Genomic DNA, 68,421 nt, shown 5'->3' with positions numbered 1-68,421 from the left:
ATCTATTGAAAGGAGGAAAGGGAAAGCAGCTTCCCAGTTAGGTAGCAATACCGGTGCCTTTGGGCCTTTCGATCATTGTTGTTCAATTACATAAGGAAAAGGAAGCAGGCGGTTCGGAGTTGTGTTCCCAGCCCTACCACAGATCACTAGGTGAACTTGGACAAGCAATCCAGCCTTTCAAAATGGGGGCTAATGCTCCTGCTTTCTCTCACAGGTACGGCAGCCATGCTACTTATCAAGGCAAGACCAGAGGGGAATGGATAGACCAAGCCTCCCTTTTAAAGGGCCGTCACCCACAATGAGTTACATACGCTACAAAATCATACGTTTCTATCACAGCGTCTGATCCTTTACTTCATTGCTGGAAAATGTACTCTCCTCTGATCAGCTGCTTCTTAATAAGGAGCATGGGGCATAAGGCACCAGCTAAATAGCACCCCTTAAAACCAGAACGGGTGGCAACCCCAACTCCCAGGAGTGGTGAGAAGCTGGAGTCAGTGTTTCTGAAGCACTAAAAGTAAAACAAAAGGGCACGGTATTATTCTAGTGCAGGGCTCACCGTCACACTGAAAGGCCAGGTGTAATATAATTTAAAACATGGCTCCTGCTAAGCCGGTTAATAAAACGGATGAGGGCAGGGGGTGTGGATGTGGGATTAAAATGGTTCAAAAAGGTGTTGTTTTTTTAAATGATGTTCACCACTAGGTCAAAGATGGTTAAAGATTGGTTTAGGAGGAGCCATTGGATGCAATCCTGGTCCCACTGACGTCAGAGTTTTGCCATTGACTTCAATAGGGCCAGGATTTCTCCCCTGGTTCTTAGGCACAGCTAGTGTAAATTGGCCTTGGTAACATAATCCTTCCTTGAGCAACACAGTATACTGTGGAGGCTGTGTACTCCCCAAAAGACTCTGCACAGGGGGACAGAAGGCCCCAGCTTTTTATAATTTGTATTACAATAGCACCTAGGGGTCCCCATGCAGATAAAAATCCCATTTAGAGGCAGTGATACCTAGTGAATAGAGCCCTGGACTGGGACTTGGGAGAGCTGCCTTCTATCCCCATTTCTGCCACTTGGCTGCAGGGTGACCTCGGTCAAGTCATGTCACTGCTCGGTGCCTCAGTTTCCCCATCCATAAGATGGGGCTAATGATACTGACCTCCTTTGTAAAGTGCCTTGAGACCTATGGATGATAAGATATTATTGGGATGATAAGAGCCAATCCCTGATCTGAGAAGCTTACAGTCTAAAATCGTGTCTCTCTTAAAAAGAGAAGAAAATCTGAAAATCAACCAAAAGGGGAGATTTTTTAAGGCATTTAGGGCCTGATTCTCCCATCTTGTCAATTGCACTTGCACAAAGAGGGTGCAAAATATGATCGGCCCCACGTGATTGCATTTTGCACCCACTTTCCACAGGTATCTTGGGTTAAAATTTATACAAGTCAGTGGAGACTCTGGCCCCTTGCTATTCAAGGGGTAAAACTAGGAGGAATGAGGGAAAATATGGACTACCAGAAATACTTTTTGAAAGTTGTACAGGCACAGAGGAGGTGGGGGTGGGGCAGAAATACAAAAAAATAGGTAGCTGGACATGCTTTCCCGGGCTGCTCCCCTCCCAGAATATTTTCACCTCTAATCAATCATCACGTGTCAGTTGGGAGTGCAGAGGTAGAAATTCCTGATCTGCTGGCCTTTAAGTTACTAAAATGTTTCTACGTCTCGCCACCACACTCTCAACAAAACGCCCATGCACTTTTTCTTCCCAGCTGGGTCCAATCTTGGACTGAGCTCTCTTTTAAAGTAAGCCTCTTGACGAGAGAACGGCCCTATAAACACCTTTCTGCTCCAGCGGCAAGAAGCGCCTGTCCCATGCACAGCGTGGGAGAAAGAAACACAGGGCTAATCTCAGAATTGGCGCAAAGAATTACAAGCATCTCAGCCGAGCTTTCTTTGCCAGCTAGATTAGGGCGTGGCACTGATCGGAGAGAACAGCAAACCATGCTCTGGTGTGTAGTTACTAGAGTTGTTTTCACTGGCAAGAATAGGGACCCGGCCATGTGCTGAATGGTTAGCCAGAGAGTGGTGCTGCCTTTGAGCCAGGTGGCAACTCGTAAAGATATTGATGTAGCGTTTTGGTTAACAAACAAGACTTCTGCTTGTACTGCTTGAAAGAGGAAGCCTTTCCCTTTGTGAGCCCCAGTGAATGCTGACTATTAATACAGCAGGTTTGAGACAAACAAAAGGAAATATTTCTTCACACAATGCACAGTCAACCTGTGGAACTCCTTGTCAGAGGATGTTGTGAAGGCCAAAAATATAACAGTTTCAAAAAAGAACTAGATAAGTTAATGGAGGATCAATGGCTATTAGCCAGGATGGGAGGGGATGGTGTCCCTAGCCTCTATTTGCCAGAAGCTGGGAATGGGCGACAGGGGATGGATCACGTGATGATTATCTGTTCTGTTCAGTTCCTCTGAAGCACCTGGCACTGGCCACTGTTGGAAGACAGGACACTGGGCTAGATGGATCATTGGTCTGACCCAGTATGGCTATTCTTATGTACAAATCCTGGGTCTGGATTCTGTATGAACAGCCACTGCACAGGTGTTTGGAAAGAGTCCAAGACAAAGAAAGGCAATTGGGGCCGCTGGAAGCCACAGCAATACATATGGTTACAAAAAACTTCTCACTAGGGTATTATTTTGCCATCCTTAGTGAAGGATTGCTAAGCACTTAGCCTCCATTCAGCCTCACACCATCCCTGGGAGGTTTGTATTATCCTCAGTCTCAGCTGCGAAAAGTGAAGCGCCGAGAGATTAAAGGGTACACGGTGCTGTCTGTGCACAGGCCTGCGTCGGAGCAACGTGATCCCTTCTCTAGCTGAGAGCCCTTGGAACGGAGCAACTTGCTCCCCTGGCACAGCAAGCCAGTGCAGGGGGAAGAGGGCCATGCCTCCTCTTCCTCATGCCCTGTGGGTGATTTACACCACTGGGAGCACATGGAAGAATGAGCCTGAAATTCTTCCTGGGCCTTGGGTAGCGCACACCTGAAAAGAGGGAGGTTCCTGCTTTGCCCTCTGGTGTGGGTCAGTCTGTCTCTTGCTCACACTGAATTCCCACTGAACCCAATAGAGACTCCCACTACTGGCAAAGGACCGTATGGCTCAGTCAGAGCAAAGGTTGGTAGAACTAGGCCCTTAGACCCAGCTCCTCAAAGGTATTTAGGGCCCTAACTCCCATTGATTTCCACATTATCTAGATCTATCTTTGAGGATTCGTTGAGTTCCCCCACAGTGAATCGGTGATGGAACCAGGGATAAAGCAAGACCCCCGTATTCTTCCATCCTCAGTCTTATCTACCCACCACTATTTTCCTCTTAATTACGCCCCCTTCTGCCGTTCTTACCCTCCTCTTCGGGGCTAGATAAATATTTCTTTGCTTTGGCTAGTATCCCTCATCTGCTGCAGGGAGGGTTAGGAGACCTGGAGGAGAAAGGTGGCAGCAGTTCTTTTCATGAGAGATCTTTAGTCTTTGGCCTTCTCACCTGTGGCTGGTGCAGCCAGTTTCCCTGTTCTGTGAAATCTAGTTTTGACATTGGTAAAATTGCAGGTATATTTAGTGGTTATGGAAGCAAAGGGCTGAAAGCAGGGGGAAGATCCAGGTCTGTTAGGGACTGGGTGTGTGGTATCTGGAACGGTCCTTTTAATTGGTTTAGCTTCCCCCCGCCCCAGGAAGTCTCGGGGAGGGAGGCTGCAGCAGCCCCTGTCCTGGTAGGTGGAGGCAGTTGGAACCACATGACAGAATACAGAGAATCTCATTCAAGCAGCTAGGGTGCAGCGTGATTACTGAACAGTACCTTGGGCTCACCCCTTACAACAGCACCTTACAGCGCTGTGCCAAAGCCCCTCAGGTCCTGACCTGTATCAGCCAGTGCTGATGAAGTTGTAAGACTTTCTGGGCAGCTGTAGTGGTTTGTAATACGGCTTTGGACCAGAGAGGGATGAGGAATTGTTAATGCACATTTTTATGCTCTCGTAAGGTCTAGAGGCCCAGCCCACCTTGGGATCCTATTCTGGTAGATGCTGTGCAAACAGAAGCTGACATGGTCCTTATTTAGGAAGGAGAAACAAGCTTGTTTTTTGGCTTGTGAGCCAAGCAGATCTTGGCCCCACTCTTCCACAGGTGAATTACCCCTTGCCATCAAAGTGCACAGGGGGTGTCTAAAATCAAGCAAGGGAAGCTGCTGTATTGGCTGAGTGCCTTGATTGCACATAAGGGCTGAGGGCCTGGGTTCTCCTGGCACTGTTTTTATGGTTACACCTCCACCATGGCAGAGCCACACCTACAGGATGCGTTACAGCTGCAGGTGTGCCAGTGCATTCCGGAAGTGCTGAAGCCCAGTTCTCAGGGAGGGGGGAGGATCATTTCCAAGGCACAGTGCTGTGGGTGAGGTTAGAACAACTGGCTGAACAGGTACAGCTGTAGTGCCTGTAACTTCCTGTGCAGTGGGCAGAAACCGTTGTAGGCTGCACCGGTTCAACAGGCCCGGACCTACCGTAACTCTGCACAAGTGTTGCGGACAGACCTTGTAAACGCACCAGTTCCACTGCCAGGGCTGGCTCCAGGCACCAGCAGAGCAAGCTTGTGCTTGAGGAGGCAGATTCTAAGGGGTGGCATTCCATCCAATCCTAGAGTGGCACGGCTGCCCTTTCCCCCCCTTTTTTTAGTTCACCACTCTGGCTGCCCTGTAGGGGGCAGTGGCGGGGAGGAGGGGAGTGCCCTGCTGGGAGCAGGCTGCATGCTCCATCTGCCCCAGCTCGTGCCAGATCTGCAGCAAGCTCGGCAGCCCGTGTTCTTCCCTCCCTGCCAACCTTCAATTCACCTGCAGGCAGGAGCGGCGTGGAGCCCTCCCTGCAGGTGGCACGGCGGGAGGGGCCAAGTGGCAAGCACCCCAGCTGAAGGAAGCCCTGGGCGCCCCCCTTCTCTCTCTCCCCCCTGTTCCCTCCCCCCCACTAGACAGGGCACGCACTCCACTGCCTGGGGCATGGCTGCAGCACAGGGAGTCCCACTAGCCAGCGCGGCCGGGGAAGGGAGCCGCGAGCTGCTAAGTAAGTGGCACTGAAAGTTTTGCACTGGTTCTGGCCACCCTCCATGGTTTTTGTTTTTTCTCTTCGCCACTCTGCCCCCGCCCATTTTTTTTTGTTTTTGCTTTGGGCGGCAAAAAAGCCAGAGCCGGCCCTGTCCACTGCTGGCTGTGGGCACAAGGCAGCAGGCAAACACTCTAAGCTCCAAGTGCCTTCCTGCAGCATCTTTCCCCTCTCCTATAGATAGTATGATAGCACTGTTGGAAGATGTTTGACATCAGGCAATAGAATTGGTTCAGGCACAGGGAGCCCAGGGCCAAACCCTGCAAGGAGGTTTGCCACTTTCTGATACGAATCAACTCAGAAGTGGTTGAACCTTTAATAAGTATAGCAGGGAGGGCACTGGTGTAGATAGGGTCGGCAAATTGGTACCAGCATATCCTGCCATCTCCTGGAAGCAGAGCATGATGGGGTGCCTGCCCCAGACTGGGCTCTAAGAGGTTAAGAGAACCCCTGGGGAGGCGGCACCGGAGGCAGTCAATCAGAGAGGGGCTGTGAGGAGCAGCCAATCAGGGCCAGGCTGACCCATATAAGAAGGGCTGCAGCATAGAGCAGCTTCAGTCACTCCCTGGAGCTTGAGAAGGAAGATGGACTGAAGACAGCAAACACCCTGGACAGAGCAGTGCTGCTGGCAGAGACCCGGGGAGGTAAAGGCAGCTCCTGGTGGGCTGCAGAGATCTGCAGGCTGAGGCCCTGAGACAAGGGCAAAGAGGGTGCTGGGGCTGTGGGGAAGTGGCCCAGAGAAATCTAGTGTAGTGGGCAGGGCTGGGTCTCCTCCTGCTGAGGAAGTACCTAGACTAAGAAAATGAGACACTCCCCCGGAAGGGGTGTGAGACACAAGAGAGTATGACACAGCTGGAGGGCTGTGTCATACTGAGGTCCTGGAAATGATGTGCCCCTAGAGCAGAAGTTACAGCGGTGAGATATCACCAGAACTCAGACTTTAAGGTCATAAGGGACCATTATGATCATCTAGTCTGACCTCCTGCACAATGCAGGCCACAGAATTCCACCCATCCACTTCTATAACAAACCCCTAGCCTATGTCTGAGTTACCGAAGTCCCCAAATTGCGGTTTGAAGACCTCAAGCTGCAGAGAATCCTCCAGAAAGTGACCCGTATAGCAGAGCTGATCCCCGGGACATCCAGCAGGGGGTGCCGTAGTGGAGAGTCCCACCCCATCACACAGACACAAACCAATCCTGGACTAGAGCAGGGAACTGCTCACTTCTATGGAGGGTTAGTCTGCTGGTTATATTGCAAGTTGCTTGGTATTCAAATATGCTGAAACATTCCTAAAACAAGCACTGCACTGGCTCTCCCAGACCGCGTTGATACCTCAAAAGGTATCAGGGAGCGTATTGGCTCTCTGAATTTGCTGGGATTGGTACCGCTGCCCTCAACCGGGAAGTGCCTGCAGTGGTTTTCTTAATGATAGAGCTACAGTACTTGCATTTTTATTGGGCCTTCAGGGGTAATGAATCTCAGTGCTTTACACGGTTAGTGATAAGCTACACCCAGCAATCTCCATTAGAACGGCCATACTGGGTCAGACCAAAGGTCCACTGATCTAGCCCCGTATCCTGTCTTCCGACAGTGGGCAATGCCAGGGAATAGCAATCGTTAATACAGCTAGTGTTCTGTGTACACAGTAGAGCTAGCCAGGAAATCTTATTCCTGTCCCCATAAGAGTTCAAGACTGACTTTTTCTTCCCCCTCCTCTATTTTAATCCAAAAGTTGAAATCTCAGACATTTTGGTGACCAGATAACTTGACTCGCATTGAGTAGCATCTTACTCCATGAGCAGTCTCGATGACTTCAGTAGGACTCTTCATAGAATTAGAGGCTACTCACCAGGAGTAAGGTAACCGCTTCTAGTCCTTTGACCCCAAATGGGTGGGGGGGGGGTAGTTTAGGAGTTCAGTGCATCCCAGGGACAGCAGCACAGGTGCTGGGAAAAAGAGCTGACAAAGCAGAACCGGCTAATGGTTGTTGGGGGAAAAATGAGGTGATTGGAGTAGTGAACCTGATGAGCCACTATAACACCAGGGCATGGTCGTCCTCCCCACATTGCAAATCAGAAGCAAGACCAGCAAGGGAAATGGAGTTACCCTGGCAGAGGCTGATGCAATCAGACCTGTTGTCTAATCTACAGGACACCTGTTTACAATAGGGACACTTTTCAAAAACACTGGAGTGAGCGAGGCGCTAGAATCCTACTGAATTTCTATGACACTTGGGCTAAAACTCTCCAAAGCTCCCACATGACCCAGGTGCTGGTGTCCCCATTTCTGCCAGCTTTGCAAAGTTAAACAGATGCCAACCCTGGACCACAGCAACTGCCTGCAGTGCCTCTCATTTCTCCTCCCTTTTTGTCCCTGCGGTGCTGTTTTCATTCAACCCAACAGGAACCCTTACAAACTAGCTCTAAGGGCAGCCAATCTATTAAAATTGCTGCACGGGTAAGAAAACAGGACACTTATTCTTTTTCTCTGTCCTGCCATCATTATGCAATTTAAAGTCTCCAAATGCTCAAGTCATTTCTTTCCCCCCTTTAACGACTGGAAAGTCCAGCAGCAGCAGCCCTACGGGACAAAGACTTGGAGATTGCAGGATTGATTTATTCAGTGCTCTGAGCAGCACGAAAGTGACTGAGGGCAGTGCTTTGATTTCTCTCAAGCTGATCAAATGCTAGACTGAGGACACAGCAGAGTTTTACATGGTTGCAAGACAGACCCCCCCGAGATGGATTCAGCCTGGAAATCGAACTAGCCTTCTTCAAAGACAGTAGTTCCTCTGGTGAAGTTCAATGTCTCAGTACAATTAAGTAAAGAGAGAGGCAGACTTGGAAGATTGAACTTCCCGCCACCTTTAGCTGCACTTTGCAGGCCCAATCTAACCCCCAAGGCAGGCTTCTATTCACTTCAATGGAGCGTGACCCTACACAGCAATGAAGTCAAGCTTTATTGCAAGCTGGATCAAACCCTTGGGCCCTGAAGAGTCTTTTCTGGACTCCAAAAGGAGCAGAATCCCTTCAAGCCGTGTTCTTTTAAGGCCCTGTGGCTCATCCGCCATTTAATGGGCGCTTTGCTTGTTGGTATTGGCTGCAGATGGGTATTCCGTTGGGTGTGCCATTGTATCCCTCCCCTTTCAAAAAATGATTTGAGTCTGACAGATTGGCCGGCACTGCAGGTTATGACAAGAGAACAGTTTAATGCTTTGCACAGGATTCAGCCAGCCTCAGATCCTCCCTTTCTAAACTTGCACTTGAAAAGACAAGGCATAAAAACAAAAACCAACAAAGCCGTCTGTGGATGCAGAGCGTGTGACACTGGATACAAACTGGCTCTTGCTCTTCCACTCCAAAACCTGTTCAGTGGAACCACCAAATCCTGCTTCTTCACACAACAAAATTATTTCCAACACCTCATCTATCAGTGGCACAATCCAGTCTTTTAGGCAGCCTACCTCTAATGCCTAAAGGCAATCAGAGCCCTTCCACATTCTTTTCCCAGCACATCTCATGAACCCCCCTGCTGTTTGCTCATTAGGGCTTCCCTCACTCTCCTCCCATCCTAAGCCATTGAGCCTGTAGCCAGGACATGCACCTGAATTCTCCATCGCTCCTTGTGCCATAGCCTGATTATTCTTCCTCCATCAGACTGCAAGAAGCCACACTCTTTGCCCTCACTTGGAGGCTGCAATAGTGCTGAATGAATCCAGTAATAGGTTGTACAACTACAGTAGCTTGCAGCAAAGGATCTCAAAACACTTTGGAAAACTTGCCCCTATTTAAATTGTGTTAGATGGTGCCTGCCTGTATCACTTGGCTTGGCATTAGTTGACCAGCTTGCTTATGTGAACTGTCCCATGAACTTGGTAAAGAGATCTGCTCCAATCAAGGTGTGACTTAAAGCCAATTAATCATACAATGGGAGAGAGAATTAAACCTTTAGGCCAGATGTCCATGCATGCCTCAAGCCGGTTAGTGCAACATGTGTGTGCAATGGAAGGCAAATGAAGTAAAACAAAAATGAAAAGTGCACTTCAAAGGAGGAAGTTGGCATTAGGATTATTCTGAGAATCTGTGAAATCAATATCCTTTTGTAGACCCGATGCTTTCCAACAACAGACAAGAGCTAGGTATTACTATTTCTCTAGCGCCTTTCATCAGTAGATCTCAAAGCACTTTACAAAGGTCAGTAGCATTAGCTCCATTTTAAAAATGGGGAAATGGAGGCGGGGGGCTGAGGGGGATGCGACTTGCCCAAGGTCACCCAGCAGGTCAGTGACAGAGCTAGGAATAGAAGCCAGGTCTCAAATCCCAGTCTATTGTGCTGTCCATAGAGGAGGCTGGCCTAAGCATTCTTTGAGGAGGTTATGTCAAGCCTGCAGATAGGCCAGGAAGGAATAAACCAGCCTGCAGCCAGTTCTCTGCTGTGGAAAGATGGACAGTAGATTAATCAGGTACTGATGCATGGCCATCAGAAAGCAAGATGTATTCTCACTCCGAGGTAGATTTTGCTGCAAAGACAACAGAAACACAGGAGCTACTGGGTAGCCCCTGTTGCTTTGCCCAATCATGAGACACACAAAGGCACTCACAATGACGAGGAAGTTCTGGAAATGTGGCTCCATGGAGTAACCCAGTGGGGATCAGCCTAAGAGAATAAATATGGGCCTGACGTGAATAGTTTATAGCCTAATAAAAAGGGCAGTAGTTGAAGGAAGGGAAGGCATGGTGCTATCATGGCTAAAGAGGCCCCTGTTAAGGACAGTTTTGAAGGAAGAGTCTAAACATGTATACAACAAACATGACAGATCAAAGCCCAGAGTGCAGAGACAATGGCACCGCATGTTCCTTCGTGACTATCCATGGTAACAAGCCCATCATTGAATGCAGTCCAGTATCAGTTGATTCCTTGCCTCTGTGGCCCTCCACCTGCTCCCCTCCCTCCTCACTGCCTGGGAGAACTGCTAATGGACAAACACGTGCGAGAGCAGGTGGCTCTCACTGGCACTCAGAGGCAGTGGAGGGAGGGTTAATTACATCCATGTGCACACTGCACCCAGGGGTTGGAGTCTAAAAGTGGTTTACTGGGAGGGGAAGTTAGTGAGTATTTACTGAGATTTGTTAACTTTTAACAGCTGAGTTCCTGTGGGCACAGATAATACAGAGGAAAAAATACTCCCATGGGTGTCTCCCTCAGGGCTCCTTCTCCATTTCCTGCACTGCTGGGCACAGGTCAGAGAAGGATGACTAACGTGACATTTTTACACTTAAACTCAGGATGCCTAGAGTTAATAACGTGAGTCACACAGGGATGCATGTCCTGTACATGTGCACTTCCAGTGCCTTTCACCCGAGACCCTCCAAGTGCTTTCCAAACAGTGGAACCTAAGGAGGAACTCAGTAACCTTCCCAATTTTCAAATGAGGAAATGGGGAGACAATGAGGTTCAGGGCTTAATTTGTAATGGCTGCTGCTGCTGAAGTGCTAATGATTGCATCATATCTCAATGACAGAGAAATAGACAGTAATTCATCCCCTGCCTCCCAGAACTGGTGTTCATTCACCCGACTTCACTTGTTTCTGGTTAATTCATGGATTTGCCTGGGAAAATTAAGCCTCTGATCACCCTCTTAGAGCAGAATGCAAACATTCAAGACATACACATCTACCCTTAGTACATCTCCTCCTAGGGTTTAAATCAGGGGTCTCAAACTCAATTGACCATGAGGGCCACATGAGGACTAGTACATTGGCCCGAGGGCCGCATTACTGACACCTCCCCCTCACTGACCTTGGCCCTGTCTCTACTCCACCCCTTTCATGAGGCCCTGCCCCTGCCTCTTCCCACCCCTTCCCCAAAAATCCCACCCCAACTCTGTCCCCTCCCTGCCCCCAGGGGGTGCAAGAGGAGTGTGGGGTATGGCAGGGGCTCAGGGCAGTGAGTTGGGGTGAGGAGGGGTGTGGCAGGGGCTCAGGGCAGTGAGTTGGGGTGTGGGGTGCAGGAGGGGTGTGGCAGGGGGTCAGGGCAGTGGTTTGGGGTGCAGCAGGGGTCAGGGTGCAGCAAGGGCAGGGAGTTCAACTGCAGGAGGGGCTCAGGGGCAGGCTCTGGGCCAGCGCACACCAGGGGCAGGAAGGCTCCCTGCCTCCCCTGCCACTGCGCCACTCCACTCCAGAAAGCAGCTGGAACATGGGGGAGCAAGGGCACAGGGGTGTGTATTGCTGTTGCTTCAGGCACCGCCCCCAGCGTCTCCCATGGGCCAGGAACAGGGAACTGCGGCCAATGGGAGCTGCTGGGGGCAGTGCCTGAAGCAACAGCACCCCACAGCACTGCGCCTCTCTTCCCCCCATGTTCTTTCTGCTTCCTGGAGCAGCATGGGGGCAGGGCAGGCAGGCAGTCTGCTCTGCCCCCGGTGTGCGCCGGGCCAGAGCCGCTCTAGGTAAATGCTGGGGGAGGGGGGGCCCCCCACAAGGGGCTCACAGGCTGCAGAAAATAACCTCACAGGCCACATGCGAGCCGCATGTTTGAGACCCCTGGTTTAAATAGTCACACTGTCACCACCACCAATGGGTGCGTGCTTCCCAGATTGACCATGGGGCTGGGAGCCAGGAACCCCTGAGTTCTAATTCTCACTCTTTGGCCCTGGGCAAGTGACAGTCTGTCTCAGTTTCACCATTGGTACGAGGATACCTTTACCTGCCCTGCAAGAAGAACTATGAGCAAGCTTATCTGCAAAGTGAGTTATCCTCTCAATGACTATTCTCAACATGGGTGTCTAGATGTGGATTGTGACAGTGAATTTTATTGTCTAGAGACCACAGGACATTCTTTGAACACAGAAATATACCTTTTATAGTGTGATGCAACCTTAAATCAGTGGAACTGGAGCAAATTGGATACAACTCCCCTCAGAGGAATCGTGTTATACCCAAAGACACTTGCACATTTTGCAACAAATATTGAATTTGCAACCTGCCCTTCTATTCTTAAAATCCACATCTGGATTATAGTGAATTATGTCAATCGCGTGAGAGAAAGCATGGACTTAGAAAACTTTCACCCTGGTTTACATGACCAGCAAAGGATCAATTTACACAGAAGTTTGGAGAAACATTCAGGAGCACGGTTGAGGAGGACAGGCAAGACTACCAGCCCCATAACAGTCAAACTGATACTGCACTTGTGCTTTAATATCATAGGTATCCGAAATGCCACCGAGGGTAGGGGAGATTGGAGCATTGATTCTACACTGGTGAAGAACCAAGACACTGCTATTTTGACTACAAGCACTATGGGACTTTTTTCTGGCTGTTTAGAGCATCTAGCCCAATGTGGTCCTGGTCCATGACTCTGGCTTCTAGATGGTATCGCACTATTAATAGCTAGTAATCAGCCAACAATTGAGATCGCTTTGCATCAGGACAGGAAAGTGGAACACAAAAATCTCTATTGGAGGCAGGCACACTTAAAAAAAACAACCAAAACACACACAATGTTTTGCTGAACCTGTTCTTAGTCCAATGAGTGGAACATGAAAGGAGAGGTTTGTGCACAGGAGAGGCTGTATCACAAACCTGTTCCACAGTACCTCTCCCTCTGCATATTTTCTACTATTTTGGTTCTAGGTGAGGCAGCAAAGAAAAACAATTTGCAGAGAAGACTTTGAACTAGGGCTGGCTGGAAAACAAGAATCTTCTCTCATGAAAAGCTTTGAGGCTTTGACATTTGAACACCAGACTTTTTTTTTTTGGTGAAACACCCTACAATAGCCAATAGGCTGTGCCTGATTCAAGACTTGAAACTGGGTCTTTCACATCCCAGGTGGGTGGCCTAATTCCTGGGCTATTGGCTACTCTGGAGTGTGGGTTTCTGTCTCCTGCTCTAGAAATTCCATCCTGGACCTGAGACCTTCCTATGGAAAATTGTCAAAATAATGTTTCAATTTTTTATAAAAAATAAAAAGTACCATTTTCCAACAAAAGCATCTAGTAAAAATCCCGAGCCAGCTCTATTTAGGGCCCATGATTCTTTGCATGAATGTACAAACCTTTTCTGCTGGTAGTGTCCTTCCAGAGCAGAGTTCTCCATTGCCTCAGAGGGAATTACATTAGGCGGAGATAAGCTGCTCCGCATGGAAATCTGACTGTAAACGGGGAGGGAGCGGTACAGATGGTTAGCAGGAGCAAGTTAAGGTAGTCCATTTGAGCAGTAGCTGTCTTGTCATGTCACAATTCCTAACCAGCCTTTAATCAGATGGGCTGGAGTTGTGCTCCTGCAGTCAGCAGTGCTCACTAGTACCAGCTCTATTTCCTCAATAAGACACAGTGAGAGGGAGGGGGAAGAGTAATCATTTCAAACAACTACTGACTGTTCCATGCAGCTGAAACAAAGCACAAAGGAAAGAGGAAGTGAAGTACGTAGCACACAAAGCAGCAGTCTAGAAATCCTTTGGAGGAACAATTGTTCTCCCATTCACTCCAGTACATTTCAAATATCATCGCTACACGGGAAGCCGCAGGCTTTTATTGTAGTATTTGCCTCCCCAATCAGAAGGGCCCTCACCATTCAAGCATGGTTAACTCCTCAACAGACCTTGATGAAGGTATAAGCCAAGGGAAAAAGCTCAGTCTCAGCAGATTAAGGAATTTGGGTTGGCCTTGAGGTCATCTGCCTAGATTCCACTGATTTCCCTTTATTAGTAGATTGTCTTCTCACCTTTAATTTTCCTCATGCTTCTGATGAGCGTGGAACTCGCTTGTGGCTGAGCAAACAGGCAACATCCGAGAGGACTGCAACACCATTCCACGGGCGGACACTGGGTGTAGAAAGCCACCTGCTACTCTCAAGGCTGCGACAATAACTTGTGCTCAGGTCGCATGCATTCCCCCAAAGCAGGTTCTTACGTGAAAGCATACTGCCAGTTGCTACTACTCAAACAGCCAATCCAATCCCGGATATAAGACAGGGATGACTACATGGAGTCAATATCAGAGCTCAAGTCTAAAACTCGGAAGTTGCCGCATCATTGGATAAAAACAAGACTTCAGTTTGGAGCATAATTCAAACATAGCTGGCAGTTTAGACTCCTTGCCAGTCCAGTAAGGCTGGTGAAGAGTACTGTGTCAACTAGACAACAGCACACAAGCATGGAAGCTAATAAAGGCTTGTCAAGCAAGCTGGATAAACAATACACATGTTGGATCAACTGCTGGGGATCAGAAACTTAGACAAGTAGCTCTGTTGCACCAGCAGCTCTCTTCTCAGCTGTAGGTGAAAGGTGACAGGGTTCTCTGCATTCTTGGAGAGCAGAAGTACAGAAGTTGAACCAGCTGGCAACTGTTCTCCACCCCAAAAACCCTCTTCCTTCCTTTTAAACAAACTAAGGAGTTGGTTTGGCCTGGACTTCTGGGTGCAAGAATGAACTTCAGGGGTTAACGAAGCAGAACTAACTTCTACAACCCATCCCTTGGGCAACAGAAGACAAAACAGTCTCAACACCTTATTTATCACAACCAGTGATCATGTCAGATCAGGCCCCAGCAAATAGGAGGACCTGAATAGGAGGAATCAGAGCAATAAATGTTTTCATACATGGAACACTCACCTTCCAAATGATGTCCTGTTCAAGTGGCTCTGTTCTTTGCCCCTAGCATATTCAGATCGGGATTTTCCATACCATATCAGAACAATGACCCACCTCGCCTCATACCTCACCTCCAAGACTGACCATCACAGGAGGCTTCAGTGAAAGGTGCAACACTCCTGCAACAAGACAATACCATAATCTGGGGGAACCCAGGCAGTTCCAGTAGCTATTATTCATGCCTCGTTTTTTAATTGTAAGGAGTTTGTCTCAGTGAATTATGAAGCGCTCCCCAGGTTAATAATTGTGTACAAAACTTCATTTCTTTTAACCACTTTTAAAAATCTACCTTAAATTCAGCAATATTCCCCTTGCTATTGTGTTGAGAAAAGTAAAACAAAGCCTCCTAAATGAGCGTCTCTATGCTATCCATTCATATACCTGTGTCACCTCATTTCTCTCTTCTCTCAGAAAAGTCCTAAAGCTTTTAAATCTTTTTATGGCTGCTGTTCCAGATCTATAGATTTCCATTGGCCTCTTCTGGAGCTTTCCATTATTACTAGATCTCTTTTGAGACAGGGTGATTAGAGATGAAGATGCCTCCAAGAGGCAGATGTTCCATTAAGATTTTTATAAATAAAATAGCATCTATTATTCTCCATCCCTTTATGATAACCCAGCATTTTGTTCCTCTTTTGACTGATCAGCAGTTTTCATTTCACCCTTTATATTATACATTTCAACGGTTGCTTTAAGCATAATAGATTTTTCCAGCCAACAAATAGATGGACAAGGACAAATGCATGTAGAATTAGGGCTCCTATGTTAGCCTTTAAAATCTTAATACATGTAAAGATTTTGCATGTGAAGTGTATTCTTCCCCACTAACAACTATACTGAAGTTTTGTCTGGGTATTAGGTTGTACGATTCCAGTCACTCAGTTATTGCAAAGATACTAAATCCTGCAAAGTGAACTCGCAGTCTAAATAAGAGCAATTCACCAAACAGCTGTGTTGTGTGCAGAACAAGCTCACCACTGGGGCCAGCAGCTAGTTTGTAAAACATTAAGCTTTGCTCTGAATCACAGGAGCCGTTTACTATCTCTGATAAGAGAGCTGAAGAAAAAGTTCACATGCCAGGTTCATAAATATCAGAATTTGAATTTAGCTTTTTGCTCTGGATGTGCAAGCATTGTGAAGGTTTGGCAACTGACCACAGCTGACCAACCTACTCCTTTTACTCACCGCTGAGCATTTTGGCCCTTCCTTGTAGATGCATCAGATCCTCTATCAAAGACTGCCACACTAGTTTCCCTACGACCAATACTGTCAGACCTTTAGGCAGCAGTTCCAAATCCAGCCTTCGTGCTAAAAACTTCAATAAATTTAACACAATCTGGTTTTCATCTTGACAGCAGTTACTAGCCACTCAAGGGAAAGCGGTACATATTTTTACTATCTTTGGATATTTTCCTAGCACTTCATCAGTTTCTTCTGCATCATTCAAAAATGCAAAGAGCAACACACTGCTTATAAATCTAGGATCTATTTTTTTTTTTTTTAAGGAAAAGAACAAAGTTATATCTGATAATGGTGCACATTTGAGTCTTCATTGATTCAGGATTGAATAATCTCAAAGACGATAGAGTTTTCAGAAGATCAATCTTACCCTTTAGGTAACGAAAGCCCATGTTTCCTGCGCTTCATATAAACTACATGCCTCAGAAATCAGGAATAAAACTTTATTGTTTTAGGATTTCTTGTGTCCAAACTAATCAGTTGTGTGTCACAGGATGTTTAACAAAGAGGCTAACTGCCTGTAACCATTTGTAACAGCAATCAATCAGAAACTGGCTTCAACCCAAGTTTCACTGGAATGAGTCCAGACCCCCATAAGCTTGGGGTAGAAGGCGAACAAACAAACATTTTGGTTTGCATTCCAAACAGGAACATAATTCTCAAATTGATTTAATATAAAATCTGAAAAAGGAGGAGAGAAGTTCAGAGAAAAATACAGTCAAAGAAAAACAGCACGAGGCAAATTGCCAGAAAAGGGCTGGGTCAGTGTATCACATGACTATGTCTTATTTCTAAATTAAACAAACAGGCTTTATGGAGAACTGACAGAAATCAGTGTTCTAGGACCACAGCTGTGTTTGAAATTTCATCATTTGATAAATTAAAAAATATTCTTTGACATCCAGCTTTTCTTCAGCTTACGTTTGTTTTCTTCTATAAAATCCCCCTCCCAGGTAGAGACTAAAAGAAGATTCAGAATATCAGGAAATCCACTTGATTTGCACATCGTAAAATATACAGAGAAACAGGATCAGTTTCTTTTTCCCTCCCACCACCCCCTTGACCTCTAGGCATAGGAGTCCTGCTGCAAGAAACTGTCTTGTACTTTAAGAATTAATGAATCACATCAATTTGGAATACCAAGTCTGCGTTATTTCCAATCATTTTTAAACCTTATATTAATTCCATATTGCTCTCCAATCTCATGAAGAGAAGCATCTTTCATGGAATATTTCCAACATTGCACAATATGCATAAACCAGTTTTTCTTGTTTCCAGCCTGTGGACTACCAAGCCCTCACGCTGAAACAATGCAGCAGTGAGAGGCAGTATGAAAGCCAAGACAACTCGTAGGCTATCAAACTGCTACATCTCAGCATCCAACTACAGTAAACCTCAGTGAAGACCCAAACATGGCTTATGGAAAACGTCCAAATTTTATTTTGGAACAGTTCTGCCCCCCAACCTTTTTTTTTTTTTAATAAAAAGACAGCAATATGAAATTACCTGCATTTCAAAAGCATCCATCACCATAGCATCTGGGCACTCTTACAAAAATGTAGTCTAGTACAAGAGAAGATCTTAGTGCGTAAAAATCCACTGGGCTCCTGTTACTTATTCCTCATCTTAAATTCTTTCCATAACAATCAAATGCAATAGCAAAGTCAGAAGACTGAAGATGAGAAATAAGCAGGAGGAGATGAACTCCAGACAAAGATAGGCTTGCCTGAAAACAAGACTGTTTAAGTGAGAAGAAAGGAAATGAGCATGTAGGATAAACAGACTTTCAGTTTTCCATGAAGACTGAGCAGCTCCTTTTAAAGCCACCCATGAGCAGCTAGGTTCCCAAAAACAGCCTTTTCAGAACAGGTTCAATACTGTAGTTAGGCATTTAACTGGATGTCCCAGTGAGGAAGGATTACACAGATGCTGCAATGTGTAAATTCAGACAGACTCCACCACAGATCAAGTAATCATTAAAATTTGTTGAAGTATTTACCATCCCTGCTCTTAGCACAAGAGTTTCAGCTCTCATTTCTGAATGCAACATTTTTTAAAAATAAGAGGTTTCTCTTTACATAACTATATATATTTTTAAGTCAGGGAGTGGTAGGTGGCACTAGCAGGAATCCAGTCTCCCTAGCTAGTGTTTCACATGCTTTGCTTAGGCAGCCCCTCAACACCTGCCTTCTCCTCCCACCCCCAAAGAATGTTTTGATCAGAGCATCAAATTATAATGTCAACCATCGATGAACATCAAGATACGTCTATGCCTGGTCCATTGTGTGTACTGACCCTTAATGGGGCACTGGTCAAAAAGCAAACTCCAACTTTTCAGAGGACAATGGAATTTCTCTGCTCCAGATGTTATCAGACATTTATATAGTACACACGTTCCTGGGGTAGACGGTTTTCCTCTAATACACTGGGAAAGAATGCAAGTGCACAGGCACATACACAACACAGGGAAGAAGATGGTAAGAGTCTCCCCTTATTGGTTTCAGATGCAGATATTTATGTTCTGGACCCTGTTGGAGCTTTTCCACAACAGAATAAGACTTCCCTTCCTTTGAAGGCCACTAGTTAACTTCTGAATCCAAAGATGCCCTTGATATATCCTGTAAGACCACTCTTCGCTTTCTGTTCCACCTTGTCTTCCAGAGGTGGGAAAGCAACATGGTTGAGGGCCAGGTCAAAGAACAAGGGTTTGCATGGGATTGGCTGGAACCCAGGAGGGAAATGCACCAGGCTGGCTTGTTTGCTGACAAGAGAGGGATCCAGGCAGAATGTCTCAAACCGTTCAGAGAGTAGCTGAAAAAGAGATCCAGACACCAATATTAAACAAGCTGAGGACATATCATGGCTGGCCCAATGGCCAAGTAGCAGCATCTAGACACTCAGGATGAGCAGTGGTATTGAGCCAACTGCACTGGATGCATTCTGGTACTCATTCATCACCACCACAGCTAACTAAGAAAAAGTACAGCAGACTAAAAGCAGTGTTCCCATGCATTGGGCACTGCATTGTAAACCCAAAAACGGAGACCGAAGATGTTGCAGTGGCAGCCTCAGTTTCACTACCCAAACCAGCTGAAGTCCTGCAGTTAGCTACCTTGAGGTAACAAGGAACCCTCTCCCCTCCCACACGCACACACCCCTTCAGTGCTTGTGGGGAGAGGGAAAGCAACCAGCTTAGGCCATTCTGTACCCAAAACAGACCATATTGCACAGCCCATTTTGAACACACTGGTCTTACTGAAGCATGCGCATCTTAGGTTTGACAATTTCTATTTTAAATTGTAACTAGTGGACACGTTCATTACTCTGAGGTTAAAGTTAAGCTTTACTTTTCCCATTTACTAGAAAATTCTCCTCTTGCAGAAAATACTAGTGCTAATGAAATTGCCTTTTTCATCCCAGTGCACAAAGCCATGACTCACCTTGCCATCCTTGACCTGGGATGGAGACTCCGTCTCGTGGGCCTCATTTGCATCTGAAAGATTCACAGAAGTGCTATATGAATATGCAGACAGCTAGTCTATTAAGAACACCTCAGAAGATAGACTATTAGTGTCAAAACTCATAAGATGTGTTCAGAAATCACCTTGGAGTTCATGCTTTTCAGCATATGGAAGACTGAATACTCCAGCAGAGAACTTGCTTAGTTTGTAAGTCAAACGGGGTCATGCTTACAAGCACCCCACCTTTCCTGTTTCTAAAGTGGCACAGAAATGATCTCCCAGTCCCAACAGAGGCATGGCACTGTGATAGCTATATGGAAAGAGGGTGAGGGCAAAAAGCCCCAAGTTATGTGGCCAGTCCACAACGTTAAGGAGGGGAAAAAAGTCAGATCTCCCCTGGTTATTCTATCTGCAAGCAAGGCAGATTCATCAGTTCTTGTCTGCCAGAGATGAGTACAGGTTGGTATAGGTTACAAATTCCCCAATTCAGTTAGCATTGAATGAGGACTCAGTACAACTGTGCCAAAATAAAATACGAGCTCTTTCCTCTTTCAGTGAGCCCTCCCTAGTGTCTGCTTGTGAAGCCAGACCCAGTGACAGATGAGTCAGGGAATTCAATGCACACTCTACTGCTACGAAGGTGCCATACATTGGATGCGGTTTATCTTTGGTGGCACCTAAGAAGTGCTCGTGAGAGTGCTCTTTGCAGAATGGTAAAAGGGGTAGGAGTCCTTCAGAAGAAGATCTTTCAAACCTCTGATTACAGAATAAGCTGGGAAGGCTCTAGTCTGCCAGTGGCAGCCCTAGAGGTACCAGGCAGAGCTTCTAGAAGAGGCTGGAATTGGAAAGGAACAGCTTTCTGAATACAATATGGATCAAGAAAACATGTGGGAAGCAACTTTCGTCTTGTAGCATTTACAGATGAAAAAGTCCAAGTGGCTGCAGTAATAAATATGTATGACTGAATCTGAGGGAAGCCAGTTCTCCTGCAGGATTGCATAACTCACCTAATATAGCAGCTGCCTGCAGGGAGTATTTCTCTGCATTCACTTGAGTGATCAGCTCCTGGACATCAGGCAACTCCTAGATCATTTAAGAATACCTCTGAGTCAAGTAATTGTATAAAGCAAAGTTTTAACAAGAATTGGGAGAGAGATGTTTAAAATTTAGACTCTTCAACTCTGACAAACTAGGAATTTTAGAGCAGTGCCAATCAATTCTCAGAGGAGAGATGAACATATATAACAGGGATAGGCAACCTATGGCACGAGTGCCAAAGGCGGCACGCGAGCGGATTTTCAGCAGCACTCGCACTGCCCAGGTCCTGGCCACTGGTCTCGGGGGCTCTGCATTTTAAACGTTGAAGCTTTATTTAAAATTAAATTTAGCTTCAACATTTTGAAACCTTATTTACTTTACATACAACAATAGTTTAGTTATATTATAGACTTCTAGAAAGAGACCTTCTAAAAAAGGTTAAAATGTATTACTGGGATGCGAAACCTTAAGTTAGAGTGAATAAATGAAGACTCGGCACACCACTTATATACCCCTGATATATAATATGGACCTTATGGTACCACATAAGCCTTGTTTCAAGTGAAATCCAGACATATGGACATAAAAATTTTTTGGACAGCTATACAGGTAAGCACCTTGCTACTCTGGTGACGACCTGTATAAGCAGCAGCTATATTCCTATCTTTATGCAACTAATAGTCACTGATATTTACTGGATACTTTTGTTGCGGAAATCTAGGTTTCCCTTGCTCCCCCTCCAATCGTACAGGGCAGGATGGAGGGAGCCATGCCTGCACTAGCATACATCATCATAAAACCTGTAGCAAGCATGAGGTGTTACAAGAGCTCAAGGCAATATTCTCATCATTTAAAGATGATATTTGAAATATAGTGGCCTATTATTTAGTTACTGGTAGTTAACTGAACTCTTAAGTGTGGAAGAGTTTGGTTCATACCTTCAAGCTGTTCTTATAAGCACCAGCCTGGGCTTGGACTTCACTGGCATATTTCAGGACTCTGTCATACAAAACAAGGGCTTCACTCCATTTTTTCACCAGTACATAGGACTGGGCAATGAAGAAACACCTGGCAGGGTGAGGAACAAAGTTAACCCTTACAATGATTAATTGCTTTCCTTGAGCATATTTCTTGAATATTCAAAAGTATGGATTGTAAACAGGTTGCCCTAACATTGAGCTATACATCTGGGTCAGGCTGATCTTCCTCAGCTTGCACTTGCAGTCCCACTCATTTCACTCTGAGATAGAGTCCCCCACCACGCTTCTCCCAACCTAGTCCTGTGCAGTTGCACTGGAATATTAATTATGTGACTTCCCAGAATTCATGCCTGGTTAGCCATAGAGAATTCTGTTGCTTACTGCCAGCTAAAGAAACAGCCTTGCTGTTCCATCCAGAGGGTTACCTATAAGCCTTGTACACCAGTGTCTTCAGTCCTATCTCCTTCTGGAAGTTCTTGTCCTCTTCTAGGCCAGGAAGTTGTGGCAGTTCCACCAGATTCTGTACAAAGTACAGAAAAATTGGAATGCGTCAAACCCTAATGAACGCTCTCATCTGGTGTGTGAAAGAAGAAAGCTGCCTGTTTCCTGAGTCAGAGCAATGGTATGTGCCTAGGCAAATATGATGTTTTCTAGTTATTGCTATATTAACTTGGAGAACATCATTCAATTAAACTTGCGTAGATTCACCCTTAGGGCAGAATTTAAGACTTCCTGACAGAAAATATGCATTAGGACAGTAGGCTCTCAATCTTTCATAGTAAGAACCACATTGTTAGTTTCTTTCATGCAACATCTCCCTTCCCACTAAACTAACCAGATCAATGGAATATCCATGTGGTAACCATGGTAACTGCTTACAAGAAATAGGGAAGTTTCTAATGTTACTTTTAGCTGTCAATTTAATCTAGCAGTTGGAAATGAGACAGCACCATGGTGATACATAGAAGCTTGAGAACTTCTGCATTAGGGAAGGAGATTCAAAAGACTTTAGTCAAATCAGCATTTTGAGATTGTTTAATCCACTTTTTTAAATATTCCCAAGTGGTTACTGGGTACCATGGACTTTTAACTGAACCCTTTCAGTTAATCACATTAATCCTGACTGTAGTTTCCTCTGTTCTTCCTGGTTAGTCCTTTTGGCACACTACATTTTTAAAAAGTCTCAATGAAACACCTGAAAGTTAGATTTTTCTGTCTTGGCATTACCTGCAAGATGATGTCATAAAGGCGAATCAGGTCCTGAGGCCTTGCTGTACGCTTGCCATCATCCTCTGACTGTTGCTCCTGCAGCAGTGTCTTCTGCAAAGCTTTTGCCATGCTCTCATTGCGTTTGATGGCTGTTGACAGCTTGATGTACGTCAGGTAACTAGAAAGTACCATTTACACAAGCTTTGAAATTCTGTTGGAAGTCATTCACAGCAGTTCTTAAATAGTTTTTCCCACTATTAGATACCAAATTTCCAGGTACAGCAAGTTTGGGGGGGGGGGGGGGAATGAAAACGGGACATTGGGTCCAATGCTCCCAGAAATGAATGCAAGGGAAAACCAGATTCTACTTGATCTACTAGGTTTAGATGATGATTTAAGACTGAGGTGGCCCAAGACAAAGGATTAAGAGGAGATTCTCAAAATCTACATGGGAATGCAACACTGCCCTAAACACGCAGACACACTTACCTGTGAAGGTACTGGATATTGGACACTTTCCCAGAATCCACTTCCAGAGAATGTTCCCGTTGCTTCTGCAGAAATTGGAACAAAAGCTGTGTGTGATTTACTTAAATTGGTAACTGCAGTAAAAGGATAAGAAAACTCAAATTTTGAAGGACAAGTGGAAACTGAATCGGCTCACAAAAAGAAAAAAATGCATTGGATGAATGACAGAGATGATGTCCAGGCAGAGTTCAATTATGAGGAGGAACGTTGGCCACTGTTGAATTACTCTGCAGCACACCTTGTTATTGATGGAGCCAAAAGTAACTATGGCCACAGCAGATGTGGCTTGAACTTCACAAGAGACCCTAGAAGATGAAATGCTATTTACCTCTATCTTTGGAAGTAGTAATATGTTTAGTGCTTACCTGGTCTGGTTTCAGCTCTTCCCGAACAGCTTGTATGGCATCCCGACACTCGCTGAGTAAAGACTCAAACAGACGTTCCTTTGTTTCCTCTCTTTCTGCCTAAATGCAACACAGAAAAGAGACAAAAATAAGTATTTCTCAAAAACACATTTTCCTATTAGTGGGGCTGGTACTGTGGAAGAGTTAGTTAATCTTCCTTCATTAAGTCTTTTCAAACTTCTGCCAAGTTACTGCTTTTAAAATGTTGACCACAATGCATAGCTGGATCATGTAACTGTATGTGCTCAAACTGTTTCTAAACAGCAAAACTGTACTACAGAGCAACCACTCATGTCTGCATGTTTGATGAACTTAAGGCACTGTTTTCCCCGTGCCGGCATAGATAGATTCCAGGAAAAGGAGAGATGCATTTACACTGCCTGAAAGTTTCACTGTTGTCTAGCATGGAAGGGTTTTCGTAAGAATTCCTTCCAAGCAGTACAGTGGTAACCAGTTTTCATGTTTACAAACTATATTAGTTCTACACACTTTGAAAGGAGGAATGAAATGCTGGCAGATTTCTGATCAGTAGCACAATGGGTTGCAGAGCTAGAATGCATGTCCAATCTGAAGACTGTGGAGTCCTCTCCCTCTTGATACATAGTGCTGTTACTTGAGGACACCAGAAGAAAATGCAAAGAGCATGAGATATGATCATGTATGACGGAGTAAAAATTCAGCAGAGTAAATGATGTCTACAGCCTGATTTCCTTTACACATTGAAATTTTTGATGAGTTACATCACAACCACCAACCTTCAGAATCAGTCACAGTTGCTCCTTAAATAAACTTGAAGGGACTCCAGGCATTCACTCCTTCATAGATGGATAGCACCCACTGCTTGCCAGGCCAAAAAACAAGCCAACCTCCCTGTTCCCCTACATTCAGCATTAACAGTCTTACTCCATTTCCCTTGTCTGACCCAGGAGCGCAAGAACTGCATTAGACATCACTCAAATATTTGCAATGCATATTTAATATCTCAACATTTACTGCATTACCTGTTTAAGAAAAAGCTGCAAAGTAATCTGGAATTCTTGTTTGAAAGGCTATTTACGTGAAAATACAGATAATCTTCCCCAAGGCATGAAAGATTAGTGCTGTTCCAGTATGACAGCCTAGGAGACTCAAGTCCTCTTTAAAAGAGGCAACTCAAGTTCAGTGTCCTGTCTGTCTCATCTTTGACTTAATGACATCGCTTCTAGGTATGAGAGTTTAAGTTAATTTTTCATGTCCCAGTCAATCTATAGTCCCTCTGTCTTGCTCTGGTCATAGTAGCAAACTAATGACTAGAGGTGAAAGTCTCTATATCCCCATTGATAATCCTGAATTCACCAGTACCTTCAAAATGCTTAAGTCATTTCTTTTAGTTGGCATAATGAACTAGAAAATGTTACAGTAATACAGTCCCAGGCTTATTTCTCTTTTCTCCCACAGAAATAGCCCTCAATGTCACAAGATGGGCTAGGTTGGTATTAATTCTCTAACTGAAATCAACTGTTTCTGCATTTAGAACTGTATTTTATCAGCAGCCTGCCTTCCAGTAGGTCAGAGCAGGAAATGGTGGACAAATGCTTAATGTACATTTTCAAAACTCAACCCTTCTAGTTCATTTGGTTCATTACAAACATCCACAAACGGTAATGGTTTTTCTCATAACAGCTCAACTACTGAAAGAATGTATCTGATATTTCTGTACTTTCTGGACAGACAAGAATGCTAAGTACAAAAGCGACCCTTTGAATAGTGCCAGAGCATTTCCCCACGTGTACTGTTGGAATAGATATGGTCAGTAAATAAGACAAGCTATCTTGCAGTACAGAAAAATTTAAGCAACGGTAATTAAAACAAGGGGGGGGGGGGAAGAGAAGATGAGAAATGAGCTGGGCTCCTATTATGAGAAAATACATGCAATTTAGAGACAGCATTCCAGAGAGCTCCCTACTCATGTTTGCCTGCCCTTCCCTGACCAAAGCTTTGTTAGTGTTAATCTATGACACTTTGAGAGCTCAATTTCTTTGCATTTGTAAGAGTGATAGAAATTTGACTTTCAGTTGGCCTTGTTAAACGATCCTCTTTTGCAGGCTTTGTGGTCCAATCCAGATACATTTTTAGCCTCTTTGGTGCTAACCTGGACTTCCTGACATCAAAGGCTAAACTAAACTACCAAAAAAACAATGCTTAAAACAGACAGGAGAGGAGGCTGACCTGGTAAGAATGGTATATTCTTATGTAACTTAAAGACCGAAAACTAAACACACTAATCTAAAAACCAAACAAGGAAACCCAGGTTGTCAGGTCCAATGAAGACAGGGCATCCACCTATGGATTACATGATTTGGTCACAAGTGATGAACAGAGGGTGCACCTTGCTACCAACCAGAAAAGCAGCAAGGTATTTTACACTTCCTTGCCTACCCTATGCCATCGCTCCTGGATCAAGTTAGTAAAGCAACAACTTGGAAGTCAGAGTGCTAAAATACTGCACTCACTTCCATGGAAACATGGATGGGATCTAGCCTTGTTCACTTACTGTTCTTAGTGCAATTCAGGACACTAATAGAAATCATTCCTGCCCATAGCAAACAACTTGAGATAATGCATCATGTCTTAGGAAACCTAGATGACAGTGCAAGTTTCAATTTGGTTATTCTGATCTCCCTTCTCCCACAGCGGTAAGAATTTCTAAAAGCAGGTATCCAGTTCTTTTTCCTTCCATAATGCTAATCCTTTAATAGTACTTCAATTAAAGCTATGAAGCCTGCATTTCACTAATATGCATAACCAAGGCAGAAAAGTTCATTTCCTCAACACCATACAAGAAGTCTGTCAGAATCATGGTCAGACCTCAGGAGTTCTTGGCTCCCAGTGCTGTGCCTAGAACACTCAAATAAGGAGAAGTGAGAATACACACCCTTTTGACACATCCAAGCAGGAGGATCCTGATCTTCACCTAACGGACTGACACATTGTGCAACCAATTGAACAATCCACTGAGAAACTCACTTCATTTTCAACTAGATGACTATTAAAATAGTAGTGAAAGATCATTTAAAATAAATGCAAGGCCATGCTGATAAAGTAAGGAAAATTGCCTGCAAATGAATTCACAAAAGGCCCACTTGGGTTTGGAAAGTTAGAACGCCTCTGGGATAAATGAGAGAAATTGTTGCCCTATATTCCATGTAATACACCACTGTGTAAACAGATTATTCTAGTCTGCTGCAGCAACCTAGTATTTCCCCTGCATTTAAACTGCAATGAAGCGTAGAGTTTTGAAAGGGTCTAAAAATAACAGCATTATCCCAATACAGCTTGTTGCTTTTTTTGCTCTGGGACAGAAGTCCTGTTGCACATGCCCAGTAAATATAAAACTCAACTGCTTTTCAGACTGTTTTTCCTCCCCACAAAGACTGTCCAAGTTATTAGGTTTAACAAACCCATTCAAGAATGTTTTATTTTACCCCTTATAAAACTGTAGGCCTGCAGACTGCAAACATTTTTAACCTTGTTTTAAAAAAAAAAAAAAAAAACTTTAAATAAGATTATTAAGGCAGGACTAATTGCTGTAAATAACCAGAAACATAAGACATCTGACTGCATTCTTAACTCCACCCACAGGAGCATTTCAACTTCAATGGACACAAAGAACGGAAACCAGACAAGTATCAGAGGGGTAGCCATGTTAGTCTGGATTTGTAAAAGCAGCAAAGAATCCTGTGGCACCTTATAGACTAACAGACGTATTGGAGCATGAGCTTCCGTGGGTGAATACCCACTTCGTCGGATGTAAGAAGCCAGACAGATACCAAGCACAGACAAAGAAAAGAGGCATCGGACAGGCTCAAGTTTTTGATGAGGAACAGACTTAAATTGCTTGAAACTGACTTGACTTAAAGCTCTAGTTCTGAAAGTTTAGAAATGCCCAATCTTAGTTTGTCCTTTTTACTCTATCCATAGTAGACTGTCCCTGAAAGATATTTTCCTTCCACTCGTTTATGCAGTGCTCTTCTACTACAGAGTAGATTACAGAATCCTTACAAAGGAGAACAGTGACAGAACTGATTGATACAGCACCTACACACTCTATACTCTCTTTAATTCAACAGGGCTATGGGTTAGCTATGTGCCTTCAAGTCAAGGCATCTAGTCTCAATTCAGGGGAATTCTCAGAAGTGAGAAACACCTGGGTCAAATTTGAATGAAATCGACTCCTGGAGTTTATATTTTAACATTTTTTCTCTGCATCTCCAATTAACACAAAGCAGCTAAAAAGGTACATGCTCTAAGATTCTGCATTTATTTTACTCACAAGACTAAGGCATAATAGGTTTATGTTCACTTCTGGTCAAATGCAGCTGAAGGAAAACCTATCCTTACCTTCAGCAACTGAGTTAAATGCAAGCACTGCCCAGCTTAGCAGTCTCTAGATACAGTGGGGCCTGGGCTTTTAGGTACTGCCACAATACAGTTAAAAACTCAGAATTACAAATACTTCAGGAATGGAGGTTGTTCATAACTTTGAAATGTTTGCAACCCTAAACAAAATGTTCTGGTTGTTCTTTCAAAAGTTTAAAACTGAACATTGACTTAACACAGCTTTGAAATTTTACTATGCAGAAGAAAAATGCTGCTTTTACCCATCTTAATTTAAATGAAACAAGCAGTTTCTTTACCTTGTCAATTTTTTTTTTAAACTTCCCTTTTTTTAGTCATTTACATTTAATAGTACTGTACTGTACTTGCTTTTTTGGGTCTCTGCTGCTGCCTGATTGTGTACTACTTTTTCCAAATCAGGTGTGTGGTTGACCAATCCATTTGTAACTCTGGTCCTCGTAACTGAGGTTCTACTATACAAACAGGACAGCTGAAGAATCTCAGACAGTAGCCCCTCTTGGCAGAGTCCAATATAGAGCTTTAGAAGTCTGGAGACCACTCCTCTCTATCTATAGCAACTAGGATAGTCAAATCTGGTGTCATACCATTGTCTTCTGGAAGCCCATTAGAAGGTTTCAGTAACTATTTAAAGAACAAGATGGAATCAAATTCAGCACTCCATTCTGTCGTCATCATAAGGAACAGGTCATCCGAAGAGCGAGGGTAGCTAACTAGGGTGACCAGACATCAAAGGTGAAAAATCAGGAGGGGGGAGGGGGGTGGAGAAATAGGAGCCTCTATAAGAAAAAGACCCAACAATCAGGACTGTTCCTATAAAATCAGGATATCCTGTCACCCTATAGCTAACCGAAAGACTCCCTATCCACCACTAACCTGCATTTATCAAAAGAATGGAAGTGACAGAAAGCTGATGAACACAAAAGCGAAGCTGCACCACCACCTACTGGCCATACTCCTATATTACTTGCAGGGAATTGTCTTCTGAGATGATCAATTTAATCCATAACTTGAATTTAAGCATTACTTATTCAGAAATCAATATGATTGCATAAAAATAAAAGTTTCAGGTGAGATCAATACAAATAAACTTCTAGAGGCTGCACAAGTAAATTCCGTTTGTCATGTTTCCTTTAAAGCACAGCTATCATTTTCTACCTCCACTCACTGACTCCATTCTGTAAAAAAATAAAGACTAGAGAGAATTAAATCAGATCTTCGTCTTTTTAAAAACTATTTTAAATTTGAGCTGTGCACCTGCTCCACTAAGCTTCTCTCCCTGCTTGTAGAGAAAGACTTCCCAACTTCTGATGTAGTCAGGAGCAGGCCAAGGAACAAGCAGCAGTGGCTGCTAAAGATAGGCTGCAGCTTCAAACAGCAGCAGCTCAAGACCTGTGGCCAATGGAAGGCAGGAGCATTATTTCTGAACCCTTTCCCTGAGAAATCTAAGAATCAAGGGTGGGGGTGGGGGGAATCTTGTTTTTGTTGTGCACAACCAAACAATTACTCTGACTGCAAGTGTTTTCCTCCATTCCTTTATAGTGTTCATATAAGTCAACAGCATGCCACAGTGGCAGATCTTCCCCCCCGATACAGCACGGTACTTGTTTTTTTCAGGGAAAGGGCTAGTTACATGGCCATTTTGCTTCTGTCTAATGGCCAGCACAGGTGGTATTTAAAGAACCATTTTTTTGGGGAAATGGTAGCTGACTTATTTTCATATATACAGCATCTTTCATCTGAAGACCCCAAAGAGATTTACAAAATATGTTCAGAGATTACCACAACACCATTTAAATACAGCTATTTCTGGGGTAGAACACATCAGCATATAGCAACAATACACAAACAGCATAGAGGTTACAACATAGATGTTACAGAAGCAGATATTATAACACTGGCATAGAATACCTGGAAGTGATTTCTTAGTTACCTGAGCAATGGCCGCTTCATTATCTGCCAGCCCCAATAAAAAGATCCTCACTTTGTCTATCTTCACTGGGACAGTTCTTCCCCTCCATTCCACCTCACTCATGGTAGCTGCCTGCTTTGCTCGAGTCTGGGTGATCAGTGACTGAAAAGTGCAGACAGAGGTGAGTGACTGACAACTTAAATGAATGCAACTTTTGAATACTTGATTAATCCGCACATTTACTTTAAATTGAAGGTTGGAGTATATTTCATGGTTCCATTACTTTCTAGAGGATAAGCCTTGCTCCCTATAAAGTAACCTTGCTCCTCTGTCTTTTGGTTGTACAATGCATGGATATTTAACTTAAAGCAAAGCCAAAAGCGTGAGCTGGTCACCATGCATTCCAAATTTTGGAACATGCAGTGAATTACCTCTAATTTTTCAGCAAGAAGACCCTCTGTGCCACCAGATCTCAGTCTCATCTGCATTAACTCACTGATAGCAGACTGGTCACCTGAGAGAAAATTGTCAGAATGAGTCAAACCAAACTCATTTTCATTTGTCAGTAAGACAGCATTTGAACCCAGGTCTCTAGAACACAGACTGGTGCTTAGGTAACTTTGGGAAGAAAAAAGTGACTTTGTATGAATCTTGCCCAGAGTATGTATTTATCCACATTACATAAAACCATAGTGTTGTACAACTCAATATAAATTCCACTTTGTTAATCAGGTCAGAATTGAAGGGCCTTGTCAGTCACATGGAGGAGTCGGCAGGGTTTGCTCAGAGCATTAGGAATGGACTCATTCTCATGTGTCAACAAGTTTAAGATAAACACTCCAATAACCCTTGCCTCAAAAGCAATCCTTGCTTTAAGTATTTGTTACCCTACTTTACTTACCAATATTATAGGCACAATAGCGAATGTTGGGTGAAATCTCCTCCACACGCTGATTATATAGCACAGCCTGTTCCTCTGTGAAAGCACTGGCCAGTTTCTCATATATAGTCCTGCAGCAGGAAAGTGAAAACTTACACTGCAGCATTTGTTTTTAATAGGATATTAAGACTTTGCTAAGGGAAAGGATGGCTGCTGAACACTAAACCATTACTCTGTGGGAAGCCGATTCAACGCCACAGCTCAGCTCTCTACCATCATGCTACTGGTTACCACAACTGCAATCAGAGCTTTCAGATCTCTGGCAGAAACCAAACCATTAGGGTTAACAAGCAGCTCACCTAGACTTATCTAGTCTTGTATCAAATTGTATTAAGTAAGTTCACGTTGACAAAGATGGTAAGGAAGAGAAACTCACTTGCATTTGTTGAAAGCCTCCATAGCTGCTTTCCACTCTTGGTGTTCAAAGCGCAGCATTCCTGTGAGGTAAGCCATGTATGCCTGCAGACAGAGCACACGTGGACAAGTTAATTGTTGTGAGAGCATAGTTCCATTGTGTCCATTAACAGCGATGCCACTACCCAAAAAAATCCTAATTCAAGCAATGTTATCAAGGAAAATTTTGATTTTACACTTACATGACACTAGTTAACATCATCACTTTTTCACTGACAGTTACAAATTCCTGATGTGAGATGAAGCAAGGCTTGCAATCATTACCCACAAACTGCTGTTGTGAGAAGATACTTCTGTAGCCCAGAAAAGGCCCACAAAAGATGCAAAATGGCAGTTTTAATCATATCTGCGCAGCTATTAGAGCTCCCTTCATAGGAAGCTAGTATCACAAAGCGATGACTGTTTCCTGTCTCCACTGGCCAGTAGGCAGTCATGTTACTTGTGATTTGGGAACGGAGGTTGCTCAACTCTGAAAGGTTCATAACTCTGAACAAAATGTTCTGGGTGTTCTTTCAAAAGTTTACAACTGAACGCTGACTTAATACAGCTTTGAAACTTTACTATGCAGAAAAAATGCTGCTTTTCTTTTTTTAATGGTTTATGTTTACCACAGTACTGTACTGTATTTGCTTTATTTTGTCTCTGCTGCTGCTTGACTGGGTACTTTCAGTTCCAAATGAGATGTGAGCTTGGCTGGTCAGTTCTTAACTCTGGTGTTTGTAATTCAGGTTCTACTGTATATTTTAGGACTCTGAAAAAGTGGTAGCTTACATCTGGTAAGAAATGTTGCTCAGTTTTCAGAATGCTGCACTCAGCAAAATGACAGCACAGCTTTCTTTTCTGAAATGAGTTAGGAGTGCTGTACCCTCATCCTCTCCCCTCACTCCTGCCATTTAAAAAAAAACAAACACACCTTTGTTTAATCTTAAATTTAAATTAAACTCTGAGGCAAGGACCATTGCTTAATGTGTTTATATAGCACATGTACAGTTGGACCCTAATTCTGATTGAGACCTCAAGGCATTACTGTAAAGCTTCTAGTGCTACTGCTCAAACAGACTGACTAATCAAATCAAACTACACACATATTAGAGCTCAATAACCAGTAAACTAAAATCAGCCTGGACATTCTTAATTTGAAGTCAGAGCAGGCAATTTAGTGTCAGTTTACAAAGAAGGACCCTTTGTTCAACGAGAAACAAAAGGTTAGTTTATCCTTTCTTTGCCTCTGCTAAAGAAAACTGAATGTTAGAAATAACCTGAGCTTCCAGCTTAGTCTTGGCATCCACCCGATTGCTTTCACACAGGCGCTCCAGCTCCTCAGCGTGTTTCACGGCTTTGCGCAGGCGAGAAAGCAAATGAAATCGCTTGCGGGGTTCTGTGTTGGCTTCCTGCTTAAGCTGCATTGCATAGCTCCAGGCTCTCTCTGCATCCATCAGTATCAACAGCAAGTACCTATAGGACAGACACAGAAGGCTGCTTGTTACTGAGATGCAACTACTGAAAGATGTCTTCAGGAATTCTAAAGCCATGAAAGAAAATTTTGTATCAAGTCTCCGCTTTGTAGTGTCACAAAATCCTGGGAAAGATGAATAAAAGTAGAATAGTCTTACTGCTTTTCCAGGTACATAATTAAAAATAAAACCACCATTTTCAACAGCCAGATGCATTTTAGAACATTAACACAAACCAGGTGGAAAGAAATCCCATGGGCTAAAAATCCATATCTTCACACCCCCCAACCCCCGAAAGAAGAAAAAAAGACGAGAAAGCAATCAACTGTTTCTAGCAGCTGGGAAATGAGCCCAGAGCTCTGGCTGCTCTCCAGTTGTTCTACCAGAAAAGACATTCTGGTGAATTTCAAAGGCACAAGTACAAATTGCAAACAAGTGTTTCTGTTCAGAGATAATGGATCATGTCCCCAATCTCATTCTTGCTGGTAACAGCACTTTAGTTGTCTATATTCAGATGGCTATTCTAAAAAAGTGCTGACTAAGCACCTCCCCTGAAAATATTTGAACTTTACTGCTCAAGAAACCAGCATTGACAGCAGTAGCTAGGGCCAGGCAGTGAGGGCAGGAATTATGTTTTCCCCGCACACCACTATCAATGTCCCAGCTCCCCAGTTCTAGTCTGAACTTGGGTCTTTATTTTAGGTTTTAAAATTCTTACAAAATTAAAAACTCTCCACAAAAGTAAGCGGTTTAGAGAGGTGTAGAGCTGTGAACTAGGATAACACCCAAACTGTTTTCATTTGCGACATATGAAGATAAATTACCTCCAGGAGCATTCACTAATGCACTGCTACCCAACACCAGATTCTCCCCATGCCTAATACCTGTTGTCAGAGAGAATCTCCTCAGTTACTTTCTTCCCTGTGAACTTGTGTCTATTTCCCATCTTGAAGCTAAGAGTTTTTCGGAGTCGTCTTAGCCTGCGGGAGCAATAACCCCTGCAAATAACCACAAAATAAAATCAGTTCCAAAGAATGAGACTTGGCTCCTATGTATCCCTCTTTTATTGCCAACCTATATTGAATAATCAGAAAACAATGCTGGACAAAATGTACCTGGTATGACAATATACAAGTTTCTGGGAGTGAAGGTTTCTAAACAATACAATACAGAGTCAAGTTTAAGAAACATAACAGGAGCATTAAACCTGAGATATGGCAGATAGTTAAAAGAGACAAGAAAAATGTAGCAATAAAGCAATATGTAAACAGACATGTCATGGCCACTGATCTGTACTAACTAAAAGGTGATGCTCTCTGTGTTCCAAATGATTTCTTAGAAGTGTAATGTATGTGTGTGTGCGCGCGCACACACCCCCCTTAAGACAAGTTCAGTGGCTATTAACAAGGTATTAGTGAGCTCATTAACGAAAATATGAGGAACAAAAACCAAGCAACAAATTAACCCCAGTATTCTAATAATTTGATTAGTAAAAGAACATTAATTTCATTTACAGACAAAGGGGACATCTATTTACAGTAAGGCCCCTGCCAATGGCTCTTTATTTGGCAACTGGTTTTCAAAGTAATCATCTTTTCCTGCCTATGGCAGCAAACTGGCACGTAAATGTGCTCTGAGCTAAAATTGACTTGGCATGGTGATTTACACTAATCGAGGTAAGTACATATAAAATGCCTTGGTGTTACTTGCTAACATACTAACCTGTATCTCTGGAAATCTCCGTGCCGTAAACCATGCTGCTGTTGGGATTCCTTAATAATCTGAAGAACTGGAATTCACATTAAGGAACATTTATGATTGTACAGAGTTTGGTCTTGGTATGCCCTTCTATCCTAAACTAATGGGAGAAGACAGAACTCTACAGGATTTTTACTGACACAAACTTTAAAACAGATATTGGTTCGGTGTACAAGAGAGGAATTAGTGAAACCTTTCAACAAGAAATGCAAGAGCTGATTGTCTGCAGAAATTTTCTCACCACCATATTTTATTTTTCAGAATCCTATGGATATAAATTAAGGCCAGGTCTACACTTAGGTCTGCCAGTATAGTTATACCGGCAAAACCCTTTTAGTGTAGATGCAATTATACCAACACAATAGTGTTTCTGTCAGTATTCCAATCCAGTGAGTGAAATGAGCTATACCAGCAAAAACATTTATGCTGGTATAACAATATCTATCCTACAGTTTTATTGGTATAGCTATGTGGCCAAAAAAAGCCCCAAAACATATGCAACTGACCTAGCTATGCCAGCAAAATTTTAATTTTAGAATCATTGCTGAGCTTTATTGTTTGATCTCTCCTGAAAAGGGTGTTACAGGTGCTTTACTGAATGTATTATAATTGCTACTTTGTAATTTCCTAAAGCAGTCTTCCCCAAGCGAATCATATCCTAAATATAGATATTCCTGTAAAAGAGGATGGTAGGAATAATTCCTTAAGGTTTAATTTTGCACTGAAAATTGGTTAGAAGAAAACTAGTAAAGCAAATTTAAAAACAATTAAAATTAATATTACTTCAATAAATGTTTTGTGGGAGAACAATGTAACAGTATTTACATAACAATTCTTTTTTTCACATAATGGTTTCCAGACAAAATTACAATCTTTAGCATAAGCACTGACTGATTTACCTGTGTGTCCTGTGTTTGCTTTACTCTTAAATAACTTTCAATTAATGAATACTACACAAAAGAAACCTACACTGTACATTTTGGTGACTCTCATGGATGTTACTCATTCAATTCATTTAAATGATAATCAGTACTTTTATTTTTTGGGAAAGACGCAACCAGAAAATATTTATCTCAAGAGAAGTGTTTTTGGAAACACTTATATTTAAGAATCGATCTCTGCAATCCTTACATATAAACTCTACATCACATTTCCTACAGCACCTATCAGGATACTAACCTTGTCAAAACTAACACCAATTATAGTAGTTATGGAAGAAAATAATTAAACTGAAATCCCTTTCATTCAGAGGTACTTTAAGATAAAGATGCTGCTTTTAAAGTACACCTAAAACACAGTGCTTGAACTACTAAGTATTAAAATTACACCACTAGCTAATACTTATAGAACAAAGGAGTGTTCACTTTTGGAGCACAGGCAAGCTTTACAACAAATTACTCCCCTTTTCCCCTAATTTTTCCTAATTCTAAGTATTTATCTTGAATTTTCTTTAAATCTATTTTAGATTTAGTTATATAAATTTATTCATTATTATTATATTATATTTATAGTAGCTCTTTTACTTACAATTTTGTTGATTTGGGCATGCCTACCACCACTGATGTGACACTGGGTCTGCCACTTCATCTACAAACGCTAAATTACCGTATTGTCCCGAGTATAGGCCGCACTTTTCCCCCCTAATTTAAGTCTTTAAATTAGGGGTGCGGCCTATAATCAGGAACTTGAAAAAAAAACAATAAAAATACTTCAAATCCCAGCCGCGGCCGGGAATCAGAGGGCTCTGGGCTGCCCCAGCCGTGTCCCTGCCTCCCCCGCCGCCTGGCTCCGACCCTGGCCGCTCCCCCGCCGCGTCCCCGCCCCGTCCGCGTCCCCGCCCCGGCCCCGCGTACCTGCCTCCGCCGGCCACGTCCCCGCCTCCCCTGCCGCCCGGCTCCACCCCGTCCGCATCCCCGCCTCCCGGCTCCAGCCCCGTGTACCCGCCTCCGCCGGCCCCCGGTGTCCTTCACTCGCTCCGGGGGGCCCGGAAAACTCTTGCGGGGCCAGGCGCAGGAGCTTCTTCTGCTCCTGGTCTTCGCCTGCGGGGGGGGTCCTTTCGCCTGTGGGGGGGGGGGCTCTTCCCCCCACCAAAGACCCCGGGCTCCCGGAATTCTCTGGGCGTCCCCCGCCGGCCGGCGCCGTCCCCCGCCGTCCCCATCCCCGCGTCCCCCGCCGCCCGGCTCCGGCCCCGCATCCCTTCCTGTCCGCCCTACTCTGGCCGGCCAACTACCTGGCTCTGGCCGTCCGGCTCCCGCCACATCCTCCAGCTCTGGGCTCCGGCCGCGTGACTCCTGCTCCGGCCCAGCATCCCGGGGCTCCTGGCTCCAGCCGCGGCCGGACTGTAGTGCCGCCAGCCACATCCAGGCAGCGCACTAACGGGGCAGGGAGGGGGTGTTGGAGAGAGGGCAGGGGAGTTCAGGGTGGGGGGTGGATAGGAGTTGGGGGGGTCAGAGGGCAGGGAACAGGGGGATTGAATAGGGGCAAGGGTCCTGGTGGGGCAGTTAGAAAGGATCAGGGGATGGATGGGGCGGTGGGAGACAGTCAGGGGCAAGGGTTCCAGGGGCTGTCAGGGGACAGAGAGAAGGGGTGGTTGGATGGGGCAGGGGTCCCTGGGGTGGGGGGAGGTGTCAAGGAACACGGGGGGTTGGATGGGGCAGGAGTTCGGGGGGGGGGCCATGATTCCTAACCCTAAGAACATTTGCTAATGTTGTTGATTGTTGTGCAGGGGAGAGGGTGAGAACTGTTCCCATCAGTCTCCTTGTTGTCCATTCCTTTTCCCTTCTTTATTTACAGTATAACTACAAAATAGTTTTCAATATTTCTGAGTATATAACATATGCCGTCAAAAGCAGGACTACCAAAAGTGTTAAAAGTGTTAAAAATACTGGTACATGTCTTCCTATTCATTAAATAAAATACTGTTTTACTGTTCTACTAATGTGTATATTTTCTTTGTTAAAAAAAGTTAAAAATTTAATTTTTTTAAAATAGCACCAAACTTTAAGGGTGCGGCTTATAATCAGGAGCGGCCTATACTCGGAACAATACGGTATATCACTATTGCCAGAAGTTAAGTTATGACTTGTGTCCTCATTTCCATTTCTTCCTACTGCAAGGTAAAACTCGGTTTCGCAACAGCTGTGCAGTTGAGCTAGTTTCACACTAAAACTTCTCACAAGAAAAAGCCTACAGCCTTAATTAAAGGTACCAACTGGTAAATCAACTTTATAAAAAAAAACTACCTCACTGATCCTTTCACAGTGATTGGAAAGAATCCCATGCTTCTGGCTAGTCTTCAGGTTGACACATGGCAATATGTATGAGGCTTCACTTAGCCAAAGTAATTCTTAGCTTTTCTGTATTTTAGAAGCATCTTGTGCTCTTTGCATAGTGTGATTAAAAAATACAAAATGTGGATAAAAGGGACTTTAACAATTTTAAAAAAATACCTAGTAAGCCACAAAGTGGTATTTTGTTTACAAATTCAGAGAAACAATACTTTCCTCTGAGAACAGTAACTCCTGTACAAAATTGTTTATTTAAAACTACCAATTCTGATTTTTAACTCCATTACAGTTTATTATAACTGCCAGGAAGGATCCTCTGTTCTCAATAGCCTTTTATGGAAGCTACATGCTACACAAAACACCTATCACCAGGATGATACAAACTGTAGTTGCTAATGTGCCTGTCACTCACCTATTTTATCCACTATAACAAGTTCTCTTGGAGAAACCAAACATTAGTACTGAGTAAAATTCATACACCACATGCTCATATTCCAAGCAAATAAAATCCGGACTGGAATTTTCAATTTTTGAAGGTTAGTGATATTTGTTACACTGGCTGCAAGGGTGGTGTCAAGAGGATAAAATCATAATTCACATCAAAGATGCATCGCTTACATCCCATTTTCTGCAGAATCAGGGTGATGTTACCAGAAGCCTAACCCAGTGTCATCCAGATTTTTTCATGCTACTATACCAATTTACATTATTAAAACACCTCAGCAGTACCCACCAGTGCCTGACACCTCCCATTTGTTTCTCCATGTTCTAAGTCATAACAAAGCTCACACTACTCCTTACCTCATCTCCCAAATACTTCTATTTGGGATGAAAGAGAGAGACTATATAACTGAATGACAATTCAGCAATGCCCAGCACAAGGGCCCATCAAAACAGGAATGAGAACCTTAGAATACCAACAAGTACCAGTAAAAGCAATATGCAAACAAATTACTTCAAACCAGAGGTCTAGTGTTCAGAATATGTTCCAACTTGCCTTTGGGTGGTTAGCAGCTTCATACTCTGGACAGGCTGGTTAGATGTGCATAAAGCTATAAACATTCGTCCATTATAGTGCAAAATGGAAACTCTTCCCTTCCCACCTGTCAAATCCAGTCTCCGCTCTGCCCCTCCACCCCCAAACATACATACTGATTTAACTATGCAATGTAACTTAATTACAACACAGAAAACTGCCCTTTATAATAATCAGTGTGGCGGGAACATGAAAAGAGGGAGAAAAGCTGCTTTCCCAGGCCCTTTCCCCAGCATTTCTTCCAAAGCCACACGACTACACGCCGCCACGCCTTTGTTTCTCCCCTCTCCCGAATACCCCACCCTCTCCCGTTAACAGCGCAAAGCGAACACCCAAGGCAGATACGGCCGGGGGCCTGTGCACACATGGGAGGGGAGCGCTGAGCCATGCTGGGAATTCACCCGGCTCTGTAAAAAACCCTCCGTTTTACAGAGCGCGCGGGGGGGGGGGGGTTCCGGGCTTCCCCGCCGCCTGGCCTGACTGACACGTCCTCACTCGCGGCGGCCCCCCCCGCCAGGCCGGCCCCGCAGGATACTCTCCAGGCCCAGGCTGTCCCCGAAGCTCCCCGCCTTCGCCCCCGCGGGCTTCTCATTCTCCTTGTTCTCCTCCGGGCCGGCCCCGCCGCCGCCGCCGCCGCCGCCGCCTCCCCCCCGGCGGCCGCCGCCGGTCACCTGCCGCTCCGCCGCCATCTTGCGCCTCTGCCGCCGCCGCGCAGCATCATGGGCCGGGAGAGTAGAGCTGCGCGTGGAGGCCATGGCGCGGGGAGAGCTGGGATAGGGGAGGACCCAGCGGCCTCCGAGTTGCTATTTGAGCCCTTTCCAGCCTCATTGTGAGAGCTGGGCCCGGCCCGCGGGCGGGCTCCTGTCATCACTAGAGGCGGGGCCGGCAGCCCCTCCTCCCACTCCCCTGCAGGCTCCGGGCCCAGCCCCCACTCTGCCCTGGGTGGGTCTCCCACACTCCGCCCCCTACCTCCGCCCTGGAAGGGGCCTGAGCCCCAGGCTGAGCGAAGCCCTGGGGCCCATCACCCTGGTGTCTGGGCACCAAGCCAGCGGATTTGCCCTGGCCCCAAACCCCCCAGGGCCCAAATACCTGGCGCTGCGGGAGGGTGGGGATCTAAGCTAGACCCTGGCTGCTAGTCTGGCTGCGCCTGTAACCTGCCAGGCAGAAATCCAGGGTGTGAATGTCCTGCGCTTTGCTGGGAGAGGAGAGTGAGAACCAGAGCCCAAATCCTGGCACCAGGGTTGCCAGCCCTCCAGGATTGGCCTGGAGTCTCCCGGATTCGGCATCGATCTCCTGATGACTGTTGGAAGCAAGCCGGGAGATTAATAGGCTATTTTGAGAAAATGACATTACATCCTGTTTGGGGAAAAAAATCTCTCTGAATAGCTTCAATCAGAGTTGGCAACCCTACCTGGCATGAATGTTGCAGCTAACAGGCTGAGCCCCAACCCCAGGTGCCAACACCCCATAGCTGCAGGGAGGAAGTGAGTCAGACTCCACACACAATCCCCAATTTGTATCTTGGGCCCATCTCTAGCTGATGTAGGGCCATACTGCAAAACAGAACTCACCTTCATTGCAAATAAGTTCTAAAAACATCATACCAATTACAGTTTCAAATGCTCATAACTGACGAATCAAAGCCAATTTTCACTATACTGTATTCGAAAGCCACTTCTCAGTGGAGGCTGTTTTCTGCCAAATTTCATTTTTCTATATCCAGCTACAGCTGTTTAAAAAAAAAATTCAAGATTCCCCCCTCCAAATATTCTCTCATGCAGAAACAGTGCATCATTTTGGTTCCTCCAGGTTTGGAAAATATAAATAAAAATTCACCTGGCCAACCCTGGAAAATTTCAGCGTCACAGCTGAAAGTTTTAGAAAATCATAAGCAACTGAAAACAAGAGGCTTAGAATGGAAATGCTTGGGCAACTTTTGCCATAACATTGTATGTGTTTGTACCACCCCTAACACATTAGGGCCCCCAGGAGTCTCCAGACACTACTGCAATATAGTTATTAATAAATATCAACTCTTGTTAATTAATTTAATAATAATAAAAAAAAATAATACAGTTCAAATAGATGTCATTAGTGCACCAACTCTAATAAAACCAGCAGGTATTGTAATCCAAAGCTTGGAGACTTCTGCCTCTGTTTATGTCCTAGCAGGATATTTGCACAGGATGCTGATGTGATAAACCAATGTAATCAGCAGTTTATATTGCAATTCTTTTACTCCTCCAGAGGGCTAAATTAGGCTCATTTATATCTGATTTTCTTGGAGCTCCTGTGCCCTCTTGGGGACATGAGGGCCTCAGTGAAAAATCACAATTTGCATCTTTTCTTTCCATTTTAAGTGTTTGACTTTAATCTTCTTTTTAATATTCAGTGTGTTTCCACCTGCTCTTAACTTTGAGATGAGGCTCACAGCATCGAAGGAGATTTCTTTACCAAACATGTTTTTAAAGTGATGTTCATTTCAAGCAGAGAGGTGGGATTTGACTCAGATAACACACCTTTTTACAAATGATTGCTGTTTTCATTCATATATGTCTCATTAAGGCAGCTGAAGTCTATTACATTGCAAATGAGATACACACAGCACAAGCATCCTCTCTAGTCTTCTGTCAAGGGAGTTCACTCTAATGATAAAGAATTAGTGGTATTTAGCTCAAGCACATTTCTACCATGCCATCTCCCTCTTGATACTTAAAGTGCTTACATTTGCCAGGGGCTTTGAATCTGCTCTGGATTCTGTAAATCCTAAGGATAAAACTGTCACCAGTTGGCTCATTGCACAGATTCCATCTGGAAACCTGCACCTTTTTCATCCTCTGGGGCAGTTGGGGGCTGAAAGAGGGGATATGATGTGACTCGGCAACACTGCATTGTTGGGGGAGCTACTGGGTCATGCATGGGATACAGGGATAGAAGGTGCAAGGAAATGGGGAACTGAGTCTACAAACCCAGCTTGGAAGTGCCCCAAAGTTGTTCTACCATGTGAGGGTTGCTAGCTGTCCTAGGCAAAATGACTTTGGTGGTTTCAATTCAGGTCCCCATGGGTAAGAATTTGCATTACCAATGGTGGGGTTTTTTTTACAGCTCCACTGAGGGATCAAGGACTGAATAGGTTAAGGAGAATGAATTTTCTTCTCGCTCCAAGAGGTGATTCTTCCAAGGGTCAGGCTCTATACAAAGAAAGACTTCGGTCTGCAGTACCATCAATCCAGAGCTCAATTTGCACAAACATTTGTAAAGAAACTTTGAAAAAGATCTCAATGTGTGTACACATAACTGCAAATGGTAAAGAAAAGAACCCATGCAAGTCAATTTACACTTGCAATAGCCTAAAAAAGAACAGAGAGGGCAGCAAAATCAATACAACAAACTATCAGTGTCTAGGAACAGGCTTTACAATGGGAAAGGGGGTTATTATTTATATTACAGTAGCACATGGTGGTAGTAATAGTAGTAGTAATTACTACTAGTAGATCAGGGCTGCATTGTGTCAGATACTGTACAGACACATAGTGAGAAATAGTCGAGATTAAGTATTGTTCCCATTTTACAGATGGACAAGGAGGCACAGAGAGACTGAGTGACTTGCCCAAGGTCATACAGAAAGCCTGTGGTTGAGCTGGGAACTGAACACAGATCTCCTGAGCCTCTGTCCAAGGCCTTAACCACCCTCCTTTTCTCTTGTTTTCAATAGGATGTCAGTCTTGCATTGTCTAGTGGCAGCTGTCCATTTTTGAAGCTGGGGGCTCAGGCAGTTCCATGCTGCAAGGCTCTTTTGCAAATTGATAGCTTTTCTCCCAGAGTGGTTTTCCTCTTCCCTGCTTTTTAGTGGAAAAGTGCTATCATCTTTGACAGCTGTTAGGGTGCAATTTTGATTCTTAATAAGACTCTAGCTGACTCCAGGCTCAATGGGAATTTATTAATCAAAGATTATTAGTCAAAGATTAACACCGCTCAATACAGAAAGGAAGGTTATACGTTACCAAACTGATGCTGGAGAAGCATCTCTGCAGCTGGGTTCACTCTGAACTTTCAAAACCTCAGTCCCTTATATACCACAGGTGCATACGAAGAGAGAGAGAGCGCAAAATTCCTCTCCCCACCACCCAATTACAAGTTTACATGGCTGATAAACTAAAGATATTTCCAACCAAGTCATTATTACAGAAAATATCTGTGACAACAAGAAATGCCTGATGAGTCAAAAACATTTCTTAACAGTTTATCATCTCATCAATTACAGAACACATTCGCAATAGCAAAAGCAGCAAAGAGTCCTGTGGCACCTTATAGACTAACAGACGTATTGGAGCATGAGCTTTCGTGGGTGAATACACACTTCGTCGGATGCATCTGACGAAGTGGGTATTCACCCATGAAAGCTCATGCTCCAATATGTCTGTTAGTCTATAAGGTGCCACAGGACTCTTCGCTGCTTTTACAGATCCAGACCAACATGGCTATCTGTTGCATCACACTCGAGCAGGAACAGAGCCCAAGCAGAGAGAGAGAGAGAAACAGCGTGTGTGTGTATGCATATGCTTCTTTATTCATTTCCCAGCATGCTCTTATATACAAGATGGTGGCTAATTGATTAATCAAATCAACACAGCTGCAGCTGTAACCCATAGGGTAATTATCCTACACACCTGTATCCTATTTACAATTAGCTGGCCAATGAGAACAAGCCCAAGGCCAGTCCTTCACACACAACTCCCAGTATAATCAGCTCAGTATCTCACATTCTAATCCCACATCTCCCCCCTCTATTCAAAATAAAGAAGAGGGAAAGGAAAAGAGGATAAAAAACATTCACAAAACATTTCCAACTTATAACATAACACCACAATCTATCTTAGTCTTGTCCAAGAAGTTTAAATGATCATAATAAATATTATGGTGAAAAACTAAAGAACAATAATGTTTAAAACAGATAGGTGCAGGTCCTCAGCTGGTGTAAAGTAACACCAGCTGAGGATCTGCCTCAGAGCCTTCAAATAAGATCACAATACACAACCACTGAGTCACAAACCAAAAATAAAACCAACCTATATAACCATGCAATCATTAACATAACCCAACAACACTAAACAAGAACAAAACACAACAAATAAATAGTGCAAACTCTACAGGATTCCCCCCTTCCTAATACAAAAACATCCCTCAGATGTCAGGCGATCAAACTGACACTGAGGGAGGGGGGGTCCTAGAGCTTGACAACACAACAACAATTCTGGCCAGAAGACATCACAAGACAAAACAAAAAACACAAAACATAACTCTTAATAATAATTGCATGGTACACTAAATGCTATGCAACCAGCACAAAATTTCTTATAAGTGATAGAATTGTAAAAACTAAAAAACAATTGTAGCTCTGACTCTCCAATATAGCTTCTCTAACACAATTTTCAAAACAATATCTTTGAGAAGCACAAATAAAGACAGTAAACAAGTTGGACATTCTGTAGTGAATGTGTCATAAGAATAAAATCTGTAAGGCAATTTCTATAAAAGACTGATTTAAAGGCAGCTGCAAAGCAGTCTGAGTTAACTCCCAAGTCTTAAAAATTTAAAAACAAAACAAAAAACCTTTCCATTTAGCAACACTGTTCTCTTATTAAAACTGAGTTCTTATATATTTTAACATGCACTCAATGGCACAGAGATAGTGTTTTCTTTAGAAGGAAAGGCAGCTGTTCATGCTTGAAGAGAACTCCTACTAAAGTTCTGCAGCTGCCTGAGAGACCTTGATCTTCTCCACCCCCGCCTCCAGCTTGATTTCAAAGTTCCAAGCTCCTCCTTGTTTCACAGCATGGAGTCTAGAGGACTCTGGTAATTGTAGGGGAAGTAACAATCCCACATGATGATCTCCCGGGCAGTCTTAAGGATCTCAACACTTGCTGTGCTCAATGTCCTGGAAATCAACATCATTAACTGGTAAGACCTGGTCTCCCTCCTGCAGCCTGCCCCGCTCCGCGATGCATATCTTCCGCTTCCACAGCGGTTTCCATAGCAACTACTCTGCCCTTCTTTCGCGACTTATAGCCGCCCTTCTTCTTCGCGACTTATAGCCGCCGCTTATCTCTGCGACTTATAGCCGCCCTTCTTCTCTGCGACTTATAGCCGCTCTTCCCTGGGCTTAGCCTCCCTTTTAACTGCTCTGCCCTTCTTTCGCGACTTATAGCCGCCCTTCTTCTCCGCGACTTATAGCCGCCGCTTATCTCTGCGACTTATAGCCGCCCTTCTTCCCTGCGACTTATAGCCGCTCTTCCCTGGGCTCCCTTTTCAGACGCCCTGCAGCTTGCCGCTGCTTCGACTCTGAGCTCAGGTGCGCCTCCTTTCTTATTGGGCTTTCTTGCGGCTCCTAGCCACGCAACACTGAGCTCAGGCACGTCTCTTTTTTCTCAGGCCATCGGCATCAATGCCGGCATTCTCCACCATTTGTTGCATCACATCGGGGTCACCATTTGTTGCATCACACTCGAGCAGGAACAGAGCCCAAGCAGAGAGAGAGAGAGAAACAGCGTGTGTGTGTATGCATATGCTTCTTTATTCATTTCCCAGCATGCTCTTATATACAAGATGGTGGCTAATTGATTAATCAAATCAACACAGCTGCAGCTGTAACCCATAGGGTAATTATCCTACACACCTGTATCCTATTTACAATTAGCTGGCCAATGAGAACAAGCCCAAGGCCAGTCCTTCACACACAACTCCCAGTATAATCAGCTCAGTATCTCACATTCTAATCCCACAGCTATCCCTCTGCTACTTGCAATAGCAAGTATCCCTTGTCAGTAACAAGTGGCTCCTTTCTGGACAGCTGGACATATTCTCTGGGGACCACTGGGATGAGAGTAAAAGATTACACACATTCTACCATTTGGTCACACATTGAGGTTTCACCTAAGTTTAAAGCACCTAGAATTATAGACACAGCGCATCAGGACACTGGTTTATATTCAGAGGATTGTGGGAGTTTGGTTCAGGTACAAAGAATCGTGGGCGTTTGGTATCTGCTAACGTAGCTCATTGCAGCCAGCATCCTTTTCCTAATCAGTAGAGCTGAGCAGATAATTCACAACAAATACTGTATTCGACCTTTTTACGCTCTTTGTTCTGTATAACCAGGAACAAAGTAGGATTCCCTACAATGTGTTTGTTCTCTGAATGCAGATGCAGGGTCTAGTGGTTAAAGCAGAGGACTGGAGCCAGCAGATCCACTCTACAACTGATTTGCCTCCGACTTTGTGCAAGTCACGTTATTGCTTTGTGCCTCAGTTTACCCAATGTGCACAGTACCTCACAGGGTTGCTATGAAGCTTACTTCGTTCATGCTCATAAAGCCCTTTGATATCATTAGGTGCGAAGTGGAAAGTATCAGTGAGTATATTTCAGCCAAGCGAACATCAGCTAAGTGAAACATACTCAAAGAATTGATGGCATTCTACGACGATAAGAAAATAATTTGGAAAGGCACCGAGGGGAAAAATGCAATTTTGTAGCTGGTTGAGAGGAGAGGTGTTAAGGGTTTGTTTCAATTGCGGCTGGATTTCTTCTTTATTGCTCAAAAGATGATCAAGCCAACAACTCTTCTACAACCTGAAAGCCAAAATAGATCGTTTTGATGCAGGGACCATCTTCTGTGTGTGCAGTCACCAGCACAATGCAACCCTCAGGAGACCTGGAGATGCTACCACAATAAAAGAAATAACCATAGGAAAACTGGTCAGCTATTATTCGCTTAATATTTCTCTGATATTCCATCCAGCTCCTGCGGTCTTTCCTTCACTCCTGCAAAACACCCACTGACTTCAAGGTGGAAGGACAGAGGACTCTAGGATTTGCCTCTGCTGGCTCAGAAGAAAGGAGCTAAGCGGGTCATAGAAAAAAAATAGTCCAGCACCTAGGCGCTCTGTTGGATCCAGCCCCCAGAGCCTGTTCCACACGAGCCCCGCGCAGAGTTCTGACACGTGTCAGAACAGCTCTGTGCAGACGCAGAACGCCAGCCTGCCTGGGACAGCTACCTTCCGCCTGCGGGAGTTACAGGAGGCGTTATGTTGGACTAGGGACGTTATTACCCTTTACCCACCAGTTTTCCTCGGAGAACTAAAGCAGGCAGCCTTTGCCCCTCACAGAGGCACGTGGGGAACCTCTGGATCCCCCTGATGTTTAGGCACGAAGGAACAGACCAGGGTTCTGGGGGCGGCCAGGAGGCGAGCCTTAGGTTTCCATAGACACCGTTAATTGTATTTCAGGTATTTGTCTCCAGGGAAACCGGAGCCTGGCTCGGATCTATATATTTTCCCCCCGCATGCCGAGCGCACAGAGCGCCGGGCTCCAAGGAGGGAGGGGACCGATAAATAAATAAATAAAAACTGCCAAGAAGTTTGCTCTCTCCTCCCCCGAGCCCTTTCAAGACACCGCCGCGATGCTCTCCGGCGCGAGAGGCAGCAGGCGGCGAGCGGGGCTCGGAAAACGCTCCGGCGCCCGGCGAGCAGCGGAGCAGCAGAAGAGCGAGGGCGTGAACAACTCCGGAGCAACTTGGGCTGCCGCTAACCCCGCGAACTAAGCCAGACTCCGCGGCGCGGCGCACATCGGGGCAGGGGTTGGAGCTGAGAGTGCCCGGAGGATGACAGCGAGCCAGGCGCCCCACGCTACCCCCGGCCTGAGTGTCCCTCGCTGAACAGCTGGGGCTGGGGAGGAGCCGGGCTCACCGCGGCGATGAACAGCTCGCTCGCCCCGCTCAACGCGTCCGGCGGCGAGGCCGGCTGGCAGCCCGAGTCCGTGCTCATCCCGCTGGTGTACGCGCTCATCTTCCTGCTGGGCACGGTGGGCAACTCGCTGGTGCTGGCCGTGCTGCTGCGGAACGGGCAGGTGAATAACACCACCAACCTCTTCATCCTCAACCTGGGCGTGGCCGACCTGTGCTTCATCGTCTGCTGCGTGCCCTTCCAAGCCACCATCTACACCCTGGAGGGCTGGGTCTTCGGGCCCTTCCTGTGCAAAGCCGTGCACTTCCTCATCTACCTGACCATGTACGCCAGCAGCTTCACCCTCGCCACCGTCTCCCTGGACAGGTAGGAAAGCGGGGAGGCCAGGGCAGCAGGGGGGCTGCCCTCCTTTCAGCCCCTCCTTGGCAAATAACTCTCAGCAACTTTCCTTGGTTACTTGCCAGCCAGGCAGAACCTCTCCTGCTCTGCCCATAAGTTACCAGGGAGAGCTGGAGGCCCCAGGAACTCTGGAGCAGGAGGGAACTAGCAGCTGCATTGGAAGGGTTAGCAGAGGGGAGCAGTGTGGGGGCAGGAGGCGAGCTCCCCTGTGGGACAGAAGGCTCGACCAGCTTCTTGCAGGATGGTGGTGCGTTCCTGAAAGTTGCAGAGCCCCAGCTGTTGAAGGCAATGTGCAAGCCTCTGGGGTCTTCGCATACGTGGTGGAAAGAGGCAGCTTAGAGGAAATGGGACTGTGCTCTGCAGAGACAGAAGCCGGGGGTGGAGGGGATTAGGCACCCTTAGACAGCTGAGCTGGGGATGCTAAATCACCTGGGACCAGTTCCTGGCCCAAGCCCAGCTCAAAGTAGATGAATTCACTAGGGGCATGGGGCCGAGGACCCCAAGGCATTCCCATGGCTGCAGGAGAGGGACAGATTAAACCAGCAGCACTTTGCTTTGGAGTGCTCAGCCTGGCTGGCAGAGTTCAGTGTCACCACCCAAATCATGGTCCACATGCAGGGCCAAAGTCTCTTCCCACGCCCCCCGGAGGAAATCCGGAGTGGGTCCATTGACAGGAGTGGCACTACATCAGTGTGAGTGAAGGGAGAAGCACGACTGCTTTCCCTTGACTCAGCTCCCCAGAGGGGCCAGGAGGTTTTTCAGTGAAAGAGAAGGAGGGACATCAATGGAAAATGGTGTGGTTTAAGCAGAGTTCAGTTAGGCCCAGTCTACACACTTAAAGATTAGATGGACCTAGCTAGGTCCTTCAGGGCTGTGAAAAAAATTATGCCCTAGGTTGGCCTAACCCGCTGTGTGAAGGCAGATAGGTCAGTGGAAGAATTCTAGTTACCGCCTCTCGCAGAGGCAGATTAACTACATCGCTGGAAAAACACCTGCTGTTGATGTAGGAAGCATCTACACTACAGCACTACGGTGGTCCAACTGCAGTGCTGCTGTAGAGTAGACATGGCCTAAAATCCTTTTTCAAGAGCTGAGAGATTAGTTACTGACTAAACAGAACCAGCGTAAACTCAGTTTTACATCAGCCCATCGTATCTATGGAGATGTCTCCGTTCCAGATGCTACAGTGACACAGCCACACCACTGCAGTGTAGACACTCCCTACAGTGAGAGGAGGAGTTTTTCTCTGGCTGTAGTTAATCCACTCCCTGAGAGGCAGTAGCTAGTTGATGGAAGAATTCTAGTGCTGTCTACACTGGGGCTTAGGTCAGTTTACTAATGTCTCTCAGAGGTATGAGTTTTTCACACCCCTTAGAGACGTAGCAAGGTTGACCTACATTTTAGGTGCCAACCAGGCCTGTGTTGTGGGTTTGCACCAATGTGACTATATAGGCTTTGTCTCCACTGCCAAAGAGTTGGGTTTTTACCTCAGGATAACGAAGGTGCATTAGCCAGCCTGCTGTAAAACCCTAGTGAAGACACGGCACCTGTAGATTTTCCTGTGAGGGAAAGTAGGTGAGGTGAGACATGGTTGGGGGTGAGCTACAGGTGCCTTATTTCCACTAAGATTTTACAGCAGGATAATGAACACTGTCCCCCGCCACCTTTTCTGCACTGACATGGCCTTTAACTGGACCAGGTCACCCACGTGAAAACTACAACCTGCCTTGTCTTCTCTCGGATTTTAACTCAACGTACAAACACGCCTTTTGTTTTTGCAGTGAAGACATACCTGTGACATCAAGTCACACCAGGGTGATTTTCTCTGCGGGCCGCAGAGAGATACAGCGATGGATAAATGGGTGACGTATGCAGGTCAAACCACATGAAAACCAAAGGGCAATATTAGCATGAAACAGGTCTCTCTCCCCTAGAGAAGCTACAGTGGAGACATCCCCATCCCCAAGGAAAGCAGGGCATGAAAAGAGCAAGCTTGCTCATGCACAGTGAGTTGTAGCTTGATAAATAAGGGAGTGTGTTAATTAAACTGAAGAATTTAAAGGAAGTGTTCACTTCCGAAACCTCCATGAGTCTCCTGGTGGCATTGCCAGGGCTGCTTTTTAAGAGCAGACAACAAGAGAATGCTGGTGTAAAGCTAACAGCAGAGATACTCCTGAGGGTCAGAGCGTGAATCCCTTATGCCTACCGATAAGCATTTACTTCCCTGACAACGAGGTTACGTGTGCATGTAACTGCTCACTAGTGTAAAGAATGGGTTCACAATCCGGCCCTAAATGATCAGAAAGTTTTCAGTGTCTAGAATTGCTAAAGGACAATTGCTGGGAGACGTATGGGAACAACAGGAGGCTGGGGAAAGGATTTCAAAACAAACTGGCAGCTAGATTCTGATCTCATGTACACCGACATACATGTGGAGAAAAGCTATTCAGTTCACTGGAGCCAGTCTAGATTTATGCTGATGTAAGTGAGATCAAAATCTGCCCCGGATTGTTTTAACCCAAGGCTTTGGGAGATAAGGTGGACAGGTTATCAAAACCAGAGAGAGAAACAAGCTACGACTGTCTGTGATCTTGGCATAGAGGCTTAGAAATAGATGGCATAATGCAAGCAGCAGCCCCTAGCTCATTTGAGGAATTACAGAAATCACACCTGCTTTGTAAATAGCATTTGATAAATGGCAAAGTAGGTAAATCTTTTTAAAAAGAGTTATTATAGTTAAACATTTCCACTCACCAACACCTTTTATTTGCATTACTTGAAAGGACATTGCTCTCTAACATACATTATTGAATATTATTATTATTAATTATTATTAAAACACAGGGTGACGATTCTAGGCTGGCCCGGGGGCACCTGACAATAAAATGAATGCTAGTTTTCAATTAAAACTGTCACGTCCAACAGCGAGGTTTGGAACTGGAATTGTCCCTAATGAAGGCAGCCTGCAGCGTTTGACATTTGTAATTGTGATTTCCTCCTGCTGATCCTCTACCACCAATTCAGCATTCAAGAGGCTGAGAAGTAATTAATTTGCAGCAAGAAAGGTAACCGTGGCTCTTGAAGCTTTTCTATTAGAATATTTTCTATTTAAAGTCAAAAGTACTCGGCATTCAGGGTATTTCAAACCTGCAAGATCTTTGGATTTTAAGAGCCAACTAGAAAGATGCCAAAAGCCCTTTTTGCAAACTCTTGGCAGGCCCCTATAACAGAAGCTAGGCAGAAAGTTGTCTTTTCTTTGCCTTTCACAAAAGTGTATTTTATTTTTTATGTCTTATTTGTTTTGCAATAAATAATTGCTTTTAAGGATATGCAGCAGCCACTTGTCACCTAAGGAGCCATAGGAGGGCATGTATATTTTGGCTTGGCAGAATTCAGTTTTTATTTTTGTATAATTTTGACAGATAAGATCGCTGTTTATTTTTACGCATTTTTTCTATTTTTAATCAATTTAAATGTTCACGGTTGTGGGAAATCAGACGGACGGCAGACAATTATTTAGTGACAGACTTTGAGATTCAAAATATAAAAGCTTTGTAACCCAAATTGTCAACATTACATGTGGATATGGAGAAAGTAAATAGCCTTACATCAAACCCTAATACGTTCTCAAGCAGCATTTTTCTTACTTCGTCTATCTGTATATTTTGATTATTATCAATGGAAGTATTTTTTCATCAGTTTGTGTATGTACAGTGGTGAAATCAATGTTTGCCGACATTTACGGATAAAAAGCTAATCCATCCAAGCCTACGTATATAATTAAAGCGGGTGAAGGGCCTGATTCTCCTCTCCCACCAATGTAAAATCAGGAGTAACTCTATTGATGCCAGTGGAGTTACACCAGTGTAAAGCTACTGAGAACTATGTGAAAAGAGAACAGAGGCCACAGGAGTTTGATGTATAATCGGGAGATTACTACACTACAATTTAAATCTTCGCCCTGTGTGATCATCGTGTTCTCGTTGTTTCTGATGATAGTTTCCAGAGGGAAAAAGAGTGGGAGCTGTGAATGAGATTGAAGGAAACTAACACCCTCTTGTTTGCTATCTCTCAGTAATCTCATCTTTCAAGACATTTTCAATGTGCCTTTCTTCACAGTATTTCGGTGCCAGTCTTCTGATACAATAATCAAGTCAGTCCAAGACTAAGGATTCCAGAAATGAGGTTGGCATAAAATACCCCCCGAGTGGTACAAAATGGATCAAAGCATGTCTTTCCCTTTTCTGAGGCACCTCTCCCTTGTCAAATCCTGTCACTCAATATATTTCAGTTCCAGTCTTGCATTTGACGCAAGCTAGTTAGATTCAACATTCACTGTTAGTAATGTACTAAACAAGGGACTTAATCAATGTCTTCTCATGTGGGAGTGGAAGGTGCCCAGAACCTCACAGGAGGCACTCAGCTCTTTGCAGAATCAGACCCAAAATGTAAGGGGTGAAATGGTATGAAATGGCAACGATTCTTTAGCAACATTTTGCAAGGCAAAAAAGCTATGAAATTTTTGCCATCCGTAGCGCTCTCTTCTCACCACAAGAGCATCAATATTATGTTGCAGTGACTCAGCCTGGGGGATTAACCTTTTGGATGACACATGCAGGTCTGAGCTACACCTAAAATGTAGGTTGTCCTAGCTTTGTTGCTCAGAGATGTGAAAAATTCACACCCCCGAGAGACATAGGTTTGCCAACCTAAGCCCTCGTATAGACACAGCTAGGTCAACGGAAGAATTTGTCTGTTGACCCAGCTGCCACCTCTCAAGCAGGTGGATTTACTACTGTGATGGAAAAAACCCCTCCTGGTGCTGGAGCAAGTGTCTGCATTCCAGTGGCACAGCTGTTGCTGTAGTGCTTGTAGTATAGACATACACTTCAAGCACTTAGCATTTCGATGGTTATCACTGCAATAGCTGGATGGGATGAATTCTACAACCACAAAGCAGAGGGTAGTTTACCCTTTTCTGGGTGTGCAGGCTTCCGTCAGTTGGTTTCAGTAGACATCAGTTTAAACAGAGTATGCTTGAAAAACAGAGCTCTGAAAACTTAAATTTCATGACTCTCCTTCCCTCCCCCTCCTCCATATAGGAAAGGTTAACTCAGGGGTCAGCAACCTATGGCACGCGTGCAGAAGGCAGCACGGGAGCTGATTTTCAGTGGCACTCACACTGCCCAGGTCCTGGCCACCGGTCCGGGGGGCTCTGCATTTTAATTTAATTTTAAATGAAGCTTCAACATTTAAAAAACCTTATTTACTTTCCATACACCAATAGTTTAGTTATATATTGAAGACTTATAGAAAGAGACCTTCTAAAAACGTTAAAATGTATTACTGGCACGCAAAACCTTAAATTAGAGTGAATAAATGAAGACTCGGCACACCACTTCTGAAAGGTTGCCGACATCTGGGTTAGATCCTGATGAATGCAACTCCGGTTGCCAGTGAGAATCCAAAGGCTGCAAAATTGGGGGATTTTCCATGCCTGTAGAGTTTGGGCTTGACCCTGCAATCAGAAAACAACCCTTACTCCAGCAAACAGTCCCACGGGCTTCAGGAAAAAGGGCTGTGGAGTTGGGACTTTGATGGATCAGTTTCTCTTTAACTAGCATCTTTCTCATGTTTTAGCTGGAGACTGTTTACTAGGCAATAACCATCAAGAGGAATTCACTAGTGGGCGTAGGAGGATGCTAAAAGCATGTTTAAAAAGCTTGCTGTGAATTACATGTGCATTTTAAAATTCATGCTGCTCAGGATTAGGGTAAAGCTATATGCAAATGACTCTAACCAGTAAGATCTCAGTCCTCCAATGAGCTTAGTACCCTGACCTCCCATTGACCAGCTACTGCTGGCTGAATATCAATAGCTATTTGCACGTCCTCCGCAGAACATTATACGTAATCATCCTAACTGATGTCTTTGTCCCCCTGGTAAGACTGAATATACTTTGGGAGGTTTTTGATGGGCTTTGCAATGCAAGTCTATTAATTTATACTAATTTATGGTTACAGTTAATAACAATGGAAAAAGACCCTTTAAAATGGTACATCAACCACATATAATGACCCCCCAATAACCCCCCCACCGGGGAACAGAGCTGAAAGTTTGAGCTGTTACTGCTTGAGCTGAAGGACTCTGCATGAGAGCTAGGAGCTGCAGCAAACTCACACCCTCTGTGGATTGGGCCCCGGTGGAGATGGGGGCGAGGAGGGGGAGATGTGTAACCTACAGGACAGCTGATTACATGTCATCATCTTGGCACTTCACAAGCTTGTTTTGAAATGAAGCTTCAGTGCGGGAGGTGGCCAAGGGTCTGCACCAAGCCCTGTTTCATGAGAAAAGAACAGGAACTCTGCATCTTTATTAGATGAAGGTCCTGCTCCTATTAAAGTCACTGGCAAAAACTCTCAGTGGCTTCAGTGGAAATGAAGTTGATAGTGATGAAGAAAAAACCTTAGCCCTGTATCACTCCAGTTTCAAGCCAGTGTAACTCCTCTGAAGTCAGTTACACCAGCATAGATTGCAGTAATGAAATGGGGAATCAGGCCCTTGTTCCCTCTGCCTGACGGAGAAAGAGAAATTCTTCTCCCTGAAAAAGTGATGGGTCATGCTCTTTCCCCGAGGACAGATCTGTTGGTAACCAGGAACTTAGTGCCAGGTGCAGAAATCAGAGAGCTGACTGTTTGTGGTAAATAAAATGATTCTTCAGCCCATACACCGGTGCACCATCAACCATTGTTTCAGAGCCGATTCCCTAGGGAGACTCTCTGACGGATGTGGAGCTGATGAGATATAAATATTTTACATCTCTTAAAGAGCCACATGGTCAAAAGACCAGAGCAACACGTGCCTGCAAACAACAGCAGGTGGCAGGTGCATAAAACAGGTCACTGCATTCACAGATACAAATGTGCATATTTGCAGCTGCATTTTCAAGGCAGCACCAGTCACGGAAAGCACGGCCCTTTGACTTTGCTGCTTTTACTATGTAATTGTCATATACAGAGATGGGCAAAACCAGAAGTTCAAATTTAAGTCCCTTTGGATTTTGTGGATGATGGCATTTCAGAAACTGAAATCCCTTCAACCCTATGGCTTTGGTTCCTGTTGGATCCCAAACCGAGGAAGCCTATTTTCTAGTTCTGTTCTGGATGCAACCAAGATATCCATGAGAATAAGCTTAGGGATCCATCCAAGGTGACTGAGCTGTTGAGCGAGTGAGATTCTGACATTTCGGAAACGGCAGCTTCCAAGATGTAGGTGCCATTTAATTCAAACCAGATTCCTAGTCGTAATTCAGCCTTAAACTCAGATCACACTCTAAAAATGATTTGGATTATTATTATATTATATTATATAAAATGCAAAATACATGGTGAAAATCAGTGACAAAGAAAAGTTTGAGTTACCATCTCCTCTACCTGGTCAGGCAAGTTGTTTACCTGGAGATTTGTCACCAGGCCAGGGTATGACTCTACAGCATCCTAGCTAGCTTTGCACTGATTGTCTGTTTGGACCCAGCTACCACGCACTCAGTGTCTGAGACAGCAAGATGTCAAAGCACACCATGGAACTTTTAGTGCATGGCAACAGGGTCCGTGTGGCCAGTTAGCGTGTGGCAGGCTAGTGCGCTGTAGATTCACACCCTGGAGTGTTGTGCACAAAGGTTCTGTGGAGACAAGCCCTTGGAAATGGGACAATTAGTTGAACGAGAAATTATATTAGAAGTGCAAAGTTTTTCATTTTAACTCTTTTTCTCCTTGTGTTCTCCCCACATAGCCGGCCTGATGACGTTTTCTCTGTTTTAAATAGAACTGTCGTTTTGTTTTGTTCTCTCCCTTGCAGGTATTTGGCCATTAGATACCCTTTGCATTCTAGAGAACTCCGAACCCCCAGGAACGCACTCACGGCCATTTGCCTTATCTGGGGTCTTTCTTTTATTTTCTCTGGCCCGTACCTCAGTTACTACCAGGAGTTCCAGATGGCCAACCTGACCGTCTGCCATCCCATCTGGAAGATCCCCCAACGCAAGATCATGGACATCTGCACCTTCATTTTCAGCTATGTCATCCCAGTGCTGATCCTTAGCCTCACCTACATGAGGACTATCCGTTACCTCTGGACATCCGTGGATCCCATTGAAGACATGTCCGAATCCAAGAAGGCCAAGCGCAAGGTCACCAGGATGATCATCATTGTAGCTGTCCTCTTCTGTCTCTGCTGGTTGCCGCATCACCTGATCATCCTGTGCGTCTGGTTCGGCTATTTTCCCCTCAACCACGCCACCTACGTGCTCAGGATCCTCTCACACCTGATCTCGTACTCCAACTCCTGCGTCAACCCCATTGTTTATGCCCTGGTCTCCAAGCATTTCCGCAAGGGCTTCAAGAAGATCTTCAACTGCCTCTTGCACAAGAAGGTGGCCAATAAGGTACATGTGGCACAGGTGACCAACACTGTCAGCACCCTGGAGGCGGATCTGACTGAAGTGACGCACATCAGCGAGCCCCCTCCTGCCAGGTCCTTCACCAGCTGCCAGATCCCAGGCCAGCCATGGGGGGAGACGGAGCAGCTAGGGCGCCAGCAGAAAATAGCCAACTCCTTCATCACCTTCAATGTCACCTAGTGGAACTTCTTTCCTATTGGCTTTGAAAAAAAAAATCTTCTGACTCTAGGGCAGTGTCACGTGGACCTGGGTAGGACTGAACTTTGGCTTTAATGTACCGCTCACAGGAATCTCAGCTTTTAAAAGGCTGCTGCTTTTTAGCCTCTCAGCCACCACGTGAATGATTAAGACTGCTATGTGGAATGTGCTTTCATTGCCCTCCTCTTGGCATCATCACGTAGCTGCAGCGATCAAAACCTACATTCCCCAAACCAATTCCTACACGTGCTAGCATGCGGCCCCCCACTTCGTTATAATGGTCAGGCAGTGTGTATGTGGGGAGGTGCTGGAGGGGGTTTGATTGGAAACAAATTATTTTATTTCCTTGGAGGAAGAATTTTGCATCTTTGAAAGTCTTGCAGAGCCACTTGGCTGCAGGAGAATGGCTTGTGGGAGCCATTTATAGCTCCCCTCACTAGCCTCAGCCTTAGAACATTCTCTCCAGATTGCTCTGCACTTCTAAAACGGAGATCCTGCTTCGGTGCACGTGGCCGACTGGGGAAGCTCATTGCTGCGCTGGTAAAAGTCATTCCATTATAACAGCCAAAAAAAGGGGAGTGGCTTGCTGAATGATCCTTCTGCTGTCACACGGGAGTGGGAGACAGGTTTCAGAGGGTTTGTATAGAAAGGCGCAGGAAAGAAGCTCAGTTCTCACAGGTTCTCCTTCTGTGATCTCACCTTTTCGCATTTATGACAGGAGTCTGTTGCTATGGAAATGACGGTGATGTCGCAAATGCAGGATTATGAGCCTGGTTCTTCTGTGCCATGCCCCTGGTGGGGTCACTTGCACCAGTGCAAAGTGCATGCAAATGGCAGCCACCTGATTGGTGTAAATAGCAACGCAAGGTGTGGGTGGAGAAGTTGTCACAGTGGGATTGACAAGGAGGAGAATATGTGCAGAAGGCCAAGCGGGTTGAAACACAAAGTGCTCTAGTCTCCTCTTGCAAGCAGAAAGGGGACAGTACAGTTGGAACCTGGGCAGAGGGCACAGAAGGGGAGATTTCAATAGGGTTGCACTAGCATAACAAACAAGAATTTGACCAACTCCCTTTGGCATCATGTTGAGTCTGCAGGTTCGTCAGACCCAACCGAATGGCTATACTCACATATGGACCTCTAAAGGCCAGATTCTTTGGAGCGACTCCACTGAAACCAGTGAAGTTCCTTGGCTGAAAAGAAGAGCAGAATCCTGCTCATTATGCCCCCACTTCCTGAATGTTTAAATGCCTTTCACTTGCTTTGCACATCTGCCCTGACTGCTACACACACTCATGTAACACCACGTTGCTTGTTACACCACCATTTTCTGAGCAACTTTCACCATTAATCTCACCGCAGATTCTACAGAAGTCATGCTCCCTGACTCCAGGCTGCATTTAGCTGAATTAGGTTTGGTGTCCGGGAAGACCCTTTGAACCTCATGTGACACCTGTGTAAGTGTTTAGTTGCTACTGCTGAGTACTTGAGCAGGGTCACTGGAACCATTTTTATAGCGGAGGCCCTGAAAGTCACTGAACCAAACTGCAAACCCCAGGGAAGCCAGGCATTGGGTTGCTATTAGTGCTTCAAGCCAGGGGATGCTGCTTCACCCTACTTCCCTTCCAGCACCTTTGGACACGAGTCAGGCTCCAAACTGAGAAGTTTCTTTCCCTCATCTTCAAGGTCTTTCATGGTTCTGCCCTTCCCCCTTAGTTCACTCATCGCCCTTCCTGATGACAGCCGCAGTCAGCCACTTGTCAGCTTCTCACACAAACATCTTCTCACTGCCCCTCCCCTGGAATTCCTGCCCTAAACTGATATGAAAGCTCCCCCACCCCCCGCACCAACCCCAACCCCAACTCAACCCTCCTCCTCCAAATCCCTCCTCTGTCAGAATCAACCAGCCAGTCTAGGCTGAGGCATAGTTAAGAAAAGTTGGCATTTTATCTACCATAATACAAACGTACAGTTACCAATGTATATTACAATTCTCTGTATTTGATTGTATTGCATACATCACTGTGTTATTAGCTTGTAAGATCACGGGGTCAGAGAACATGTCTTCATATGTATGCGTACGGAGTGAAGCACCATGGGGCCCTGATCCTGACCGGAGCTTTCAGGTGCCATTACAATACAAATGTTAAATAGTATTAAGAAGAAGGTGGATGTTTCCAGCATATCCCTGTGGCTTGGGCCACTTTGTACATGTGGCTAGCCCAGTCAACGTGGTTCCCATGCTTATCTCTGACTGCCTAAGTTCTAGCCGTGTGTCCCCTTTTTTCCACAGAATGACAAAGCCAGCCAGGGTTCTGAAGATCATTGCCATATACATCAGAGGTGGATCTGAAACAATACTCTATGTCCAAACACCCCTGATAATGTTGGCATGTCTGGACCAGGATTGAAATCTTGGGGTGTGAGTTTAGTCTTTCTGGCAGGTGACAGCATGAACACCTGCAAAGGAAGGTGGATCAGGGAAACTGATTTTTAGCAGCATCGGTTAGCCAGGTGCTGTTACTGAGGGGACAATCTGCCACTGATGAGATTAGCTGTGCTAACCATAGGTGGGAGCATGGGGACTTTTATGTCATATCAGTGGAGCTGTGATTCTCACCTAATGTATATCTGTACTTACCACCCTGGTCTGTTTCATATGCTGTTTATACATTAGCACCTTGAATTGCAATGTGTTTCAAAGTGCTTTGCAGAATGTCCAGAGAGATCACTTTATATGTACCATTGAAATGGGGCCACCTCGTGTAGCAGCCCTACGTGAGACATCTTAGGAGGCAAATGAAAAATTACATATCCAGTTGAACTTAATGGGCATATAAATCACCTATCTTGACCAAGACACCTAGTCTGATGCCAAAAAGAGCCATGGGATTTTAATTGCCACAGACAATCAGGACATCAGCTTGACATCTCATCCAAGAGAAGGCACCTTCAATATCTCCCCAGCTTGGGGCATCAGCTCAGTACCGGCTCAGCTAGAAGAGCACCACCTACTGCATCACCATTCTTCTGCAGCATCTAAATGCCCCTTGGAGAACTTCTATGTAAATACTGACTCTGCCATGTAGAATAGCCAACACTGTATTCCATGAATGCTTAGTCCTGACACTGTGTTGTGACATTAGGCCAGTGATACTCAGACCTCAGCGGTTCAGGAGCCAAATTATCAACATTACCCAAAAGAGCCAAAGTCGTGTGAATTCATTGTTTCATTTACTATAGTACTATCTAGTCATATTTAAACAGTATGACAGGGGAAATATACACTATTCTCACAGCAAAATGACTGACCAAGTACTATTATTTTATCAACTAGAATTGGTTAATATCATAGTAAAAGCATCCTGATTGGTTAACAATGAAATCACAGAGTCTTTTAATACCACGTGTTGCAAAGAGCCTCAGGAGACGCGTTAAAGAGCCACTTTCGGCTCGTGAGCCTCAGTCTGGGTATCATTGCATTAGGCAGCATGGGCTGCAGCAACCAGCATGGGAGCTGGAGAGCCAGCGCAAACCCCAGGGTCTGCCTGGGTCCAGCTGCCTCAATAAAGAACCACCTTTATATTCATTACAGCTGAGTCCTGTCTCCTTTCACCCGGAGAGATGCTACAGGTGAGATGCTGCTTAGCTGGGAAATCTGACAGAGGTGATACAGCAGCTGTTGGGGGGTGGGGAGTTGTTTTTCTTTTGTTCATTGAGGGACCCTGAGTAAGAATCAAGTTCTGTCGATGATAAAGTTATGCCCTCTGGAGGACTGGGATTTTTTCTCTTCATCTGCACCCCGAATAGGCATGTGCTAGGACTCCAGGCCACACGTTATGTCTAAGAGATGCCACAATGAGGACATACTGCAGGAGAAGCTAGCCAGACGTACACTGCAATATTTGGTGTCCTCCAACCTTTGAACCCAGTTGACCAATTTTAGCCCATGGTAAGTGGGAGTTGCATGTACTCACATCGGACTGAGTCCAACTCCGACTCATACGCCGGGCTCTTGGAATGAAGGGCTCTGTGAATGGCTTTATAATTACAGCTGTGCTCAGTCTGTGGAGAGCGGTTGAGCGCTCGGTTTGGAAACCATTACTAGGTCCACTCTGGCATTAGCAGCGCTTAAAAAAAACAAACCCACATACTTCACCGCGTAGAGGTACGATCCCACAAAAGCCACACAGAATCCTCCCGAAGAACCCATTCTGCATTACAACGGGGAAGGAAGTGGTTTATCTTTCCCACAAGTATTTGAGATTTTGACTTTTTTTCCAATCCCGAAACAGGACAAAAAAGACAAAAATCTTAAAAATTTTCATGAACTGATAATCTGGAAAAAAAACCAAAAACAAAACAACAAACAAAACAAATGTGGTTCGGGACCACAGAAATGTTCCTTTAGATAATTTCAAACTGTTTTGATTTTGCCCTTAAATTTGGGAACAAAAAGGTCATTTAGGATAAAAAACTCCAACCTTTTTGCTTTGAAAATGTTGAAGCAGGAAGTTTTGGCAATTCCAGAACTTTTTATCCACATTTTTTTCTTTGAAACAGGAGATTTGGGGAAGCCGATCCTTTCTTGCAAACCAACAGGTTTGGTTTTGATGAATTAACATTTTCCCATGAAAAAGAAGTTTTGTCGGAAAGTTTCCAGCCTGCTCTACTCTTCATCCAGGCCCATCCCTAAGAGCCAAAACACTTTGTTTCTTTGTTACTGCGTCCAATGACCGTCACATTTCAGCCCAGATCTCAAGCCCTTTGAGTCTGCTGCACCCTTATCCGATACACGGGCTATACAAAACCTTCTGGGACTGGATTTCTTTTTAAATGCATATGGCACAGTTGTGGATGCTGGATGCATAAGTCAATAATTATAGCCAAGTTAAGCCCCGGGTCTGCTCACTTGGCCCTGGTCTGTTATATAAATCAGTTCACATTCAAAGTAACCAGAAGTAACAGTAATGGACGTAGCAGATTTTTCAGGGGCTCCATCCTTGGGGCCACATCCCTAAGTCTTCACTAAGGCAACACTCTAATCAACCATCAGTGGGAGATTGAAGGCCCTATCTGACGTTAATGGAAGCCCTCCCATTGACTTCAGTGGGCTTTGGATCAGGCCTTGCATAAGGAATTCAGGCTCTGGCTCTAGAGACGGTCCCAAGGTGCAAAGTTCAAACCCTGACTTAGATCTGAAATTTCCCAGAGTCCAGGGTGATTAGCTGTAGGGTTTGGGATGAAGTCCATCTCTGATCTAAACACCTTGGGAATAGGGGCTCTATTTACAACAAGCTCCTTCTCCAGTCCCTGTTGCTTTGATCCCTCCGCTGAGAAGCACTCAAGTGTCAAACATTTTATCTTTCCCATTAAACCTTATTATAACCAGATCCAGCTAGCCCCATGCCGAGGACCATAAATTGCCCAATGCTTCTTTATTAATAATTATATTTAGTCTAGCCATGCACCCAGCATAAGTCACAGACGTTGATTGCATAAACAGCTCCATTATTTATCTCTGTATTTATCTTCCTGACCGAAACCTTTCATGGAAAAGAAAAACATAATAAGCCATCAAAACATGGCTAATAACAGCCTTCTCTTACTCCTCTGCTCTTGGGCTTGAGCGTCTCTTTTGGCTGATGGATGATCTCTCGCTGGACTGCATAGATTCACCTTTCAGAAGCAGGGTTTGTTCTTCATCTCAAGAGACCAGCCGCTGGCTTATTTTAGTCACCCATGGAAAAGTTCAAAGGCAGAACAGATTAAGAGGATGAGGGGGGCTAGACCCAAGTGATTCATTTTGGGGTGGGGGAGAATCTGACTTCACCCCAAACTGTTTGTTCCCTCACTCTGAAAGTGTGATCAGCAGAAGTGCATTTCCATGGACTTGATAGGTCTTTCTGTGCTTTACCTTATTAGGGACCTGTAACGGAGCACAGACTCACCACCGCTGCGCCTCCTGCTGGCTTGCTCTGGGAATTAGCTCATTCAGCTATCGCGCACCCTCTGCAGGTGGTGTATTGCCCATTGTCTGCTTGGCTGTGTTGTCTCCACCACCGGGACACGTGTCGCTCTCTGGACCGTGGTGTCCTCTTCAGCAGTGCCCACTACTTCATTCTCCCCACTTCTGGAGGTGTTTCAGCAGTCCTAGTCCACACCTGCCTTCATGGCCACCTGCCACCCCAAAGTCTAGTCCCTTACCTCAGGGACAAGGTGCAGTCCAGGGGCCTTTTTGGCAAGGTGCGGTGCAAAGGGGGAGGAACGGGGGACCCAGGCCCTCGCAGCTGCTTGCTGCCTTCCTCAACTCCCTGTCACTGCCTGCCTTCCCTGGGCCACTTCCCCATAGCACTAGCACCCACTCAGCCCTTGTTTCAAGGCCTGCAGTCTGGCAGGGTCAGCCAGAGCTCCCGCTGTCCTGCTACCCTGCCCAGCACTGCTCTGTCCAGGGCGGCTGCTCCTTCTACTAGGAGCCAGTCCTCCTCCCTTGCTGGTCAGGAGGAGACTGATCTCTCCTCTGTGCTGCAGCCTTTATATAGGGCTCAGCCTGGCCCTGATTAGCTACCCACAGGCCCTTTCTGATTGGCTGCCCATCTGCGCAGGCTCTCTGGCCTACTTTAACCCATTTTCTCCTGGAGTGGGGCAGGCGCCCCACTACAGGACCATATAGGTAACTAGACTGACGGACAAATCTATCACAATACAAGGCAATATTTAATTTCATTGCAGCCTCCAGATCTCTGTGTGGTTCATTAGTATCCCCTCAGTTCTGTCCTCTACTAGCAAAATTCACATCATGTTACTTTTACACTGTCCTTTGGTTAGAAGTCTATTGCAGAGCTGGTTTGCTGCATTGTGTTACAGCAAGAGCTGATGTCTCTCTTCCTGAACAACTTGAGGTCACTATGGCTAGTCCCGCCCACTGTCTATACCTCAGCAATATTTGTACATCTGCTCCCAGACTGCGCCACACATTAGCAGCTCAGCAACTTTTGGCACGTCAACTGACTTGAGGAAAGTCTTCATGATGAACTGTGTCCTAATGCGAACTCCTCCAGATCTTGGCACTGGGGAGGAAGGATGCAGATGAGGGCCTGGGATAGCTAGCAGCCGACAGAGCTTCTTTAATGACACTTACATTGGACACATATGGGATAGCTGCCATCTTGGCCAATGGACCAGGGATTGCATTGGGGACTGCCAGAGCTAAAAGCATGAGCTTCTATGGCTTAAGTCAAGGCTGTCTAGCTTCTGTGGATTGGGCTCAGGGGGGCCTTGTAACAGACTTACTTGTGGGTTACCTGTACAAACCACATAGTCCAATAGGTAAAGGAATGGACTAGAAGTCAAGACACCTGGATTCTCTGCCTACAAGGCCACTAACTCATTGTTGGGCCAGTCACTGCCCCTGTCCGTGCCTCAGTTTCCCTGGCTATAAAATGGGAGTGATTTATACTGATCATTCTCTACAAAGTGCTCTGAGATCTCTGGGAAGAAAAGTGCTTCACAAGAGCTAAGTATTGATATCAGTAACTGTGACTTCACCCTTAGGAGACTTGGCAGTAAAATGAAGCCCATGATTTCTAAACTGTCCACCAACATCTTTGCAGGTGATCAGAAAGAATGGCCTGGGCTAAACACCAGAAGGGCTATACTGAGTCTAGCTCGAATTAAAAACAACATTAAGGTTGTAAATTCAAGATCTCAAAAGCAAGGAAATGCCAGAATGTAGGTTGACTGTGAATCTTAATTGGGCCTCCTTATGTGTGTGCATTTTGATCGGCTTTAGTTACATGATCACATACTATTCTATTCCTTCCACACAAGCGCTGCCTCAGTCAGTGCCCAGGAGAGACGGTGCTCATTTAATGAGCAGCTATTCAATATTCCTTTTTAACCTCTATGGAAAAAATAGCATGTGATCTTGTAACTAAAGACTGCAGTATACTGCAACCCCCTTCACCCCCTCTGCCTTCAAGACAGGCTATTACTCCTTCCCCTCCATACATCTAGGTGCCAGCCAGCAGGGAAGAGACTGGCTCCCTGCTCTCAGCTCCTGCCTCCAGCACCACACAGACCCCGGCAGCCAGCAGGAGCCAGTGGAGAGTGAGCCCACCCCACAGGTGCAGCTCTTGTGTCCCCCAAGGTGAGTGCGTCATGACAGAGGCCTGGGCGGGCCCAATCAGAGACTCTTTGCGCCAGGTTGCAAAGCCCAGAGCAGGGCGCCAGACCCAGTGCTGTGTGAGAGGAGCTGCTGCTGTGGGGTGAGTGCAGGATGCCAGCTCCAACCCCGTGGGACAAGGGAGCAACCAGAGCCACCGCTGTGGGGTGACTCATAGACAGTAAAAAGTCACGGATAAATGGGGGTGGTAAGTGAATTGCCTGGCAGAGCTTTGAATCCTGCCACTGCCATCATCCCCCATTTCCAACACCGAGGTCGGGTAGTGCCAACCTCTGTCAGTTTCTCAGCTGTAGTACCAGCTCACAGCCCATTTTACAGATGGGAAACTAAGGCACAGAGAAGCCAAGTGACTTGCCCAAGGTCACACAGGAAGTCTGTGGTGGAGCAGGGACTTAAACCTGGTCTGCTCTCTCATAGGCCAGTGCCCTAACTACCAGACCATTCTTCTTCTCTGCCACCGTCATCCACTCCCAACGACTTGAGCAGGGAGTAATTTTCCTCAAGCACCAAGGAGCAAAGCTCTGGAGTCTCTCCTTTTCCTTCCACTTGGCCTTTTCCGTCTCACCCCTCCACTCCCTTCCCAAGCTACCGTCAGCCTTTTCCTTCTCTCAGTTATTATTTGTATTATCGCAGCACCTCGGAGCTCAAGTCACGGCCCAGGACTCATCGTGCCAAGTGCTCTCCAAAGCCAGAACAAGAGGATGGTCCCTGCCCCAAAGACCTTCCAATGTAAGTATCAGACAAGAGACAACAGATGGAGCCAGCCAGACAGACCGATGGGGGAGTACAAGGAAACAATGAGACAATATTAATAGAGGCAGACTGTGCTCCTAGCCCACGTCTGGGCTTGAGGAACGCCAGAGTTTGAACACACTGGTTTTACAGCAAGGACAAATTTCCATCAAGTGTTCGCAACTCAAACGTTACAGCACTGAGAACCTGGAAGCACCTTAACTGATTTTCATTGTCCAAGAGAAGAGATGCGGAGACTGTGAGAGTCTCTTAAACAGGTAAAGATACTTGTTTACAATATATGGCTTTCAGGCTGGCCCTGTCCCCAATAATAGAGTTTCACATTTACCTCCCCGTGCACACGCATGATGATTTACCCGTTTAGATTCCTCTCAACTTGGTTACTAGGCTGAACTATTTGTATAATAGTTAAAACAACAAATCCAGCCCCCTCCTGCACCGTGAACCCCTCATCCCCGGCTCCACCCTGAAGCCCTCACCCCCGCACCCCAACCCTCTGCCCGAGCCCCTCCCACACCCCAAAGCCCTCATCCCAAGCCAGAGCGCTCATCTCCCCACACCCCAACCCTCTGCCCGAGCCCTGAGCCCCCTCCTGCATCATGAACCCCTCATCCCTGGCCCCACTCCACAGTCCTCACCCCTGCACCCCAACCTTCTGCCCTACCCTGGGCCTCCTCCCCCCACACTCCAAAGCCCTCGGTCCCACCCCATTAATTCTGTGTAATAATCATCCACAATGGATAAATTCTTAATAAAGTTACCCAGAGAAAAAGAACAAAAGGATAATTCATCAGGTTACAGCCGGAGTTCGACACCCAGCTTGCAAACTGAAGTTATACAAAAGAAAGATGCGGCAAATCTAAAAGATAAAAAAAAGGAGTTTTCAGCAGTCTTGGCTATCAAGCTTTACATGGTTGGAGAACAATAGCGAATTAGACGGAGCTTTTTGCTTTTGAGGGTTATTGATCCAAGAGTGCTTGGTTGTTTCCATATTCAAAATTGTATTAATAAAGTTGATATTCTTAGTCATATACATTTTTCTTACGCTAGTGATATTGTGCAATATGGGGAGACGGTTAAACGCTTGCTGCTCCCAGTCCATTTTTACATTATTTAAAAAAATCTATATCACCTTACAAGGCATGTGGGGGTGGGACTTGGACCCATTCTGGGCACCACCAAAAATTACACAAACCTGCCGCCACTGGGAACTGCATATGTTTAGTTTGGAAAAGAGGAGATTAAGGGGGGGGCATGAGAGCGGTCTTCAAATACTTGAAAGGCTGCCATAAAAGAGATGGAGAAAAGTTGTTCTCTCTCGCCACAGAGGGCAGGACAAGGGGCGATGGGTTCAAACTCCAGCAGAGCAGATTGAGATTAAATCTCAGGAAAAACTTCCTAACCGTCAGAACAGGAGGCCAATGGAACGGATGCCTAGGGAGGCTGTGAAAGCTCCTTCACTGGAGGTTTTCAAACGGAGGCTGGAGCCATCTGGCTTGGATGGTTTAGACCCAACAAGTCCTGCACCTTGGCAGGGGATTAGACTAGATGACCCTTGCGGTCCCTTCTAACCCTATGGTTCTATTCCCATCTCACCTCACTCTCCACCGTCCTGGGCCTCCTTGGCCCAGATCCGCAAAGGTATGGAGCCACCTCACTCCAGTTAATTTCAATGGGAGTTAGGCAGCTAAATATATTTGAGGATCCGGTCCCTTCTGACAAGTGGTGGTGCCTTCACGTCAAGCTGGGTGACATTCTTAAACACATGGCTACTGCTCTCGGCAAAAGAGCCAGATTCCATCGAGGGGGACGGGGGAAGGAGGAAGCTGTTTCCAAGTTCACCGCTTCACAATTCCTTTTTTCTTTTTAAATTAAATGATGCACAGACTCACGAGACAGCCAGGGTAATGCAAGTTGATTAGCTGTCTCCCGCCCAAGGAAGGGCCATAAATCCTATTAGAGAGAGACTTGGCTTTACTTACGTTGTGGAAGAAGGGGAAAAGAGGCACATTAGTGCCTGGACATTTGTTCTCCTTGACTGGGAGAGTTGGGGGGGGGGGAAGGGGGAGTTGTCACAGGGATCAGATTGAGGAGTTTTAGGATGTCAGGGCCAGAGCCTCAACTGGTGTAAACTGTCATAACTCCACTGACTCCAGCTGAGAATCTGGCCCTTAAAGTCACCCTTTTCTTACCGCCACAAGATTAGTTGCTGATCTAGATGATCCCACCCCTTCCCCTCCCACCCTATACACTCTCCACTCCTCACTTAACGTTGTTTCAAAGTTACGTCGCTGCTCAATTAGGGAACATGCTCGTTTAAAGTTGTGCGATGCTCCCTTAGAATGTCGTTTGGCTGCTTGCTCTGTCCACTCCTTGCAAGAGTCTTTGGAAGAGCAGCAACCTTACAAAGGGAGCATTGCACAAGTTCCTCTTCTCCTCTTCCTCCCCCTCCTTCCCCGCGCTTAGGGCTTTCTGGGAGGGAGGGGGAAGAGTGGGGAAGCGTTGCATCTCCACGCCTCCCCCTCCCTCCCAGAAAGTCCTAAGGGCCACTAAACAGCTGTTTGGCGGCGCTTAGGACTTTCTGGGAAGGAGGGGCAGGAGCGGGGAAGCTCCAGGAAGAAGTGGCCTGAAGCCCAGCAGAACTGAGTCCATGTTCTCAGTGGTAGAAGATGACAGAACAAGGAGTAATGGTCTCAAGTTGCAGTGGGGGAGGTTTAGGTTGGACATTAGGAAAAACTTTTTCACTAGTAGGGTGGTGAAGCACTGGAATGGGTTACCTAGGGAGGTGGTGGAATCTCCTTCCTTAGAGGTTTTTAAGGTCAGGCTTGACAAAG

At 45.3% G+C, this 68,421-nt stretch overlaps 2 protein-coding genes across 3 annotated transcripts; one reads left to right on the top strand and one right to left on the bottom strand.

Moving 5' to 3' along the window:
- Positions 1-16,693: 16,693 nt before the first annotated feature.
- SRP68 (signal recognition particle 68) lies at positions 16,694-39,621 on the bottom strand. Its single transcript, XM_044983403.1, has 16 exons — positions 39,392-39,621; positions 34,498-34,564; positions 33,660-33,773; positions 32,581-32,776; positions 31,284-31,366; positions 30,869-30,978; positions 30,399-30,481; positions 29,989-30,129; positions 23,622-23,720; positions 23,218-23,282; positions 22,747-22,906; positions 21,945-22,039; positions 21,478-21,607; positions 20,509-20,584; positions 19,481-19,533; positions 16,694-18,851 (listed from the first exon to the last, which is right to left on the bottom strand). The coding sequence occupies exons 1-16, from the start codon at positions 39,609-39,611 to the stop codon at positions 18,624-18,626; spliced, it is 1,920 nt and encodes a 639-aa protein (XP_044839338.1). The 5' UTR covers positions 39,612-39,621; the 3' UTR covers positions 16,694-18,623.
- Positions 39,622-47,241: 7,620 nt separating this feature from the next.
- Positions 47,242-60,241, top strand: GALR2 (galanin receptor 2). Of its 2 annotated transcripts, none has more exons than XM_044981737.1 (2): positions 47,242-47,963; positions 55,971-60,241. In XM_044981737.1, the coding sequence occupies exons 1-2, from the start codon at positions 47,608-47,610 to the stop codon at positions 56,632-56,634; spliced, it is 1,020 nt and encodes a 339-aa protein (XP_044837672.1). In that variant the 5' UTR covers positions 47,242-47,607; the 3' UTR covers positions 56,635-60,241. The 2 variants fall into 2 exon arrangements, with proteins under 2 accessions (XP_044837672.1, XP_044837671.1); XM_044981736.1 differs by having other exon boundaries at positions 55,854-60,241.
- The last annotated feature ends 8,180 nt before the right edge of the window (positions 60,242-68,421 follow it).

The sequence above is a fragment of the Mauremys mutica genome, chromosome 12 (assembly GCF_020497125.1).
Source record: "Mauremys mutica isolate MM-2020 ecotype Southern chromosome 12, ASM2049712v1, whole genome shotgun sequence".
Taxonomy (NCBI): Eukaryota; Metazoa; Chordata; order Testudines; family Geoemydidae; genus Mauremys; species Mauremys mutica.
The sequence above is the reverse complement of the archived record's forward strand: the minus strand, read 5'-3'. Positions and strand labels throughout refer to the sequence as shown.

Coding starts and splice junctions, on each gene's coding strand:
- GALR2 (XM_044981736.1), top strand. CDS start 47,608: ATGAACAGCTCGCTCGCCCCGCTCAACGCGTCCGGCGGCGAGGCCGGC. Junction 47,964..55,853: donor GCCACCGTCTCCCTGGACAG/GTAGGAAAGCGG, acceptor TCTCCCTTGCAG/GTATTTGGCCATTAGATACC.
- SRP68 (XM_044983403.1), bottom strand. CDS start 39,611: ATGGCCTCCACGCGCAGCTCTACTCTCCCGGCCCATGATGCTGCGCGG. Junction 23,721..29,988: donor ATGAAGCGGCCATTGCTCAG/GTAACTAAGAAA, acceptor TGTTGCATTTAG/GCAGAAAGAGAGGAAACAAA. Junction 22,907..23,217: donor AATATCCAGTACCTTCACAG/GTAAGTGTGTCT, acceptor GGTACTTTCTAG/TTACCTGACGTACATCAAGC.